The 64,360-nt window shown below is 44.6% G+C and overlaps 1 protein-coding gene and 1 non-coding gene across 3 annotated transcripts; one reads left to right on the top strand and one right to left on the bottom strand.

Moving 5' to 3' along the window:
- Positions 1 to 4,216: 4,216 nt before the first annotated feature.
- Positions 4,217 to 19,870, top strand: DMRT3 (doublesex and mab-3 related transcription factor 3). Of its 2 annotated transcripts, XM_528515.9 has the most exons (3): positions 4,217 to 4,653; positions 4,863 to 5,612; positions 18,178 to 19,862. In XM_528515.9, exons 2-3 carry the CDS (start codon positions 5,159 to 5,161, stop codon positions 19,140 to 19,142), a joined length of 1,419 nt encoding a protein of 472 aa, XP_528515.3. In that variant the 5' UTR covers positions 4,217 to 4,653; positions 4,863 to 5,158; the 3' UTR covers positions 19,143 to 19,862. The 2 variants fall into 2 exon arrangements, with proteins under 2 accessions (XP_528515.3, XP_063644085.1); XM_063788015.1 differs by lacking the exon at positions 4,217 to 4,653 and having other exon boundaries at positions 4,812 to 5,612; positions 18,178 to 19,870.
- Positions 19,871 to 29,483: 9,613 nt separating this feature from the next.
- On the bottom strand, positions 29,484 to 29,589 carry LOC112204536 (U6 spliceosomal RNA). The gene has a single exon (XR_002938168.2). It is a non-coding gene; the product is annotated as a U6 spliceosomal RNA (small nuclear RNA).
- Between the last annotated feature and the right edge of the window lie 34,771 nt (positions 29,590 to 64,360).

The raw sequence follows: 64,360 nt of genomic DNA, 5'->3' as shown, positions 1-64,360 counted from the left end.
CCTTCAACAGTCGCCCCCTTACGCCTCCCCCACCCGCCCGCCCTCGGAAGCGGGTCGCCTCCACTCCACCACCTGTTTCAGTTCCTCCCCCTCGGCGCCCCTCCGGTCCCCACCCCCGCCCCGGTCCAAAAAAACCAGCAAACCAAACTTTTCCACAGTTGAAAGCCGCGGCCCGCGAGGCCGGGCTGGGAGGGGAAAGCGGGGCGTGCCTGGGGGCGGGGCCCCGAGCCCTCCGGAAGTTGCCCCGCCCAGGAGGCTCCCGGGCCGGGAAAGTGAGGAGAGGGCCCGGGCCTGCTTTCGTCCTGGTGTGGCGCCCCTCAGCCTCCCCTACTCCCAGTTCCGGCGTCTCCGCAGGGCGCCTCGGCCTGGCCTCCGGGCAAAGTTCGCGCTAACTGTTCCTGGGGTGTCGGCCGCGCGGGCCGTTTCCCTTCATTACTCCCGGGCCCCTGAAGCCGAACGCTTTCCCAGAAGCGCGCAAATCCGCTTGCTTTCCCCGCGGCTGGGCTTTGTTCAGGGACAGCGAAGGAGGAGGCGGGAGGCTGGGGAGGTTTTCTGGAAAAGGGACTTGTCCCGAGGAGGAAGTGCCCCAGATCCCTGAGAGCCAACGCTCTGGGGAGAAGAAACTTGCCTTATCCCTTGAATGTTGCTCAAATTACCTACAATTATTTTTTCAGCCCTTGTGTTTTAAAGTCGCAGGGTAAAGATTATCTTAAGACTTAACATCAGCGCTGCTCATTTTTACGTTGGTGGACACGTGCCTTTTTTCCTTTGCACTGAAGGTGGACAGGGTCTGCGACCCTCCCTTCCGAGACGGTGCGGGGAAGCGGCCGACGTCCCCGGCCGGACTCACGCCCTCCTGCTACTCGGCGTCGGGTCCGCTGCGGGCGCTCCCGACAGGGAGCTGGAGTCGGACGAGCGGCTGCCCCCAAGGCCTCCGGGAACCGCGGCCCAGCGGGGAGCGCCCCAGGCTCGCGCTTTTCCAGTTCCCTTGGAAAGCGCGGGGCTGAGGTCGCGGCCCTGGGCCCTCGGATGAAGCCGTGCCGTAGCTACCGCTCAACCCCACAACAGGCTGGCGCGGTCTTGTATCCAGGCTGGGTCTGAGGAATCCGCAAGGGGGAGAGCGCTAACTCCTAGACGTGAGCCGCTGCTGGCTTCGAGAGTTCGAGAACATGAAGGACCTGGCTTCTCCTGCCCGGTCGGCTTAGGGCCAGCGAGGTCACAGGCCGTTCTGCTCTCCCTGTTTGTCCCCAAAGGCCTCGGCACGTGGGGATCTGGAGCAGGCCTCAGGCTGCGACCCATCTCTTCCCCTACCAAAATTATGTGGGGACAACAGTCCAGGACCTTCCCCTGTTCAGCGGTATCCCCGGGCCGGTGACCCCGGGGTTCAGTCGTCTCCCCGACCCCAAGCGGCCTCTGCTTTCCACCCCTCGCCCCGGAGGGCGGCTTCGGGGATCTCATGGGGGGTTTGCATGAGTCTGTCCCCAGCCAACTGAGGGAGAACCAAGACATTATTGGCATCTAAAGAAATTGATTGCTGGATGCCCCACTGCCTGGCTAGACATTCCCCCAACTCCTTTCAATTTGAAGCTGGCCGAAGAGCGAGGTCGAGAAGCTGACCAGGTGAGAGCTGAGTCGTTCACGCACAGGAAGAGGGGACAAGTTTTCCTGTTTTCACAGGGGTTCCTCACGCTCAGGCTTCCAGCGTCTGCCTGCACTGACATCATCGTGGTCGCGATGAAAACAGTGCAATAGGAACCCTGACCTCCCCTTCCATGAGAATCCAGCAGAGAACTTCCTGATGTGTTATACATCCGGGACAATCGGAAACTGTCGTTTTGATTAAGTATTAGTTGGGATGAGGAGCATCTACCAGGACTCCCAGATCTGGAGTCCTCACTTTCTCAGCAAGGGCACCTGCATCCTGAGCTTTTACATGTACACACACCCAGCGATTGTGTGTGCCGAGAAAGACCCACATACGCACATTGTTTTTTCCTCTTCCACGATTATCTGCCAGAATTCTACTCAGTTAATTGCGGTTTGAGAACACACCATCCACAGGAGAGCACCAATGGATCTAGTCTAGTGAGGTTACATTTACTTGTAATCCTCCCCCTTCCCTTTCCCATTTCTTTGATGATTTTTCCCATAAGTGTGTAAGCCACTGGGACTTAGTAGAAGCAGGCCGCTTCTCCTAAATGTGATTTGGACCATATGCTTTCTACATTCATTCCCGCTTCGGCTTTTCTTCTCTGCACTAACTGCTAACACGTTATAGTCACCTTGAAATTTCCTCTGCTATTTTCCAATTAAAAGCTTAATAGCCCTGGAAACGGAGTTCATGTGGTGAAGTTTACCATAGCCCCTTGTTCTGAAAGGCTTTCTGCTGGGATCCCATTATGTGCTTGAATAAACCCTTTCTGCAAACAGAAATGGGACTCGGGGTTGTCAGGTGTTGGGTTACAATAGACTTTGAGGCAGGGGACATTTTACCAACATAAATACAAACCTGTCCCTATAGGGAGATGTTGTCAAATACTGGGATATGGAAAACATTCCCATCAAATATGAGAAAAGGATTACTGCACTATATCAAATGAGTATTTAGATCTCAGCCCCCGATGTGCACCGGAGTGAAACGGGCCCCCGGGACCAAATGCCAGACTGTTTGAGTGGCAACGAGATAGGGTGGCTAGGTGACCGACGGGGGAAAAGGGGTCGCCTTGGTAGTGAAAATGCCCCCACAAACCTGGTGCAGAGCTCTTCTGCTTTCCTTTTAAAAATTTATTCATACTCAAGTTCTTTATACTTCCTCGTTTCACTGTTTGAAGAAAATCGGAAGAAATTTGGTTTTGAAAAAAGTCGTTGGTCCCCACGTTTCCAAGAGACCCGGAGGTTTCAGCGCAATAGTTTTCAGTTAAGGTGTCATTTGAGGCCCTCTATATCTCAGCACGTTAAATGACTCGCGTCCAGCTCCCCATTTCCTAGCCTCGGGCCTACAGGGCTGGGGGCGACCTCTGCCTCCCGTCCCCGGAGCTTACAAAATTCCTTCCAGTTGTATTTTAGGGCTTGTTTTCCTAGAGAAGGTTGAGACTAGAGGAAGGATTAAAGTGGTGGGGGAAGGGGCAAGACCGAGGGGTCCCTACCCCACGCGGCTTTGGAGGATGGCCTCCCAGGGTTAGCACTCGAATGCTAGAGCTTCTTGTCCACACTCTACCAGGTCCGTGTCCCGCGATCCCCACCTCCCGGACGCGTATGAAACGGGGACAGCTAAGGGCTTCAAGGGAAACACACAACTGGGTTCGGTTTTCAACCCTCCTCTCCGCAAATCAGCGTTCTAGGCAGAGGGTTGGCTGCTAGAACGCCTGGAGGTGCTTCCCTTGAATTCATGGCAAACACCAGAGGAAAGTTTTCAGGTTGCTTGCTTACTTCCAGGGCAGTACAGAGAAAAGCGGCCTCCCCGAGGGAACAAGGGCCTCTGTGCCCATGAGGGGTCGGACATTGCAGCGGACTTGCCTACGCTCTCATCTAGCATTTGATTCCCCACCAGGAGATGGGCTTGGTGCACACTCAGAAGCGTATCCACCGAAGGCTCTGGAACTGCCCCGCTTCGCATAGAGCTATTGTGCTGCCCTGCAGTGTATCCACTTGTTTTGTTTGTTTGTTTTTTGCTTGTTTGCTGATGGGCAGTGGGGAGGTGCGAGGGTGGAGGGCCTTCTTTGTGCATATATAGCGATAGTCTGCACTAGGCCAAGCCCGCTACTCCTGGGAGAATGGGAACACGCAAATAATCTAAACAAAGTTTTCTGCTGTCATCTTGTGAAGGACCCTCTCCCCCAAGACATCTATGACTGGGGTCTATGGGTTAAGGAGGTGAAAAAGTGGCCCCATCCCATATCCATAACTAAATCACAGAATCCGTGGGGATTTGAACTGAGTGGCTGGCGCAAGACTTCTGTTTGCTTCCAGTGGCTGCTGGGAGCGAGGGAAGAGGATATCGGTAACTTGGGGGCGCCAATGTGGCTTCTGTGTCTGCCCCTTGAAAGTTTATACCCGGCACTTAACAAATCCTTTACAGGAGCACGTACGTCCCTGACTTTTCAGGATACTGTTTTATATTAAAACATGGACAGGAGGGTAGAAAAGTAAAATTCGCCTGCAAAATGGGTTGTCATCTTTGGGCCGGCAGATCTCCAAAACCATTTTCTTCTAAAGCAACAAAAGAGAAAAAAATACGTTCTAAAAGGAAATTACGAAAAGAGCCTAACTTTCCTAAACCAACATCACTTCACTCCTCTATCCTAAACTCCACCCAGGTCCGGGGTGCAACCGCAACACTCGCGTAGGTTCGAGTTCTCCCGGAGCTGAGCTTCTGCGGCCAAATGTCGGGATAAAAGCGGCCTTGGGCTCGGAAAAACGCGGCCAGATCTGGACTGGAGGGAGGAGAAGAGAGAGAAGGGGAGCGGCCACCTCACTCGCTTACAGGCACCCCCACCCTCACTCCCGCTGGTCCTCCCCTTCTCCGCCCCGAGAGCACCGCCGCGTTCCGGAGCGCCGCAGTCTCCAGCCGCGGGCTGGGGTAGCGGAGAGGGCTTGGAGGAGGGGGCCGTGAGCGCCCCCGCGAGAGTGGCCTGGCTGCAGGTGGCAAGGAAGGTGAAGTGCAGGCACCCGAGGGGCGCAAAGAAGGAGGAAGGCGTGGGGCGGGGAGTGCAAGGAGACAGGGACCCCAGGGGCGGGGGTGGCGGTGGGAAGGAGGAGGGGTTGGGGGAGGGCGGCGGAGGTGTTGGGTCCGGCCGGCTCACGAGGGAGCTGCAGAAGAGCTGGCTCAGACCTTAATCAGAGCTCTCGCCGGTTCCTTGCAGCCGCCGCAGCGCCTCCGCGAAGGAGGACGTGCCGACCCGGCTGCGCGCCCAAGGCAGCGGCCCGCGTCGGCGTTGGCTGGGCGTGAGCTGGGAGGCCGAGCTGTGAGCGCGAAGGGAGCTGGAGAGACGACTGCGGCACCTCCAGCCGCCCCGGAGCACACACGACCACCGGGGCTGCGGGACCAAGGGCCGCGTCGCCCGGAGGCCGCCCCTGAGCGGGCCTCGCAGCCCCGCCGTCCAGCGCTCCCTGGCCCTCTCCCGCAGCCAGGCTGCCAACTCATTCGGGAGCCCGGGGCATGAACGGCTACGGCTCCCCCTACCTGTACATGGGCGGCCCGGTGTCGCAGCCGCCACGGGCGCCCCTGCAGCGCACGCCCAAGTGCGCGCGCTGCCGCAACCATGGCGTACTGTCCTGGCTCAAGGGCCACAAGCGTTACTGCCGCTTCAAGGACTGCACCTGCGAGAAGTGCATCCTCATCATCGAGCGGCAGCGGGTCATGGCCGCGCAGGTGGCGCTGCGCCGGCAGCAGGCCAACGAGAGCTTGGAGAGCCTCATCCCCGACTCGCTGCGCGCTCTGCCAGGGCCCCCGCCGCCTGGGGACGCCGCCGCCGCCCCGCAGCCGCCGCCAGCCTCTCAGCCGTCGCAGCCGCAGCCGCCGCGCCCTGCTGCCGAGTTGGCCGCGGCCGCCGCGCTGCGTTGGACTGCGGAGCCGCAGCCCGGGGCTCTGCAGGCGCAGCTCGCCAAGCCAGGTAAGAGCGTCTGAGGTGCGGGAGTTTGGCCGGGCGCGTGGGCAACTTCGGAGTGCCTGCTGCAGCTCCACTTGGGAGCACTGGAGGCAAAGTTTTGGGAAGTGGGCCTGTCGGGGCTTTCCTTCCTACTCTCCGCCAGGCCGGGGCTTCCTCTCCCGGGAGAAGCCGGCTGAGTCTGGACCCTGCGCGAGTGGCACTCGCGCCCGCAGGGAAGGCGCCTCCGGGCAGCCAAACGACGGGACTGTGCGTCAGTATCGCCAGGTGCCTTCCCAGGTTGAAGGGTTCGGAACGTGTCAGACTGAGCAGGGAGACAACGGAGTTGAGACAGGACAAAATTAAAACCCACCTGCGCACACTCACTACGGTGGGGTCGGATTTTCCTGGCTGCAGGCTTTAGAGGTCCTTGCCATTTGGGGGTTGGAATGGGTAGGTGGGTGTAGGGAAGGAGCCAAGGCCCAACACTCGGCTGAGTCGAGCTGGCTGTGCTTCTCGGCCGGCCCGGCCCTGCCCAGGGCCCAGGAAAATTTGAGTGAGGACAAGTATCCAACTCTCAGAACCCTGGCCTTTCTAGCTTTGCTCCGTGGCCTCCAGACTCTTGTAACTGGTGAAATAAGTTCCATTTAGCAATGAGAGTAAAAGGGTCCGGAAAGGCTCGTGAGCTGATAGCGGGAAAAGAATCTGATGCGCCCAGAATTCACTCCTTTGCAGAACCTCCTAGATCCTTTAACACTGTTCCCCAGGCTGCCCTCAGCTGTCTTCGTGGTTTAAAGGAATACAAAAAATCTGATCCCCCACCACCCATCCGTTTCCATCCAGGCCTCCTGAGCTTGGCAGGCCTGAGTTGAGTCTCTTAGTCTCTCTCTTCCTGGGGAATTTCTAGCTTGCGGTTCTGCCCAGCTCAAGAGCTCTTTTGATGGCTCTTGGAATTCAGCGGAGATGTGTTTGGTGTTTCTCCTTAACTGGGGCAAATGTGCAAAGGAACACAGCCCACCTTCTCCCGGAAGGGGTCATGCTGGAATTAGGAGTGGGAAGGTCCAGAGCCCTCCTGTGGGTAGAACTGTGGCAAAACTGGTACCTACACTGACCTGCCAACTCCCTAAAGACGGTACCCCTAGCTTCTGGAGAAAGGCTTTCAGGAGCCCAGGACTGCTTTGTCTGGATCCTGTGGAGCTGAGGAAGTGAGGCGGACTCACCTGTTTCGTGGTGAGTCGACGGGTGACTGGCAGGTGGAGTTCTGCTGCCCTGTCTTTCCGCCATGCTTTCCAGGCCTGAAGCTCTGAGAACAGCCTGTGTGACAGTAGAGCTGGGAATTTTAAAGCCTGAAGAGAGTTTGCCGAACTTGGATTTTGTGGATATTTAATCCAAGTTAGCATATAAACATTTCTCAGAAATGCTCGCCAGTTGTCTCTCTTTTGTCTGTCTCATCTTTTTATATTTATGGGTTTGTCACAGACGAAGGGGAGGGAGGAGAAAAAGGTTTTATTATTTTTCTCCCATAGGTTTGAACAAATAACAAGGAAGAGTTTGGTCTCAGCTCTAGAATTGGATTTGTACCAATTTATTTTCTTAATTTTTTTCCATTTCCAGCTTCTCTGGTTCCTTTTCCCCCAGGGCCAGGGCAGAGGCCTGAGGTAACATCAGAGGTTAACTCAGCAGCACTCCTGTGATGGGGCATTGGGTTCTGTGGTTTTATCCAAGGAGATGCCCTTCACATCCTGTGTTCTTCAGAGTATTCTTTGGGATAGCTGAAGTTCGTGATTTCTAAAGAGTCACAAAACTAAAAACACAACCCCAGGAGGAGGAGGAGTGAGGGCAGGCAGGAAGGCAGAGTAGGCAGCGGCAGCAGGATACGTGCTTTGGGAGAATAGAAAAAGGAAACGGATCTCAACTGGACAAAGCAGAGCTGTGCTGTTTTACTCCTACTTAGCACTCAGGGATAGCCTGAGCCTTCCGAATTGAAAACAAGTAATTGCAAAGGAGAATAGGATTTATCACAAGGTGAGGTCCAAGTGAGGACTTTGGGGGACCGAGGCATCAGGGACCAAGGGCTCAGTTTCCAGCTGGTCACCCCCAACCTCCCATACCTTGCACATTGATGTACACAACTTTTGTTTTCTTCTTTCACTTGCTTTGACCCCATAATTCCATTTTTTTTAAAAAAGCAAATCACCACTCTGATGGGGAGTGGGGAGAAAGGTAGGAAAATAATAGATAATTGTTTAGGAAGACAAGCATACAAGTGGATCCATTCTACACAGTGCTTGTAGAAATAAAGTCTATTTGGGGTTTAAGCTGAAGAAAACTGCTCACTGAGACTGCCTGTTGCTATAGGTATTATACCCTTTTTGCAGTTGTTCTAATAATGTATTTGTGTATAACATTCCATATGTATTTAGAAGTGTATCAGAACTACTTCTGAATAAGTGCAGAGAGTAAGCAAAACTCTATTGGAATGGTAGTTCCACATGTACATTAAGTATACAGACCATCAGAAATCTTTCAATATCTGCTGGCAATGTAGATCTATTACTTTGTGAACTTTGACTTTAAAATGTGGTTAGTCTTTTTGCGGGGCAAAGGGCCTCTTTAGTACATAAGCTGTGAAGAGAGATTTTTTTGTCTTGTGTACAGAAGCACATGGAGTCTTTCCTCTCCAGAAATCTTTGAGAAAAGCACATGCCTTAAGGAAGAGTATGTTTGCTGTGAATCACTGGAGGAGAACCACCCCGTTGAGGGAGTGACATATTCACATCAAAACTCAGTTTTGTAACTGGAAGAATTTTTTCTCAAATTCTGCTTTAGATTCTTTAAAGGAATGGGGTTATTTTATCTAATGGTGTAGTATGTTGAGTATCCCTTTCAATGTGTGGTGTTTTTAAGGAGAATTTTCATATTCTAGTGGTTTTTACTTCTAGTTATGAAGTATTCTTTTTTCTTTTTGAATGTAGATTTCTCCTTCTCTTTGATTACCATCTACGATGGACCTGGAATTAATTATTAGATTTTGATTGAGCCAAACATTTTGATTTAAGCTATATATAGATATATTAAGCTATATATATCTATTAAAAGCTATATATATAGCTTAAATTTAAATTCTAATTTAAGCTATATGTGTGTGTGTATATATATATGTATATATACATACACTATTTAATTCATTTGTTCTTCTCCTAAATTCCCTCTGTGTTCTTCTCATACTCCTTCTCCCCGTGAAAATACAGGAGGCATGAAGATCTTCCAACTGTTAGTGTATCTGAATCAGCGGTTTTAATCAGCCTAGCCAGCCTTTCAGGACGTGGGCTCAAGAGCTGAGGGAAGTTAAGGGTCACTGCCAAGGTGAAAAGCTAAAGTTACATTCTTGTGTTGTGGCTCCCTTCCCTACCCCCAACTTTTCCTCCAGGGGAGTGTCCTCGGACACCTTAGACTGTGGTGCGATGAGAAGAAAGATCTGTGGCTGTAGACTCTTCCTAGGTCTCCATCTGCCATCAAAATGAATATGTACACACATTCTTTTAAATGCTTTTAAAAGGAAAAAGAAATCGAAAACATAGTTGGTTAGGAATAAGAGAGAAGGATCAAATGGGAAAGTAGGATCTTCTTTCCTGTTTATTTCTTAGGGGGTGGGGGCGGAGCAAACAAGATAACTATAGGGGGAGAAGTTAGGAGATTTTGGAAAACTCCCTTTATTTTATTTTTCCTCTTGCCCTGCCCCTCCTAGCATCTTTATGCTTGCCTCTGGGCTTTTCTGCTCCAGCTTGACTGGGTCCCGCAAGGTCCACTTCCTTTTTTTAAAATTTTTTTTTTTCCCCAAAGAGAAGCACCTGCAAGTGTAATGGGTGTTAGGGAACACTCGTCCAGGCCAGGATGAGAAACCCTCTGACTGTTGGCTAGGAAGAAAAGAAAAGCAGGAAATACTTAAAAACCATTTATGAAGTGTACCTGTGAATTGAAAAACAGGGTCTCATTTTAAGACAGCTTGATTTGAGGGTGAGGGGCTTGACTCAGTTGCATTTTAAAAAACAAAACCCAACCAAATAAAAAGGAATACGCATACAGGCACTAAGGTCTCTTCCAAACCCCACCCCAGGGCTGGCTCTTGGGGCTGGGATGCTGCTGGGAACCGGTCTTCCCAGCTCTTGGCCTGGCCGGTTTGCACGCAGTGCAGATGGTGTATGTGTGTTGCGGAGGGTTGCGGCAGCTGGCCCAGGACTGGGACCCTGGCCACAGCGGGCTCAAAGTAGGGGCAAAGATAGGGGGCAGCGGCTCCTTGCGGCCGCACTGGACTGCCGTCTCCTTGCACCAGGGGGTCGGAGCTGCAGCTGAGCCCAGCTTCTCGCCGCCTGCTGGGGACGGCTCTTTCCTTGGTCACTGTCAGGAAGCAGCTCACTAGGCAGCTCAGGAACCGCCCAGAGACAGCCACATCCCTTGCCTTTCCCTTGTCCAGCTCTTGGGCCACCACTCCCTCTCTGCTCTTCCTGAGCTTCACTACCCTCTCCTTCCCAAGGCAGGAGTCCCGAGGTGAGTTGACAGCTTCTGCAAAAATCATGCAAACAAAAAATAGGATGCCAATATTGCATGGGACATGCTTTCACTAGAAAGCCTTCTTTGTTTATTTGATGGTCCCACTTAACTGGACATCCTGTTATTTTATCTGGCAACCGTAGGCCTAGGCCTTCCTCACCCAGCCCCAGTACCCACGCAGGGCACCCCTTGGCGGTGGGGTCGCCTGTGCTCCTCTCCTAGTTCTTTCTCTGCAGAGCCCGAGCTGCCTGGGACTGGCATCAGGGAGGTGCTGGGGTCCATCCTGTGGATCTGGGACGGTTTGGCAGGAAAAACGAGAGTGTGTTCCACGCCTAGGAACCAGAGTTCTACTGCCATCTGGGAAGGAACCTCTCTCCACCTCCAAATCACTCCGTGGTGTTATAAATCTGGAGGATAGCCGTGCTCTCGACTTACACAACCAACTTTTCTTTTTCCCTGATGGAGGAACTCCCGGGTTTAAAAGATTACAGTAATCACAGGAGGACAGTGTAAATCGAATCTGATAGCAATAACTTTCGGAGAAGGTCAGGCTCAAGTGAAATGTTACCAAGCAACAGGCATTTTGTTTGCAAAATACAATCAAAGAGCATTGATGAGAAATTCTTTGCTGCAGCCAGTCAGCACTTTCTGCTAACAGCTTTACAGAGAGAAAAGGAATAAATCTTCATAAATCAAAGTCCCTGGAGGACTCGGAGCCCTTTTCTGGAAATGTTGCACTTCTTCCTGACAGGAAGGAGGACTAAGCCCAGCAAAAAACCATGTGCCTGCCTGCCTACCTCCTCTTTCTTTCTCTTCCTTTCTTCCTCGCCTCTTGCTTTTTTCCTTTCTTCCCCCCTTTAAACCTGTTGCAGCCCCTTAGCCATTAGCTGCTTAGGTCCTTGGACCTCCTTGTCTAGTCCTGTGTGGCTCTGATGGCTTGTGCACGGGTGCTCATGGCAGAGGTGGAGGATGCAGTGATAGGACAGCTGGTCCTCACAGGTCCACCGCCTTGTGATTGTGTCAGTTACGTCCCACATCGCCTTAGTGAGTCATCCCCTTGCCCGAGCAATGCATACTACTGCTCTCAGAAGGGAAACTAAAATAACTAGGTATGGGTTTTTTTTTTGCATTTTATTGCATAAACAGCTATAAAAGGCACAATCAAGTACCAAGTAACAATAATAATAATGAAAAACTTAAGAGTCAGCACATCAATTCTTTACAAAATCTCCAATCTCTTGATTACAACAACTAGGCAGACATAAATTTTACAGAGCTGGGACTAGTGTTCCACGTTTTTCCCACTGATGATTACTTTGTTTAGTTCAGTATATATCTCTAGCACCCATAATCTTTATCTGTAAGCACTTAAAACAGTATTTCCCCCTGTGAAGACACCACGGTCTGCCCAGCTGCTATCCTTGGAATTATTTGCTGTATTTCACTGTGAAATATAACCAACTGCAGCTTACTTTGAATTTTGCAAAAGATTAGTTAGTAAACTGTATGTCTCTCAGTGGTCAAGAGGCAATGCTTTGATCATCTCTGTATGATCTTACCCAGCACAGTACATGAGAGCATAGTAAGGCATTTAGGGGCATTTGTTAAATAGATGGATGAGTTAGACAGGTGCATTTTGGAAGGTACCAAATAAACATGTAGATTTGTAGGTAATTTCCCCTCTGCTTCTTGGAAGGTATTCCCTTCTGAGTCAAGAAAGAGATCAAAACTAAATTTTTACAAAATATGTGAGGTCCACAGTTGCAAACCATACTTCCTTCAGCCCAGTCCTGTCTATAGCAATATTCCCCCAAAATATAGTGTCAAGGAACCACTCTGATTCCTTCATACATTATTAATTCAGTGTTGTTAATGACTTTTTAAAAGGTAAAGCATGGCTAGTTTTTTTTTTTTTTTTTTTTTAACTTTTCACAACCCTCCCCAACCCGGCAATCCACCCCAGGAAGAAAAGGAAAGTTTTTAGATCGAGATCATTCCCTGGTGTTCTTTAGATTTTCAACTATTCATTTTTTTAAAAATAATTCATCACTTCTAGTGTGAGATGAAGGTAAGAGAAAATGTGAAGCGTTTGTCTACGGTTAGAATTCTGATTAGGCAATGGTCTCCTGTAAAAGTCTCATCCTGCCTGGGCTGCCTCCCTTGCCATTGTTGTAAGATTTATGTGCTTTGAAAACTACCCATCAAGGACCTGTTATTTAGAGGTGTGTTCCCCACAGCTCAAGTGAACAGATGAGGATATGACAATCTATGTTTCAAAACGCGTGACATGATTTCAAAAGGGATGGGGGAGTCCAGTGACTTTTGAGCTAGGAAATATTCCTCTCTGCTCGAGTTTTTCTGTGTTTTCATTCTGTATGTAAGAACTATTTTGTTTTTGTAGATGTAATTGGATAGAATGGATATAACGTATGACATCTAAGTCAGAAAGATTTTTCACTTTTTTTTTTTTTTATTTAGACAGTCTAATTCTGTCGCCACAGCTGGAGTGCAGTGGTGAGATCTGCAGCTCACTGCAAGCTCTGCCTCCCGGGTTCACGCCATTCTCCTGCCTCAGCCTCCCGAGTAGCTGGGACTACAGGCACCTGCCACCATGCTCGCCTATTTTTTTTGTATTTTTAGTAGAGATGAGATTTCACCATGTTAGCCAGATGGTCTTGATCTCCTGACCTCGTGATCCACCCGCCTCGGCCTCCCAAAGTGCTGGGATTACAGATGTGAGCCACCGCGCCCAGCCAGATTTTTCACTTTTATGCATCTTGAGCAGAATGTTTGTTTCTCATATGTGGTAGACTTTCTCAAAGTATTTGAAATGATACATTTTTTTTTTTACTAAATTGCATTTTAATGTGAAAAACTCCCCTAAAGAAAGTTACATTTTCAAACTGTAATTTTAGTTTGAAAGCACTTTTATGGTGTTTATTTTCTCTCTTTAAAGTCTTGTAGCAAAAAAAGAAAAAAAAGTATTGTAGTCATCTTATGGCATATATATTTTGAAGTCGGTAGCATTGTTATCTGTAGAAAAACTTTTCTTTTTAATTGAATATCTACTTCTTTTAAAAACCTCTTTACCCTAGTGCACAGTTTATTTCAGGGATAGCTATAAGTGTTTCTACCCCATGAAATATGAAATGGAAGAGAGAATATTAAGATTTTAAAAATATGTACATGTTTAGCAATAGAAACAGCATATTGTATCACTTTCAGTAATATTTGTCATATTCGATAAAATTGATTTCTTCCCTGTTTAATAGCTTTGACTTTCTATACCCATCTACCGGGGTAAAAATATTATCAGTTGATATACACTCTTAATGTTCTAGGAATTAGGGTTTCAGTTTCAAGAAGAAAGAAGGTAAAATGTTTCAGGAGTATTTCCTATTTTATTTTGTTAGTTGGCAGTTTCACATTTCTATGTCTAGAAAGGCCTTTATGTTTTAAACCAACTAGAATGATTTGTAAAGTTTATTTAAGAAAAAATCTGGAGATGTAAAGAAGTACCTGTTATTAAATTACACTTTATCACTGGGCTCAAAGCTCACACACTATAATTACCTGTGAAAGTCTGTATTTATAATAGAATAATTTACAATATATTTAGTTTAGGTGCAATAATACAACCAGTACTACACACCACAGCACCACAAAATTGCAGGAACTATATATCCTGCCCTTCAGAAATTATTGTTTGGTGAGGAGTTATTCTTGGTGCAAAGTTAGAGGCTAGTCTTCCTTTGCCTAGTTTTGAAACTCCAACAGACTTACATGTTGATGGGGATTTGGCTCACCCAGCACTACTTAGCAGGACCTTGTGTGCGGCTCAGGTGCATAAGCCTCACAGGTGTGCTCTGCTTGTTCTTTCATCATCTTTGTCTTTCCTTTGAACACAGTGTAAGCAGCGCTGACCTCAGCTGGTCGGTTGGTTTACGCTGAATTTGTAAATTTGATTCCTGTGACATCATGTTAGCTTTTCTCATATTTTGGCTATAGCCAGACGGCACAGAGACCTGCGGAGAGAGCATGGAGGATTCGGTGTAATCTATCACCACTCCTTGACAAGTAACCAGAAGTGCATGATGCACTAGCATGTCCCAGTAGCAGGGGCAAAGGGTAACACAACCAAATGAGCAAGTGACTTTCACAGTCTGAGAGTTCACAGTTGCTGAACAAGCTGGCACCGACGTAAGATTCCACTACCGTCTGTTCCGCAGAACTTAGGAAAATAGGTACAAGAGTGGAATTTTATATTGTCAGACTTGTAATCCTGGTATGAAGTATTCAGTTGATTGGGACGGTATATCTGTTGCTACCTTGAAAGAAAAGCCTCCATTTTTGTAATGGTAGAGTCATTAGGTTAGTGAGAACCTCATTCCCTAATTCCCCTTTCAGTTAGCCTTCTGCTGTTTGATCCACTTTTTTTCTGGAGACTGAAGTGTACTGTGGAAGAGTCAATTTGGTTGACAGACCTGAGAAAACACTTCCTAATATGTTTTCAGTGTTTGAAGCTTATCTAAAGTGGGGGCAGGGGATGTACCTTTTAAAACACAAAGCTATTTGGTTCACATATTTCTTTTAAAAATAGTTGAGCTGGCCGGGCGTGGTGGCTGACTCCTGTAATCCCAGCACTTTGGGAGGCTGAGGCGGGTGGATCATGAGGTCAGGAGTTCGAGACGAGCCTGGCCAACATGGCGAAACCCTGTCTCTACTACAAATACAAAAATTAGCCGGGTGTGGTGGCACACACCTGTAGTCCCAGCTATTCGGGAGGCTGACGCGGGAGAATCACTTGAACCCAGGAGGCAGAGGTTCCAGTGAGCCGAGACCATGCCACTGCACTCCAGCCTGGGTGACAGAGTGAGACTCTGTCTCAAAAAAAAAAAAAAAAAAAGTTGAGCTTTGAGCTTTCCAGCTGTGCCTATGTACCCTTTATTCCCAAGAAGGACTAGTTGTTTCTCTTGCTTAAAAAAATCTCCTCATTCTCTATATTACTATGACACTGTGTGGCATATATTTTTCTTTTTTTTATTGTGGTAAAGTATATATAACATAAAGTTTACAATTTTAACCATTTTTAGGGGTACAATTCAGTGGCATTTATTCAAAATGTTGTGCAACCATCACCACCATCCATCTTCAGAACCTTTTCATCATTCCAGACGGAAACTCCATACCCATGAAACAATAACTCCCCATTCCCTTTTCCTTCCAGCCCCTGGCAACCACCACACTACTTTCTCTCTGAATTTCCCTATTCTTGGTATCGAATATAAGTAGAGTCATACAGTATTTGTCCTTTTGTGTCTGGCTTTTTTCACTTAGCCTAATGTTCTCAAGGTTCATCCATGTTATAGCATGTATCGGAATTCCATTCCTTTTTAAGGCTGAATAATATCCCACTGTGTGTCTGTGTGTGTGTGTGTGTGTGTGTGTGTGTGTGTGTGTACACCACGTTTTATACATTCATGCACTGATGGACATTTGGGTTGCTTTCACCTTTTGGCTATTGTGAATGCTGCTGCCATGAACATTGGTATACAATGTGTGTCGTATTTGAGGCTTAGCAAATGCTGCCAGGCCCTGTTTGCTGCTTCTCCTGCACGTGTGTCTTATTTCCCCAGCTAGAAGATAAGGTCCATAAGCTAGGTGTGGGTCTTACACTTCTTGGTGTTTTTCATCCTTTATTCTGTTTCTCCCAGTATCGTGCAGAAATATAAATACTTGGTGCTGATAATTAGGCTAAAATTAAAAAATAAGGAAACTGTTTAGAAGTACATAGTATTTTAAAGAAGTACTTTATGTCCATATTTACATGGGGAGAGTATTTGACTTGTTTTTCCAATTTCTAAAAGTGATAGTATATTAATATACTATCACTTTTCAAGTGTTTAATAATTTTCAAATGTTTAATAATAGAGTAACAGCCAAGAAGTATGTATGGGTCATGAGTCAGGAACATTTAAATAGATCTAGCTGATTATAAAGTAAATCTATAGAAGCCTTTTTGTTGCTGTTTTTCTCTTTTGAATCAAGGACATGAGTTCAAATACCACATTAACTCAAGAGGTAAAAGCTGTGTCCCCCATCCTAAGAAGTTGTAGGAGAGAATATGTCAAATTTCTCTTACAAAAATAGAGTCATTCTACAGTAGAGTCTTTCTATGGAGTCATTATATAAAGTGAAGATGGCTTCATATGTATGTGATGCAAATGAACCTCTCATTGGAAACCTTATATTTTATATTAAAAAAGAAGCAGTTTAATTAAAATGCAAATTTGGGATAAGTATGAATTCCTATCAGATGTATGTTGACACTTGCACTGAGGTAATTTAAGAGTGTTTTAAAGTGTATTTACTTATGTTTGCCACATATTTATTGCTTTGTTAAAGGCCAAAGTTTTGGTTTTTGGTTACATCTGAGATACATCCTGTATTAGAAGAATGTTTCTAAGTAGGCCTTTAAGGCTTTTAAAATAAATAACAAGTGTAGGAGAAGATGGTTTCTAGAAGGTGCTTTGATGAAATTTCACAAAGTTTTGTTTTTTGGTTACACTTAAGATACATCCTGTATTAGAAGAATGTTCATAAGTAGGCCCTTAAGGCTTTTAAAATGACAAGTGTAGGAGAAGATGGTTTCTAGAGGGTGCTTTGATGAAATTTCACCGGCTGGCTATCTGTATATAATCAGGTGTGCCCACAGAGAAGGCAACAATGAAGCTGTTCAGGCAGGGCAGCAGAAAACACAGGCAAAGCAATTGTTTACAACTCAACAACTGGGTCATTAGGAATTTTCATCTTTCGATCAGCTACCCTGGCTTTGAGTAGCCACAGCCAGTGCGTGTTTCAAAAAAGGACAAAACTCTATTTGCAAATAGCTTGCTACTAAAAAATATGTTTCTTTATTATAAAGTCCTGTTGGAATTTACTACTGCAAAGCAAACCACTCTGACTTACTCTTTTCTGTGTGCTTAGCCCTGCAATATTACCAGCTGTTAAGTAAAAATGTTCTTAGGTCAAGATGTTAAATTTGCAACTGGTTTACTTTATCGCAAGTCTCTGCTTTATTTGGGAAGCTTTTTTTCCCCTCCTCCTTCTTTTCATATAATATAAAAAGGCATCTTCAAATTTCACTGGCTTTAAAAAAAGGTATCTTCAAGTCCTTTCCATGAACTTTACCAGCAAAACAGTTCATGCACAGGTATCTGCCTCGTGCCACCCATGGCGGTGGAGTGTGATGTGTGGTTTCATTGATGGATAATGCCCCCGTGCAATTTAACAAACCCTTTCTAGCCACTTCCTTTTTTCCTCTCCAGCAACTTATCCTGCCATCCAGAATTCATAGCTGGTTTCGTTTGCTTTCTAGTTCAAGTTATTGGCAACCAAGTTTGCCAATGCCTCAAGTGGCTTCTTATGAAAGATTTCAATGGATAGAGGTATCTTTCACTTCAGCAATTGAATTAGCTAGCTACTGTATATGGTAACCTGATGCAACATACTGATTGGTTCATAAGACATATTTAACACAAAATCAGCCTACGGGAAAATAGATTTAAGATATGAAAATTCCCTGTGGGTGTCTGGATGGTACTATCCCTAGATTACAGCTGGGGACCTTATTTGCAGAAGAGGAGCCGGAAGACAAGCTGAGCTAATTTTCCTGTTTCCCCCTGAGCTTTGCTCTTCCAGGAGTCCCCCAGCCCTCCTGCCAAAGAGGCTCTCTATTGAGATTGTCACTGCTATGAAAGCCGTGTGTTACAGGTTCATGTAGCCATTCTATGTGGAAGGCAGGCTTCCTTGCACAAAGCATTCCAGGAAGCCACTCTGATTTCTAGATCTTTATTTACAGGGTTTTTGTTTCATTTGCCAGTGATACAGTTCGAATTTTTAAAAAAAGGCTTGTAGTATATTATGACCCATGGAGATGCATTTGCTCTTCCAAAAAGCACGTGTACAGGTCTCTTCTGAGCACATCTGTTCCTCTTTATGCGCACCACGAAAAGATGAACTCAGCTCTTCTGTTTTTCAGATTTGACTGAAGAACGACTTGGAGACGGCAACTCGGCAGACAATACAGAGGTCTTCAGTGACAGAGACACTGACCAGAGGAGTTCCCCAGATGTGGCAAAGAGTAAGGGCTGCTTCAGCCCTGAGAGCCCGGAGATAGTGTCCGTGGACGAAGGGGGATACGCTGTCCAGAAAAACGGAGGCAACCCCGAGAGCCGCCCTGACAGCCCCAAGTATCGCGCGGAGCAGAATCACCTCCTGATTGAGGGCCCCTCGGGGACTGTTTCTCTGCCCTTCAGCTTGAAAGCCAACAGACCGCCGCTTGAAGTGTTAAAAAAGATCTTCCCCAGCCAGAAGCCCACGGTGCTTGAGCTCATCCTCCAGGGCTGTGGCGGGGACCTGGTGGGCGCCGTGGAAGTCCTTCTGTCCAGCCGCTGCTCAGTCACGGGAGCAGAGCGAAGCTGCGCGGAACCCGAGAGTCTGCTGCTGCCCCCCAGGGGGCACATCTTTGAACACACCTTGAGCTCCTACCCCATCTCGTCTTCCAAATGGTCTGTGGGATCAGCCTTTCGAGTCCCAGACACGCTGAGGGTTTCTGCCGACTCTAGTAATGTTGTCCCCAGTCCCTTGGCTGTGCCTCTGCAGCACCCTTTCCCGCAGCCACCCCGGTACCCGCTGATGCTGAGGAATACTTTGGCGAGAAACCAGTCGAGCCCCTTTCTGCCCAGTGATGTCACCCTGTGGAACACCATGGCGCTGCAGCAGCAGTATCAGCTGAGGTCCCAGTATGTCAGTCCTTTCCCCGGTAACTCTGCCAGCGTCTTCAGAAGCTCGCCCGTCCTTCCTGCGCGCGCCACGGAAGACCCTCGGATTTCCATCCCTGATGATGGGTGTCCGATTGCGTCAAAGCAGTCCATTTACACCGAGGACGACTATGACGAGAGGTCTGACTCCTCAGACTCTAGAATACTCAACACATCATCTTAAAGTGGTGCTGGTTGGGTGGTGGCCAGGTGACATTTTCTGTGCGTTTTGACCCTGAGGCATCTGAGGAGAGGCCACATCTTGTGTATGCCCTTTCCTTCTCTTTGACAAAGTGACTGTGCTTGATTCTATACATTAGCAATAAAAACATAACTTATTTAACTTCTTGCACTTCACTGGAAAATGCCAAATAGCTCTGCTCTGTGGCTTTAGTGCTGAATGTTTATTGTAAAAGAGAGTCTAATGTTAAGAATAGTCTTGGGAAGGCTGGGTCCATGGAAGATTTATTTGGGGATGTAAAGCTGAAGGTCAGCCTTGCACCTAAACCCAACCTGGAATGTTAAATGAAATAATATACTTGAATGCAGTTTTGTAAAAGTGGATTCCTCAGGATATGTGAAACCTAAAGGAAGTGGTTCTGTTGCAAATGGACTATAAACAGGGACATTATATTCTTACACTAAAAATCCTTGCATTTTAAAGAGAGATGCACTTAAGAATAGAGTGAACTGCTCATGTGCTTATTTAAGCTTGGACAGTTTTCAGAGACAAACCCCATTAAGAATTACTCTTTTCACATGGCTGAATCGAAACATGTGTAATGTCAATGTAAAACCAATCACAGCTGTGAACTGCATGAAATGTATTGTGAAACGAACACAAGATTAAGCTTTGTCAGGTTAATGTAGCATGTTAAGGACTCTAGAAAAAAAATAAACTAAGGAGACGAGCGTGGTTTATGTCATTTCTACTTGTGGAAAGAGGATCTCTAAAAATAGAAACTTGATGTAAAAATGACTTTTACTAACGCATGGGCCGGGAATCAAATTATCAGTTAAATGAGACATTCCTGAGAAATATGAATGGCAAAGTTTTAGGGTTGCATTCAGAAAGATAATTTGTTCAAAATGGAGTTAATTCTCTCCATCCATTCACTTATTCAACAGATACTTACTGAGTGCCTACTATGTGTAAGAGAATGTGCTTTCCGTGTATTGTCCAAGTTACCTACCCGTGAGTCCTAGATAAGCAGATATTTTAGTGGAGAATCCCATTGAAAACAAAGTAAAAATGGAATACTCCCAACAATGTATAGTTGAGTGTGGGAAGCAAGGAAAGTGCTTAGCCCAGTACCTGACATAGGAAGTATGCAGTCCATGAAAACTACTGCTTCTATTAATGAAATTCAGTAGCCTTGCATTCAGAATATAGACGTGCATTCCTTCATTCTTACTTGGAGACCATGCCATTCTGGTTTGAGGCAAAACATTGAAAACCAGGGCTTTTTTCTTTCCTTTTAAAAACATTCTTGAGGTGCTGTATATGACAAACTTCTTGCTCAGATTTTTTTTTTTTAGAGAGAAGTTTCAAAGAGTAATATTCAGTGGTGCTCACACCAACCACTTCTCTGACTTACTGTTTCCATTTTTCAAAGTGCTTGAAAGGTCAGATGACTGCTTAGGTCAGACAATAAACTTACAAATGTGGAAGGGGAAGTAAATAAGCAAATAAATAAAAGCCTCTACATGCCAAGGATGCAGAGAGAGCTCCCAGTGCAGGAATAAGTCTTAAAAGGTTCTTCGGTCCTCGGAGGGAGAAGGGCAAGTTCTCTCAGCCTGAGATGCTCCCCACCCTTGAATGGGTTCCCAAGAGAAGGGAGATATGTAAAAGAGCCTTCTCATTTTTAATTCCATTGGGCACTTTTGACATGAAAAACCTTTGAGGAGAAAAAATCCCCTGTATTAGTTGGACTAGTATGTATTTAATTGACATAGTTACATACTAGAGTGTTTAAAAGTAAATACGGGCCACGCATGGTGGCTCATGCTTATAATCCCAGCACTTTGGGAGGCCGAGGCAGGCAGATCGCTTGAACTCATGAGTTTGAGACCAGCTTTTGTATTTTTGTCTCTACAAAAAATACAAAAATTAGCCAGGTGTGGTGGCATGTACCTGTAGTCCCAGCTACTTGGGAGGCTGAGGTGGGATGATGGCTTGAGCTGGGGAAGCAAAAGTTGCAGTGGACAGAGATTGTACCACTGTACTCTAGCCTGGGCCATAGAGCCAGACCTTGTCTCAAAAAAAAAGGAAATATGGTTTCTTGTTAGGGTTATATTTAAACATTAATGTTTATATAAGGAAGAAAGGGAGTAGAAGGGAGAGCAGTTTGCCCCCTGATTCTAAAGACATGTCCAGGACATTTTATGTGGCAATGAAGTGCTGATGTCTGGACCTATCTAGGACAAATGTATTTTAAAGGCATCTTCATTGCAAAAGTTTACCCACATTTAACAAGCAATAATGATAATGTACCACAGCACCTAAGCCAAGATGCTACAAAGCCTGTCCTCAGATATTACATCTTCGGGTTGAACCACCCAAATTGAACAAAACCTCACTGATAACGGCATCCTTACAGCTTGATTTTGCCTATAAATAATTATCATTGGCCTCTTTATGATGGCCAGCAAAATGGAATTATCTGTAAAGCAATTTATTTGTGGGCTAGTGCAGGTATGTTTGATCCTCAATATAATCTGAAAAAAGAGGCTTGGTGTGGTGGCTCATGCCTGTAATCCCAGCATTTTGGGAGGCCGAGGTAGGTGGATCACCTGAGATCAGGAGTTTGAGACAAGCCTGGCCAACATGGTGAAACCCCGTCTCTACTAAAAGTACAAAAATTAGCCAGGCATGGTGGAGGGTGCCTGTAGGCCCAGCTACTCAGGAGGCTGAGGCAGGAAAATCGCTTGAATCCGGGAGGCGGAGGTTGCAGTGAGCCGAGGTTGCGCCACTGCACTCCAGTCTGGGCAACAGAATGAGACTTTGTTTAAAAAAAAAAAAAAAAATTCTGAAGAAAGAAATGTTTGCTTCACTGGGGTAAGTGTGGTCAGGGGTCAGAAATGAGAAATTGGGTGTTAAGATCCTCTGTCATTAAAGCATTCAGTTTTACTCCGAGTCCCAATTTATGAGCCCCCTCTGGTTAAAGAGGCAAACCTCTTGGATTCTAACTCAGCTCTCAGAGACCATCCTGTTGCAGCACGTAGAATTCAAGGGAAATGAATACTCATCTGCCCACAGGTACTCAGTTATTCTTTCACATGAAACTGAACATCTGGAAGAAGAGAAAAACCAACTTCGGTTTTAATTCCCTCTGTCACACAGGCAACACATCTGGGGGCCGGGCTAGGCTGTACACTTTCAGTTTCCATGAACTGATGTTTGACTTGTGCGTCAATCCGGTCTTAGAGGAAGTTAATCCACATTAAACCACAATGCCTCTCCTCCCTTCTGGTGGATCTGCCCACTCCTAGTGTTGGTGTAAATGCTTTGTCTAAGGTGCTGAGAGTGTGGGTTGGTTCGTTGTGTTCTAGAGCATTTGTGTCAAACTGTGGTCCATGTACCCAGATGCTTAATTTCTAGGGTGGATTCCTGGGCCTGACTTGTTGAGTCAGAATCCCTGGTAGCCTAAGCAGTACATTTTTATCGTCCTCTCCAGGTAATTTGTACACTCACTAAGATGTGAGAATGAACTTCCTCTTCATCACATCCTTGGGTTTTCTTTTTGGATCTACACCACGTAAAAGGGCTGAAGGCCATAAACTTGTATGCTGAGAATATTAAGTCCTTTCTCCCCCATTCCCACCTACTTTTCTAGGGCAAGGGTAAACATCAACATGTAAACAGTCCTAGTACATGCCCTAGATCTAGTTCAAACAATGTTGGCATCAATGTCAATTATTAGGTTGAGTATACATTTGGGATCAGACTTGCTTGTTTCTGGAAATTTGGTTGGCGAAGGACCTGATAAGAGCTTAAATGTGCTATTCTTTCCCCCAAGGGGAGGGCCAGAATTTTTGGCACTGCTGATCCTTCCGGCTGTCCCATGATTTTCAGTTTACTAGTGACATCTGGGAATAGGTTTTGCCCTCGAGATTTGAGCTTTAAGAAATAGCAACATTCTTGATGATGGGGCTGGAAGTAGTTTTACAGATGAATTGAGAAGCAAGACATTTGTTAGGTACATGGATATGGTTGAAATTAACGGTAGGGCAACCTGGGGAGGCAACAGGCACCAGAGAAAAGGGGCAGTGATTCTGGACCACTGGTCCAGGCTGTTAAATTGGTCAACAGGCTCATAACAGCCGAAGAACATTTCAAATGTATAAAAAGAAATAGGACTAGAGAAGGAGGTGTGAGGTTTAGCAGTCCTGTGTTACCAGATTTGCTCTTTAGGGACTCAACTCCCAAGGTCCCTAGCTTGCCCTAAGGATAGAGGGGGTGGGAGGTGGTGGCAGAAGGAGCATCTTGGGAACATTTGTTGGGTGCCCAGAAAACAGGCTTTGACCGCATTTGAACTGACATATTTGAAAAATGAACTTTATTTCACTGCATACTGTTTCAGTGATTCATTCTTTATATGTGCATTTACTCAGCAGAAGTGAGTCAAAAATAAGATGGATGCTAAATTTATATGTTAATTTTAATATCGAAGCTATCCTATATTTGAAGAATAAGATCAGTGCTTCAATTTCATTTCTTATGTGGTACTGAACGTTGTCATTACCGGAAAAAAGTCATTTCTGAATGCATCCTCCCCAAATTCTAATCTCAGAGGGCAGAGGAGGCTCAGGAGAGGCAATCTTGCCTTTTGTTGATGGTCTATTCTGGACATGCTTCAACGTTCCCACAGTATCATTTACTATTTCAGTGTGAAGGGTAAATAGGAAAGGTAGTGGTTTTCCCTTAAATTACAATGGAGTTTATTTACTAATTAGATTCTGAGAGTTTGCCGAGATTGTTAGGTTATGTCAAGAGTTTCATATATCCCATGGGCAAAGCCACTGGACTTAACCAAAAGTAAACAGCAGCTGTTGAGAAAAATTATCCCTTCCGAAGACTTGAGTCACTGCTTGTTGGTTTTAGACCATCACCTCACCCTGCCACTGTGATTTAAATGAAAGATTCCTAAGATCTATGGAAGCATCTCTGTCTCCTAGCCAAATATGGCAGAACCAGACGTGTGGTGGTTTCTATAGAGGGAGGGTGGGTGAATTAAACGTGGGACCTTCCTCAGCCCCAGGGGCTGCTATGACAATACCAGTGGGCTCTGTCCTCACTAGCAGCCTGCTGGCTGTCCATTGCAGCCCCTGGCTTTCCTTGTTGCTTCTGCCTTCAGGGATCACTGGGTGAAATAGGCTGCTGTGGAGGCTGTCCATTTTGTGTATTGCACCAAGGGGTCCAGCCAAGGAGCAAGTGGGGCCTCAGATCCAGAGTGGGTACCCTTTTCAAATTTGTCAGACCAGAAAAGGTGCTGTTTTAGGAGAAGCCTTTTTCTACTCTGCTCAAAGGTACACTAAAACCTAGCAGAGACCCTAGAGAAAGAGAGAGAAAGAAAAAACAATGAGTTGCTAGAGAACAGTTTGAGCATTGAAAGGAATAGCTGTGGAAGCCATGGATAAATAAATCTTCGTCAACCTATCTCCTTTGGCCTGTCCCCTTTGAGAAAATAGGAAGTAGTTTCAATTTTCAAAAAAATCTCACTCAATGGACTTGAGATTAGAAATGGAGGGAGATGTTGGAAAGGGAGCTGGGAGAACTAGCCTTTATTGAGTATCTACTACCTGCATCTGTTAGGTCAGCCCAGCATTCTGACCTCAGTATATCTCTGAGGACTGTCCCTGATCTAAAACCAGCTCAGGCCACCAGCAACCAGGTGGGCATATATCATTTAGGGCTGCCTGAGTAGACAACAGCACATGTAAAACACCACAAATGAATGAATGAAAATGCCCACAGAAAACACTAATTTATGCAGTTTTCTTTCTTTTTTTTTTTTTGAGATGGAGTCTCACTCTGTCACCAGGCTGGAGTGCAATAGCGTGATCTCGGCTCACTGCAACCTTCACCTCCCGGGTTCAAGCAATTCTCCTGCCTCAGCCTCCTGAGTAGCTGGGACTGCAGGTGTGCACCACCACACCCGGCTAATTTTTGTAGTTTTAGTAGAGACGGGGTTTCACCATGTTGGCCAGGATGGTCTTGATCTGCTGACCTCGTGATCCACCCGCCTCGGTCTCCCAAAGTGTTGGGATTACAGGTATGAGCCACTGCACCCAGCTGATTTATGCAGTTTTCTATCTTCAAGACAGCCCTGTGAGCCAGCCTGTCTGCATATCTCTTAATACAGTAATATTTGAGATTCACTGCAGATCCTGAATCTTCAAGAAACATTATGTGTAATGCAGCTTAGTATTAAAGATATCTTACTGTATCCAGAGTTTTGAGAATTGGAATAATGCTTTGTATACCACTGCTTATACCCTTAGAGAAAATCTTATGAATCCAACACTGATTTAGTCAAATTAGTAATTCAAAGCACCTGCTAGGTATTATTTTGAAACATTATCTGAAACCAATCCAAATGCAAATTATTTTATTAAAAAATCACTTCTAGCTGGGCGCAGTGGCTCACACCTGCAATCCCAGTATTTTGGGAGGCCAAGGCAGGCAGACCACAAGGTCAGGAGTTTGAGACCAGCCTGACCAACATGGTGAAACCCCGTCTCTACTAAAAATACAAAAATTAGCCAGGCGTGGTTGCAGGCGCCTGTAATCCTGGCTACTCGGGAGGCTGGGGCAGGATAATTGCTTGAACCCGGGAGGCGGAGGTTGCGGTCAGCCCACATCATGCCACTGCACTCCAGCCTGGGCAACAAGAGTGAAACTCGGTCTCAAAAAGAAAACAAAACAAAAACAAAAACAACAAAAACAGAAAAACCGATTCTACCCAGAATCCCACATTGTCCAAAAGTGGTTTGGAATTAAGTGAACACAGGAGCAAGCATTTAAAAAGCACTTATTCTGGCTGGGTGTGGTGGCTCATAGCTGGAATCCCAGCACTTTGGGAGGCCAAGGTGGGAGGATCACTTGAGCCCAGGAGTTCGAGACCAGCCTAGGCAACATGGTGAGACCTTATCTCTACAAAAAATTTTTAAAAGCCGTGGTGGTACACACCTGCAGCCTTAGCTACTCGGGAGGCTGATACAGGAGGATCTGTTGCGCCCAGGAGTTCGAGGTTGCAGTAAGCTATGACTGGGCCATTACACTCCAGCCCAGGCGGCTGTCTCTTAATAATAATAATTTTAAAAGCACTTATTCTGTGCTAGCCATTGTTAACATCTATTAACTCATTTAATCCTCTCAACAACCACGTGAAGTCAGTAGATTACCATTCCCATTTCGTAGACGAGGAAGCAAAGAAGTAACTTTCTCAAGGTCAACGACCAGGAAGGGTCACGTGGACGTGGGCTTCGGTCTCTCTCAGGACTTCGGATCCAGTTTACGGGCTCGGAGTTCACAGGGCTTTTTGGAGCTCCTGGACCTTTGCCCAGCTACCTGGCTTTCTCCCGGGCCCGAAGACAGCTCCATCAGAGGCGGGAGTTGCGGCCGTGGCTGTCGAGGGCGACCCCCAGGAGCCCGAGAGGACGTGGCGTGAAGCCCCGTCGGTGAGAGCGACCAGCGCCTTCCCTTTCCCTGCGCCGCCTGCGTCAATGTTGTTCCCGGCTCTGCTGCCCCCTGGAGGCTAGTGGAGGTCAACGCGTGAGGTCAGCGTGTTCCCTCCGCCTGTTAGTCCTCATTCATCTCTCGGCCAAACCAGAAAGATGGGAGGGTATTTCAAAGATATCTTTACTATATTTTATTTCACTCAAATTCAAGGATCCCTCTCCCAGGACAGCTGTGACTACAGACCATGGGATTCACATCCTCCCACCCCACGGCGCAGGACCGGCAGGGGATTTCCAAGAAGCCCCTGGCCTGTGGGTCGCTGAGACCCTCCTAGAAGTTTCAGCCTGGCTGATGACACGCACGTGTGTTGACCATGGCTTGCGGATGAAACTCAGATATGAACTATCTAATGCCGCCATGGAGGAAATGTAATTTTAAGACCCAACTTTATTAAAACTGCTGGGCAAATAATAGAATGCCAGGAAAACCATTTCATCCATAGTTTCTCCAAGTGGCGTCTATGACTCACTGGATCTGGAATCCCCTGAAGCGTCTGTTCAAACAATTTGGATTCTTAATCCATCTTTAAACCTTCTCAACCAGAACTTCTGGGAGGGGATATCTCCCTCCCTCCCAGGAATCCACAATTGCAATGAGAACCTTGAAGTCCACTCCTGTCCAGGGAACAGCCTTAGAGAACTCAGGCCCTCCAGTGAAGGAGGAAAAGACAAATCTAGTTGTAATACTTGAAGTATATTGCTCATCTTTAAATTACCCACCCAGGTGAATAAAACACTCTCTCAGGGTAAAAGCACATGTGAATTTGTCCAAATCATTGTAATAAGGCTCCTGGGGGTGGGGGGTGGTTAACACCGTGATCAGCAGCAACTAATAATACTAACTACATCATCCCCACAGGGCCTGGGGTGCAAGGACAGTTATTTGCCCTTCACAGTTATGGATTGGTTCGATCAATTAAAAGAAAAATTACCCAAATAGAATTTTTCTTTTTTTAAACTCAGAGTGAGACCCAGTCAGTTAGCATTTTGAACTGTGGGTGGAGGACCCAGTTGCCTTACGAGTGTGCCTCTGAAGGAGGAGGAGGAAGAGAGGAGAAGACAGAGACTCTCTTTGGGCAAAGCGGGGCTTTCAGCACGTTCGGTGGTGCAGCTCTGACCCTGCCCAGTCATGGCACTGACCTATGCCACCATATGGGGGTGGATCGAGGTGGGTGGTGGCATCTGGGATCTCTGCTTGGCTTCCCGGTTGAAAGGAATATCCTCTGCAGCCCCACCGGGGAGCAGGGCGGAAAGGTGAGATAGTTAAGTCTACAGGAAGGAGGGAGGATTGTGGTTTCTGAGCTGGCCTCCCTCTCCCAAGGGGTGGGAGGGAGGCCTGGAGCAACCTCAGCTGAGATCCATTAGCTCCGGCCCCCACCAGAAGCACGGGCATGATGAGTGTTTGGAGGACAAGGGAAGTGAGCCCACCTGTGCCTGGGAGCCCCAGCATCTGCTGCAGCTATTATGGCAGGGAGAGGAAAGGGCACTGCAAAAGCCAGCGCGGCCTGCAGAGGATCCACCCATGGGTAGTGGGCTTGACCCTCAGTGAGCAGAAGGGATAGGGAGAATAAAATGCATTCCTGTTGTGGCCTAAAGGCCTCCCAGCTGGAAGGAAGCCAGGCAAGCCTGACCAGACAGCCGGTTCCAGTGGCCATTTGCCCAGGAGAGTAGCCACTCTGTGGGTGGGATCAAGTCCTTCCTTCAGCATCGCATACAGTTATTCACACACCAGAGCTTTGGTGACTTGCTCTGAGCCTAGCTGGACCCAGATACCTTTGTTTTCCAGTTTTCCTGATAAATTAGCGCCAAAGAAGGAAGAGCTCATTAATCAACTGTCTTGGTCCATATATAAGACACCAGTTAAACTTGAATTTCAGATAATCAGTGAATCATTTTTTATCATTAGGATGTCCCAGGCTGAATTTGTATAGGTATATATTTTTACGTGTGTGTGTGTGTGTGTGTGTGTGTGTATAAATATATATATAACTATGTCCAGGGAATAGTATGTAAGTATAATATATAGTATACATACTTATACTAAAAAATTATCCATTGTTTATCCAAAGTTGAATTCAACTGGGCATCCTATGTTTTTGTTAGCTAAATCTTGTAACCCTACCGGAAGCGATGTGTCTGTGGTATGACTATAGCTGTTGCCTCGGTCATGTCCCTGCAGTTAAGAAAACAGGAAAGCTGAAGTGGTAACAAAATGGGCTGAAGGCCTAATCCAGCCCTCAGGTGTATTTTGTTTGATTAGTACAGAGTTTTTGTTTTCATTTTCAAATAATTGCCAACATTGAAAAATCCAGAGATCTCACATATGCACCGAGTGTTTAGGCATTTCTGGAAAAGGTGGAAGATCTGTCAATATCGTATGGAAACAAATGAGATGTTCCCTGCCTTGGTCTCACTCATTTGTGCTTCTTTCCTGTAGCTGAATTTGGGACAGATCCATATAGGGTATTCAATTCCCTAAAATTTTCCCTAGAACAGGGAGGAACTTTTTTTGGGGTGCTGGAATCCCTGAGTGCCTGTTGAGCCTGACCAGGCTGATCTAAAGCAGGAGGGCTCTTTACCCCTCACCCTCGACGTCTGACCTGGAGACTTGCTCCTTATAAGGCTTACATGTGACCTGGGACAGGTCCCTTGCTTCTCCCAGGGTCTCTATTTTCATCCCTAAAACAAGGGGACAACTATCCATGTTTCCCAACTTTTTTGTACCAAAAGTTCTTTTTTGTCAACCTTATGCCACTGTGGTTCCAGTTTTTGCTTGTTTGTTTGTTTTATAGAATGGTTCACAAATTTGTGAGTCATCCTTGCTCAGGGCCACGCTAATCTTCTCTGAGTCATTCCGATTTTGGTATGTGTGCTGCTGAAGCGAGCACATGGACCCGATGTTTTCAAAGATCTGTCTACCCAAGCAAATGACATATGTTACAAACAGCCTGTAAGTTCTGGCCTGTCTGAAAGCTAACTGGTTTCATCACACCACATGGGTCAAATTCCCTCTAAAAGCAAAAACATTTTGTAAGCTCCTGTAACCTTGCTGAAAATAGGGATGCCTTTAAAGCCAATAAGGGCTGGGTGGGGCTAGCCTAGGTTACACTTCAGTAACACACTCCAAAATTTCAGTGGTTTAACACATAAAGGTTTATTTTAAAACTGTAACCCATGCAGAATCTGCCGTGGGTTTGGCAGCTCTCTAGGCAGTGACACAAGCATTGTATCTTTTTTTTTTTTGAGACAGAATCTGACTCTGTCGCCTAGGCTGGAGTGCTGTGGCATGATCTCGGCTCACAGCAACTTCCGCTTCCCAGGTTCAAATGATTCTCCTGCCTCAGCCTGCTGAGTAGCTGGGATTACAGGCATGCACCACCATACCTGGCTAGTTTTTTATATTTTTAGTAGAGACGGGGTTTCACCATGTTGGATAGGCTGGTCTTGAACTCCTGACCTTGGGCGATCTGCCCTCCCAAAATGCTGGGATTACAGCCACTCTGGCTTTAGTTTCCTTCTTTACTGTGGCTTGACCATTTCCACGTGTGGTTTTCCTGGCAGGGGAGGGTGTCTGGTGGGCTTTCCAGGGCCTCACCTCTGCTCATGTTTCATTGGCTGGATCCAGTGCCATGGCTTCACTTAGAGGAAAGGGCTAGGAGGTAGAGTTTTCTGCATGCCTGGGAAGCTGTGGAGAAAAGCATACAATGAAACTAAGAGGTGACACCACAGGGACATGAGCCCTTTCAGTTCCAAAATCCTACATTCTGTCATTCTTCAGAGTGGTCACATGGTGTGGTCTGTAGATACACTGGCTTGACCTTTAAGATGACTGACTGCTGTCAAGCAGAACAGATGCTACAGATATGTTGAGCTTTAAGTAGTTCCGAATCCTATGTTTCCTTCCGGATGATAATAGCTTTTTTTTTTTTTTTTAGACAGAGTTTCGCTCTTGTCACCTAGGCTGGAGTGCAATGGCTCGATCTCTGCTCACTGCAACCTCTGCCTCCCAGGTTCAAGCAATTCTCCTGCTTCAGCCTCCCAAGTAGCTGGGATTATGAGCGCCCAACACCACACCCAGCTAATTTTTATACTTTTAGTAGAGATGGGGTTTCACCATGTTGGCCAGGCTGATCTCGAACTCCTGACCTCAGGTGACCCGCCTACCTCGGCCTCCCGAAGTGCTGGGATTACAGGTGTGAGCCATCATGCCGGCCACAGCTAACTTTTACTTTGTGTGCGTGTATCGACTCACTTATCTTCACAGCAGCCCTAAAAGGTAGGTACGTTTTTTATTGCTCCTGTACTATTTTTTTAACAGGAACTGTTTCATAGATTTTAAAAACAGGCTCTGTCTTCACTTGAACAGACATATTTGAAAAATGAACTCGAGTCCACTGTGTGCTGTTTCAGTGATGCATTCTTGATACATGCATTTTCCCAGCAGAAGGCCCAGAATCACTAACCCGCTGCTTCAGGGTCACGCAGTTGCTGTGGGGAGCTGGACTTCCCCCTGAGAGTCACATCCGAGAGCCCATCTTGGGCTGACACTCGGGTCATTAGGCTCAGGGGCCCTGACATGCCTCCAGAGTCTGCTCCTCAGGATTTCAGAGACCAGCTCATCAGGACAGTGAAGCCTGAGTGTAAGATGAAACTGGCCTTAATTTGACCAGCTACAGTAAGTTGGCTCTAATTGGATGTGAAATATTTTGCCCCTACAGGGAAATTTAACTGTGTTTTTTTTCTTTTTGACATTTAGTGGCCCACGTTCCAGTGGGTACAATTTCCAACTCCCAGCCCCAGACTAGCCCCTAATTAAAATATGATGTTTTCCTTTCAAGCTTGGTTTGAAAGTCAACTGACAGTTTTTTGTTTTCTGTTGTTAGGAAATTGTTTTTATTTTTTGAAAAGGTCAGGGATTTACAGAGCTCCAAAGTAAAAAGACATAAAAAGGTTTACAGGGAAAATTCTCCCTCCTCCGAGCTACCTGAGTGCAACCAATGTTTAGTGTCTTGGGCATCCTTACAGAAATATTTTATTTTTAATTTTCTTTTTACAAACAAGGCAGCGCTCTGTCACCCAGGCTAGAGTGCAGTGGTATGATCACGGCTCACTGCAGCCTTGACCTCCCCAGGCTCAAGTGATCCTCCTAATTTTAGCTTCACTAGTAGCTGGGACTATAGGCACACACCACCATGCCCAGCTAATTTTTGTTCTATATTTTATTTTATTTTTTTGTAGAGACAGGATCCTACCATGTTGTCCAGGCTGGTTTTGAACTCCTGGACTTAAGTGATCCTCCTGCTTCAACCTCCCAAAGCGTTGGGATTACAGGCATAAGCCACTATGCGCAGCCCTTCCAGATATATTTTATGCACATGCAAGCATAAGTATTCTTTTTTCATTTTCTTTAAACATTATTTATAGTATACTATATACACAGTTGTTTTACCTTGCCTTTTTTTTTCTGTCCACTTACTATGTTTTGGAGATAGCTAAATATAATTATAAAGATAGTTTCTTCGTTTAAAAATTTAAATTTAAATTAAAATTTAATTTAAAATAAAAATTTAAAAAATTACATAGTATTTGGCTGTTCCATAGTTTATTTAGCAGTCCCCTTCTGGTAAGTATGTTAAGTTTTGAAGTCATCTACTATTAAACGATTTAGTAATAAATAACTTTAGACAAATGTGATTTGAATTGGGAGCAAGTATAAGTTGCATAAATTGATGAAAGAGGAATTCCTGCAGCAAAGCGTACACGCATTGGTAATTTTACTAGATACTGCCAATTTGTCCCCTTATAGGTATTTTTCCAGTTTATACTCCTATCAATAAAGTACAAGAATGTCAGCTTCCCCACATCCCCAGTGAGGGTGTTTTCAGTTGTGATTTCCCACAACTTGAAAATCTCAGTATGCTTTCATTTGCATTCTCTTCTTATGAATGGAGGTGAGCTTTTCGTATGATGCCATCTGCATCAACAGGCATCTCTTTCTCGGAGTGCTGGAAGAACACTTGCCCTTGAACAGGTCTGTGACCCAAGTTCAAAGCTGGCAGAACCCATCGCAGCTTAACCACCAGGGTTTGTAGCTGAATGTCTTATGCAAGGAAGTGGTTGGTTTCTGCAGTGTGTTCTCATTAGAAATGCTTGGTCACTGAAACCAATCCTAACCAGGCTGATGGCGCCATCTATCTTTCTGAGATGGGTAAATGGAATGCAATGCAGTTTTACAAGCGGGATATTTGGGACCTGACATGGATGATTTCAGGGACCTGACCCTGATGATGAGCTCTGCCAGGGGCTGTGGATGCGTTCCATCAAAGCTGAAAATATCATCAACTTATTGAATTGTCTTTTGTCCTACTTGATGTCACTGAAGTGAGCATCTCTTTTTGATTTTTAAAAAATGTCTGGCCAGGTGTAGTGGCTCACGCCTGTAATCCGAGCACTTAGGAAGGTCGAGGCAGATGGATTGCTTGTGCCAAGGAGTTCCAGACTAGTCTGGACAACATGGAGAAACCCCATCTCTACAAAACAATACACACAAAAAATTAGCCAGGTGTGGTGGCGAGAACCTGTAGTCCCAGCTACTTGGGAGGCTAAGGTGGGAGGATCACCTGAGCCCAGGGAGGTTGAAGCTGCAGTGAGCCGTGACTGCACCACTGCACTCTGGCCTGGGTGACGCAGTGAGACCCTGTCTCAAAAAACAAACAAAACAAAACTTTATTATTAAAAAAATAAAAGGCCCACATATATAGAGAATAGTGAAATGAACCCTAATCTACACATCACCAACATTAAGCAGTTACGAAGACTACACGACACTTGACCCATCCATCCCATTTCCTGTTTCTTCCTTTTGGATGAGGTAAGTAGTCTTTAAAGCAAATACTGTCATTTCACCCTTATGTACTTCAGTAAACATCTCTAAAAATGGGCATAGTCATATATAATTACAATGCCATGATCAGATCTGACAAAATTAAAAGTAATTCATTGGTATCATAAGACCGAGTTCATAAAAATCTCCGAGTTATCTCCAGCCTCGCTCCCCCTTTACCGTGGGTTTGTCTGATGGGGGTCCACACGCTGTATTTGGTTCTATGTTTCTTACGTCTCTTCATTTGCACAGTGGACGCCCCCTTTGTGAGGAAACGGAGTCCATTGCTCAGCAGAATCCTCTCCATTCTGAAACTGTGTGTTTGCTTCCTCATGGAGTCACTTAATTTGTTCCTGGATCCCCCATGTTTCCTGTAGAGTGGAAGCAGATCTAGAGGCTTCTTGGATATGGGTTCAAATGTTTGAGGGAGATGTACTTCCCAGGAGATGCTGGTCCACTGCCTACTGCGTCACTTCCGAAGGGACACAGTGGGTCTTTTGTCCACCAGGCAAGATCAGTGGGGGTCAGTAACGTCAGCCAGACAACCCCTCCATTGCAAACTCCACCTTCCATCTTTTCTCTACAACCTTTCATTTGCTCACTATGTTGCTGGAATCAGTAATTTCAATTAGGGGTTGAAAAATGGGGATTTTCCTTTTTTTTTTTTTAATTTTTTTTTTGAGAGGAAGTCTCCCTCTGTTGCCCAGGCTGGAGTGCAGTGGCGCGATCTCGGCTCACTGCAACCTCCTGACTGCTGGGTTCAGGTGATTCTTCTGCCTCAGACTCCCGAGTGGAATTACAGGCATGCGCCACCATGCCCGGCTCATTTGTGTATTTTTAGTAGAGATGGCGTTTCGCCATGTTGGCCAGGCTGATCTTGAACTCCTGACCTCAGGTGATCCACCTGCCTTGGCCTCCCAAAGTGCTGGGATTATAGGTGTGAGCCACCGCACCCAGCGGGGATTTTCTAATTCTACCATTGCTTCCACATATTAGTTGGAGTTTTTTCTGTATATAAAGAAAACTAGAGTTATTTTGTCACCTTGGAATAGTTTATATCTTGTTAAAGTGGCCAGTGGTTTCCTCAGGTTTCTTGTTTTTTAAGTGGTCTACCCTTCTCCAGTTGAGGAAACAAAGAACAGCATATTATGTTCAGACCATAGAATTAGCCTAGGAAAGAAATAGCCTTTTTTTTTAGCTTTACTTATTACCATAGAATATTTAGCCCCAGATGTGTGTGAAATTTCATAATTACTAATTGATCCTTTTCAGTTGCAGGCGTTACCCTTTCTCCCTGACTTTGGTCTTTTCCTCAGGGTCTGTCTCCTCGAATCAGCAAAAGCATTGAGCTGTAATAAAGTATGTAGGCTGAAATATCATCACTGAAATCTCATCACATTCCTTTCGCTCCAAAGCCAAACACCACTTAGTTGGATGATCTTTGGATAATATGTTGCAATGACTCTCAGTTGTGTACACTTTAGTAAGAATTAATGCAACCAGCTTGCTTTCCATTTCACAGATTAGGTTGATGCGGGAGAGACAGGCCTGGAAAGGAAGTAGCAAAAAGAGGGCATTGAATCACCAGGTGCAGGGCCCTTTCTAGATGGTTGTGGAGGCAGTGTTGTTTTTTCAGCTAGTAGAAGCAGCTGACAGCATTTCATGCTAAGAAGAGACACTAGGAAGAAGGAAGAAGGGAAATAAAGATGTTCTGGGAACTTTTAGCTGCTAAAGAATGGGTTAGATACCCGATTATGGGCACCTGAAATACCCATTCTTCCCCTACCACACCGTATCTCTGTAAGATATTTTTGCTGCAAGTCACACAATACTGGACTGAGAAAGGCCACTGTCTAGACATGTGCGTTTCTGAATAAATACCGACTGGGTGGTAGTGTAGCACAGTGGTTAAGTTCATAGGCTTTGGAGACAGATCTACCTGGGTTCAAGTGCTGGCTTCATCATTTGGGTTAGTGGCTTTAATGTCTTCAGCCCTCAATTTCCCCACGTGTAAAATGGGGATAATAACAAGGCCACAAGGCTACTGTGAAGATTAAGTGGACTTGAAGTCTTTACCACATTTCCTTTCATATAAGCCTTCAATATATAATAACTTTGAAAAAGTGAAAACAAAAAATGGAAAAGATTTTTTACTTCAAAAGAGGATTCCACCAGTTGGTAGAAAAAGATTTTATTTTCACTGATCCAGAGGGCACAAAGACTCCTCCAGGTATCCTTCTGTCATGCGAACAGGAGTGACCTGGTCAGCCACCGACAGCTGGATGCCCCTTAGACATTGCTAGGTTGTTCTGAATGTCAAAGATTTCTGGCCTGATGCGGAGGAAAGGGAACTCTTATATACTTTGGTGGAAATGTAAATTATTAGTACAGCCATTATGTAAAACAGTATGGAGATTTCTCAAGAAACTAAAAATAGAACTAACATATGATTCACCAATTCCACTACTGGGTATTTATCCAAAGGTTAGGAAATCAGTATGTTAAAAGGATACATATACCCTCTTGTTTATTGCAGCATTGTTCACAATAGCAAACGTGGAATCAACCTAAATACCCATCAATGGATGAATACATAAGGAAAATATGGTACATATGCACAATGTAATACTATTTGGCCATAAAAAAGAGTGAAATCATGTCAGTGGCAGCAACATGGATGGAACCGAAGGTCATCATGTTAAGTGAAATAAACCAAGTACAGAAAGACAAATGTCAAATGTTCTCACTCATATGTGGGAGCTAGAAACGCTGACCTCATGGAGATAGAGAGTAGTAGAATGACAGACACTAGAAGCTGGGAAGGGTGTGTAGTGGGAGATGGGGGTAAAGAGAGGTTGGTTAATGGGTACAAACACACAATTAGAAGAAATAAGTTCTAATGTTCGACAGCAGAGTAGGATGACCAGAGTTGACAACAAGGTATTGTATATTTCAAAAAAAAGCTAGAAGAGAGGACTTGAAGTGTTTGCAATACGTATAAATGATATTCGAGGTGATGGATACGATAAATAACCTGACTTGATCATTACACAGTCTATGCATGTAACCAAAGATACGCGTGTCTCATAAATATGTGCAAATATTTGCGTATCAATAAAAAATAAATATTTTAAAATGGAAAAAAGAAAGGCTCTGGCCTGATGAAAAGCATCTTGTAGCAGCCCTGATCTTTCACTTCCTTCATTTTCATTCTACGGATCTAAGCATCGTTTCCTAAAGCAGGGCTGAAACCATCCTCACCAGCACCGGGAGGACACTCTGTGTTCCTCGAGCCAATGGCGCCATCTTGTGGTGCTATTGCGCTAACACAGCCTGGCCCTGGGCCCAGGTTTTGTGGCCACTCTCAGAGTTACCCTGAGTGTTCACGAGAATAAGCTTCAGCGACGTCTTCTTGTCTTTCACGCTTACTAAAGTGCAGTCGGCTGCCTGGGCTCCCATCGGCTCCTCAGAAGATGGGAACATTGCTCACTGTTCCTCTCTTTCTGGCTCTGCCTCACTCCTGTGCCTCTCACTGTGGCATGTGGGTGACATGCTGGTGATGCCATTTCTCTGTGTGGTCCCATTTATCCTTTGGAGAACTGATGACAAATGATAGGTACCTAGGCAAAAATCATATGTCCTGTTGTGAAGTACGATTTAAGGGGATGTTTCTATCTTTTCCATGCCCTTCCTGGAACCCTAAGAATTTGTGAATGTCCAGTAGCTATAATTAGAAGTGGCTAGCTTCAGGGTCCAATGTGTGATTGGCTCTTACTCTATGATGACCCGACCTCACTCCACAAAAGTCCCAGAAAATTTCCAAAAAGTAGTCTCTGTACATCGCCTTCCATGCTTTAGACAGGACATCTGCCACGCTGAGTCTGAGGACACGGGGCACTAAGCGTACCCAGGCAAGATCATTAGCTGAGTTAGCTCTAAAAGCTCGCTACCAAGTGTGGTCTAAGGAGTAGCAGAAGTACCATCACTGGGAGCTGGCTAGAAGGCAGACTCTGGAGCCACGCTGTAGACATACTGATTCAGAATCTGAAGTTTAGCTAGACCCTAGAGATTGGCGCACTCACTAACATTTGAACAGCACCGAACTGTGGCAGTGACTCTCAACTTTGGCATCACACTAGAACGACCCAGAGGGCTTCTAAAGATCCGGATACCTGGCCCTCGCTGCAGACTGATTCTAATCTCTGGGGGTGGGAAGTGGTGTGGTGGTAGGACAAACATTGAGAAAGAGGTTGACCATTTAGAGCAGGGCCATTCAATTACCCAGAGCTGGATTTTACCACAATGAGGGTACAGGAAGTTGGCCTATAGCTCCTTCCTGAAGATCTCACGAAAGGAAAAAAAGTGCCAAAACACAGCAAAAACTCTCCAGTAGTAAACAAATTAGGTTAAGAGGCACAAATTCTTGTTAGAAACTTTAAAACATGGTGGCCAAGAAAATAAACCAAGCTTCTAGTGTAGACCACACAGGTACCTACCAATCCCATCCTACCTGCCTGGAGTGATTCAAGAAAAGGAGGCTGGTGATGAAATTCTGAGAATTCTCACTAATATCCACCGATGTAAAGAAAAGAAAACCTACGGAGTAAATAGGCAGCCTGTGGGAAAGGTTAAGAGTATTGTGATTTTTTTCCCCCAAGACAGAGGTCTCACTCTGTCTCCCGGGCTGGAGTGCAGTAGCATGATCACAGTTCACTGAAGCCCTGAACTCTTGGGCTCAAGTGATCCTCCTGTCTCAGCTGCCCGAGTAGCTGGGATCACAGGGCAGGCTACCACACCTGGCTAATTCTTAAAACAATTTCTCATAGAGATGGGGTGTTGCTATGTTGCCCAGGCTGGTTTCGAGCTCCTGGCCTCAAGTGATGCTCCTGCTTCTGCACCCCCAAAGTGTTGGGGTCACAGGCTTGAGCCACCACACCCAACCTGAAAAATTGTGTTCTAACAAGCCCTCCTGGTAGTCCTGATGCTCGCTAACATTTGAAAACTGCCGATGTTAAACGGTCTCCAAATTGTGTTCGCAGCCACCTATAGCTGGCTGAGCTCCAGCTGAGGAAGGTGGGTAGGGAAGGAAGTTTCTATACTGTGGCTCCTACCATGCTGACTGCCCACAAATCAACTAGGGGTAAAGCACCCAGGAAGCAGCTGGTTACAAATGCTGCTCACAAGAGTGGGCCTCATATTGGAGGAAAAGAAACCTCATCGTTACTGGCCTAGCACTGTGCCACTCCATGAAATTAGATGGTCTCAGAAGTCCACTGAACTTACAACTCAAAACTTCCTTTGCAGCACCTGGTGAGAGAAATTGCACGGGACATCAAAACAGATCTGTGCTTCTATACTGCAGCTGTTGGTGCTTTGCAGGAGGCAAGGGAGGCCTACCTGGTTGGCCTTTTTTTGTTTTTTGAGATAGAGTCTCACTTTGTCACCCAGGCTGGAGTGCAATGGCGCGATCCCAGCTCATTGCAACCTCTGCCCCCGCTTCCCCTGGGTTCAAGCGATTCTCCCACCTCAGCCTCCTGAGTAGCTGGGATTACAGGCGTGCGCCATCACACCAGGCTAATTTTTTTTTTTTTGTATTTTTAGTAGAGACAGGGTTTTACCATGTTGGCCGGGCTAGTCTTGAACTCCTGACCTCAAGTAATCTACCCGCCTCGGCCTCCCAAAGTACTGGGATTACAGGCGTGAGCCACTGCAGCTGGCCTGGTTGGCCTTTTTTAAGATACCAACCTATGTGCCATCCATGCCAGACATGTAACAATTATGCCAAAAGGCATCCAGCTAGCACGTGGAGAACAGCTTAATAATCTACCATGATGAGAAACACGTTTCATTCTCAAAAAAATAAAAACTCTCTTCTTCCTGTTTTTGGTAGTTGTGAACAATAGACATTTTTTTTTCATGGGGCCAAAAGGTACTTAAGTATATGATTGTGACTGGAAAAATAGGAGACAGAAATCAGGTATGGGCAGTTTTTCCATTTTCATCTGAGTGTGAATTGTTCATATAAATGAGATGTAAAGCATTCATGCAAGTCAAAAGTTTTGTTGAACAAGTTTCAGCAGTTCAACTTTACAGCAATTACAAATACACCTGTTAAATGTTTCTGGACGATGCCAGCATTTGCATTTTTTAAAAACAAGCAAATTTCTTACTGACTGCAACTAACTGGTGTTTGTAGCACTTTTATCATACAGCAGATTCCATCCACAGACTTTTCTAACTGAGTTGTCCTACATGCAAGTATATATTTTTAATGTTGGCTTTCTTCTGTGCCGTTCCTGTATTAAAATACATGAAGCTATAAAAAATAATACTCCAGGTGATTGTTGCTCTCTGCGAACTTAAGTCTGGTATTGTCACGTCTTTGATTTTGTTTTTCAAGAGAAGCTGAAATTCTGAATTTTTATGTGTCACCTCCCAACTTTTAAATGTTGGCAACAAATTTGCCTTTTCGAAAAAAAGAAAAAAAAAAAAAAAGAAAAAACCAGACAGACCAAAGAAAATAAAAGTTTGTTTCATGAGGTGTTAATTTTGTGCCACTGATTGTAGAACATCTGGATGGCATTGCCCACCTTAAGCATGAAAAAGATGAAAAGAAATGACATTGGCCGGCGTGGTGGCTCACGCCTGTAATCCCAGCACTTTGGGAGGCTGAGACAGGTGGATCACCTGAGGTCAGGAGTTCGAGACCAGCCTGGTCAACATGGTGAAACCCTGTCTCTACTAGAAATACCAAAATTAGCTAAGCGTGGTGGCAGGTGCCTGTAATCCCTGCTACTTGGGAGGCTGAGTCAGGAGAATCGCTTGAACCTGGGAGGTGGCGGTTGCAGTGAGTCGAGATTGTGCCACTGCACTCCAGCCTGGGCAACAGAGCAAGACTCCGTCTTAAAAAAAAACATGAAAATGTATAGAATATTAGAGAAGAAAAGATACCAGAGGGACAGAACATACAAAGATAGATGGACAAGCTAGTGTAGAAGAGAAAAATACCCACAGGAGAAGAGAGCTAAAAACCTGAGATGATACAATGGCAAGAACATGGAACTGTTATACATTAGGAGACTTCGGACATATCCCTGTTTTTCACCTGCCAATAGATCAACAACGTGGCAACTGAGTGAACACACTTTTCAAAGCCAACCAGTCAGTGTCAGGTCTCCCTTCTGAAAGGAGGAAGTTCAATTAAACAGGCCTCCAAGTGTCAACCAATCAACAACAGTGTCATCAGTGACGTCAGCCCACTTACACCCCTGGAAATCCTGTCTCTAACTTCCACCTTCTCCTAAACCCTGTATGAGATCCATAGTCAGCTCTGCTGATCAGCACAGTTCTCTCTTATAAAGCAGTAACTTCAGTTTTGTCTTTTTATCTTATATATTGAATAGTGGTCTCATCTGACAAATTCAAGAATGAAAAAGTTGAAGTAAAAGAAAGAGGTGGGTGGTGAGAAGTGAACAATGTAAATTAGAATTAAGAAAATGACCACAAGGTTTATGATCACTGAATAGGACATAAATATATTTTAAAAGTCAAGATAACAAAACTAGCAGCGACAAAACAGAAGTTTGGGAGAGGGAAGTGGGGAGAAGTTTAAAAAGTTTAATTTCCTGATTTTTATATGTGGCATCACTCATCAGTATCTAAAATTCAGACAAGGAGTTTCAAAATGATTCTAACATCTTAATGTCTTCTCAAGTTATTTTTATTATAATAAAATTTAAATATGCATGAACATAACTAGTTATAATCTTGATCGCCTCATAGTTCTTATACAAAGTAAATATAAACAAAGCCAATAAAATTCAGATTATCAATTATTTAAAAATAGATGTTGAGTACAGCATTCATACAGAAAAGAGCGCAAGTCACTGGCTAGCCAAATGTTTTTTTCACGAGGTGAACACAGGCATGCAGTCAGCACCTGGACCAAGACTGAAAACAGTGCCAGGACCTCAAAGCCTCCTCTCCTTCCTACTGCCAGCCCCTCCATCAAAGGCAGCTCTCAAGGTGATTTCTGACACCACAGATTCATTTTGCCTTTTTTGAACTTTATAACAATGGAATCATAAAGTTTGTCCTCTTTCATGACTGGCTGCTTTCATTCAGCATTATGTCTGCGGCCCATTCATCTGTATTGTTGCGTGCGGTTGCTTATTTTCATTTTTGTACAGTATTCTATTATGTGAATATACCACATTGTATCCATTCTACTGATAATGGACATTTGAGCTATTTCTGGGTCTGGTTACTACAAAGAATGCTTCTATGAACATTCTTACACATGTCTTTTGGTGAACATATGTACATATATCTGTTATGTATATTCGTAGAAATAGAATTGCTCAGGCAGGGTATACATATGTTCAGTTTAACTAGATGGTGCCAAACAGTTATCCAAAAGTTTGTAGCAATTTATACTTCCAGCAGCAGTGCATGAAAGTGTCAGATGTTCTACATCCTTGCCAACAGTTGGTACTGTCAGTCTTTTACGTTTTAGCCATTTTGGTGGGTGTTCCGTGATTATCTCAGTGTAATTTTATGTGCATTTCCCTGAAAACTAGTGATGTTGAGCGCTTTTTCATATGCTTATTAGCCATTTGGATATTCTCTTTTATGTAGTGTAGATTCACATTTTCCCATTAAAATTGGTTTATCTGTCTTTTTCTTATTGATTTGTAGAAGTTTTTAAATATTGTGAATTCAAGTCTATTGTTGGATGTACTAATAACAGAAATTATGAATTTTAATCAAGTCCAAGGTTATGAAGGTATTATATGTTTCCACTTTACATTTCACATTTAGGTTTGCAATTCATCTGGAATGGATTTTTGTGTGTCGGGTGAGGTAGGGGTCAAGATTCATTTTTCTCTGTATAGATTTCCAGTTGGCCCAGCACCACTTATTGTGAAGACTCTCTTTCCTCCACTGCATTGCATTTCTGCCGTAAATCAAGTGACTATAGGAAGATTTGTTTTTGGATTATTTCCATTGGTTAATTTGTCTATCCCTCTGCCAATATCACATTGTCTTATTATAACTGCATAATCAGTTTTGGTATCTTGCCATATAAGCCCTTCAATTTTGTTCTTAAAGATTTTATGGACTCTTCATGGTGATTTGCATTTCCACATATATTTTCGATTTGGACAGAAGGACCTGCTGGGGTTTTGATTGGGACTAAATCAGATCTATAGATCAATCTGGGAGGAACCGATATCTTTACACTATTGAGTCTTCTGACTCAGAATGTATCTCTCCATTTATTTAAGTCCTCCCTAATTATGCTCAATAATATTGTGTAGTTTTATGTAGCGAGATCTCACATGTTTGTTGGGTTTATTCCTAGATATTTGATTTTTGATGCCATTATAAATGGTACAGGTTTTAAAGTTTTGTCTTAAAATATTTTCTGGGGCTGGGCATGGTGGCTCATGCCTGTAATCCCAACACTTTGAGAGGCTGAGGCGGAAGGATCGCTTGGGACCAGGAGTTTGAGACCAGCCTGGGCAACATAGTGAGACCCTGTCTCTACAAAAAATAGAAAAATTAGCAGGGCATGGCGGTGCACACCTGTAGTCCCAGCTACTCAGGAGGCTGAGGTGGGGGGATTGCTTGAGTCCTGGAGGTCGAGGCTGCAGTGAGCCGTGACTGTACCACTGCACTCCAGCCTGGGAGACAGAGTGAGACACTGTCTCTCAAAAAATAAAAAAAGTTCTTGCTGATATATAGAAATGAAATGGACTTTTTAACCTCGCCCTTGTATCTAGTGACCTTGCTACATTCACTGATTAATTCTAATAGTTTATCTGTTGATTTTTTCTGAGTTTTTGACTTCCACAATCATGTAACCTGATTCTTCCAGGCAGTTGAGCTGAGGGTGAATTACTTTATCCAATCTGGGATTGAGCTGGATTTCTGTATTTGTGAGTGCTATTCATTATCTTTAATCCCAAAGTAGAGGCTTTCAGGGGTCTTAACAGAAAATCTGAGGTGTTTCACAGGACCTTTCCTCCAAAACCCCAATTTTGTCTCCCCAGCTCCAAAAACTCTGCTTAGTTTCTCTGCCTCTCGGTCACCAATTATATAGTGAAAAAAGCTTAAAGGGAAAAGTAGCCAAATATCAGGTCACCTCTCTGTGCCTCTTTTCTTTCTGGGATCTTGACTCCACATATCTCTGCTTCCTTTCATTTTTAAAAAATTTATTTTTATTTTTTATTAAATTAATTAATTATTATTATTTTTGTTTTTTGAGACGGAGTCTCACTCTGTCGCCCAGGCTGGAGTGCAGTGGTGTGATCTTGGCTCACTGCAACCTCCACCTCCCGGGCTGGGAGTAATTCTCCTGCCTCAGCCTCCTGAGTAGCTGGGACTACAGGCGCGCACCACCATACCCGGCAAATTTTTGTATTTTTCGTACAGACAGGGTTTCACCGTGTTGGCCAGGCTGGTCTTGAACTCCTGACCTCAGGTGATCCTTCCACCTTGACCTCCCAAAGTGCTAGGATTACAGGTGTGAGCCACTGCGCCAGGCCAATTAATTATTTTTGAGACAGAGTCTTGCTCTCTCACCTAGGCTGGAGTGCAGTGGCGCGATCTCGGCTCACTGTGACTTCTCCTTCCGGGTTTAAGTGATTTTCTTGCCTCAGACTCCCAAGTAGCCAGGGCTACAGGTGTGTGCCACCACACCTGGCTAATTTTTTTATTTTTAGTAGAGACATGGTTTCACTATAGTGGCCAGGCTGGTCTCAAACTCCTGACCTCAAGTGATTCGCCTGCCTCGGCCTTCCAAAGTGCTGGGATGATAGGCATGAGCCCCTGGGCCTGGCCTATTTTTTATTTTTTTAATAGTTATCTTAGTGGGTATGAAGTGACATCTCATTGTGACTGATCTTCATCTATTTAGTGGCTAATGATGTTGAGCATCTTTCCATGTGTTTATTGGCCATCTGTATGTATTCTCTGGAGAAATGTCTACTCAGGTCCTTTGTCTATTTTTAAATTGTGTTACTTGTCTTTTTATTATTGAGTTGTAAGTTTTCTTTATATAGTGTTCTATCTAGGCTGGATTTTGTTACAACTCAATAATAAAATATTTTTGACCATTCTGTGGGTTGTCTTTTCATTTTCTTGATAGTGTTGTTTGTAGCACAAGTTTTTAATTTTAATGAAGTTCAATTTATTTTTCTTTTCATTTCTTGTTTCTTTGCTGTTGTATCTAAGAAGGCTTTACCTAACCCAAGGTCACAAAAGTTTACTCTTATGTTTTCTCCTAAGAATTTTATAATTCTAGCTCTTACACCTAGGTCTCTGATCCTTTGGAGTGAATTTTTGTTTATGGTAGAATGAAGGGGTCCAACTTCATTCATTTGCACAAATATATGCAGTTGTCTTGGTACTGTGGTCCCACATCCTTTAAATAGTCCATCACGTTCTCCTCCATGACCCCAGGCCCCCTCATCATGCATGACCTCGTGCTCGCCCCTGGACTGCTGATCCCTGGGACATCGCTCTCATGGTGCAAGTGGTTCTTCTCCAGTCTTCCCCAGGACTTGCAGCAGATTAGAAATTACTTCACTCAAGAGCTTGGTCAGGGTGTGCATTGCTGTCTTCACTACTTACTGCAAAGTAAGGAGTGTAAGAGTTTAATGTGGAATATATATAATTTTGTGGAAAACTGGGGGGTATGTAGTGGTCAGGCTACTATAGTGCAAAGGAGACCCACCCCACAGGCCCCTGATTTTCTGTGGCAGAAGGGAACGCACGGTCTGGCAGCCAGCAGCCGGCTCTGCTCTAATGCTTGCTGTTTCTACAGAAGCCCTGGCATCCACGTCTGTTCCCCCATTGAGGGTTCTGATGGGTGCTCACTCTTGCCACTATCGTCATGAAAGTAAAATGACTTGTTTTCCCCCAAAGGAAACATTACGAATGCAACCAAATGCCTGAAGATTTCCTACGTGACCAGTGTTCATCCACCAGGAGGCCTGGTTTTTAATATTCTTTAGAACTTTTCTTGTCACTCCGAATGTGTCACTTCTCTTTTGTTTCTGTAAAGTGGGGATTTGTAGTCTCTATCTTTAAGCATTAAGACAAAAATACTCCTACCCTGATGAATATGGAGAGCTGTGTTCCCACAAGTGTCTTTCTTGTGCCTGTGTTTCAGCAGCAATGGCTTTTCCTCTGGAAGATTCATGAAAACTTCTGCTGATTAGGAAAGACCTCATCCACTCTCCTACTCCACCCTCCCCGTGGTACAAAAGCAGACAGCAGAACCGGCACTAGGAGGGAGTGTTTAGCCACCAGAGGGAAGACTTTCTGGGTAAAAGTCTGATAACCTGAAGGTCCAGGGCTGCATCGGGTACGTGACCCCGGCCGTGGGGCCTCTATCTTACATTATCATGTTGCGGAAGATCACAAAAGGAAACATAGCAAGAAATTTAGGTAGAGCATGTGTAACACGTTGATAAAATGTAACTGGACTGTACCTTTCAGTGAATGTGTCTTGAATGGCTGGTGAACCTCCGCATTCATTGAGTTGTTAATTCAATCAACAAATATTATTGTGCACCTACTATGTGGAAGGCATGGTGCTAGGGACTTGAGATAGCAAGGAACAAAAAAGTGCAGGCATCATGGAGCTTATAGTTCAGTGGGGGGAAATTTGGAAATAAATATAAATAAAGATAAAGATAAACTACAGGGCTGGGAGTAGTGGGTCATGCCTGTAATCCCAGCACTTTGGGAGGTCGAGACAGGTGGATCATGAGGTCAGGAGTTCGAGACCAGCCTGGCCAACATGGTGAAACCCTGTCTGTACTAAAAATACAAAAAATTAGCCAGGCATGGTGGCAAGCGCCTGTAATCCCAGGTACTGAGGAGGCTGAGGCAGGAGAATCACTTGAACTCAGGAGGCGGGGGTTGCAGTGAGTGGAGATAGCGCCATTGCACTCCAGCAAGGTAACAATAGCCCGATTTATTGGAGGAAGGCTTTCCTGAGTATGTAACATTTAAGCACAGACTTGAAGGGGGGAGGAAGAAGGCTCTCAGAAGAGAAAACAGCAGGTGCTAAGGGTTTGGGGTCTGAAAGAGCTTGGTGTATTTGAGGAGCTGAAGAAGCCACCATGCCTCGCTGAATATGCAGAGAGCAATGCGTTCCCTTCTGCCACAGAAAGACTTACCGAGGCTCAGCTTAATGTTTTAACTTTCTATCCTAAGTGCAGTGGAAAACCATTCTAGGGTTTTCCATGGGGGAACGATATGATCAGATTTTATATGCATGTCTCGAGTGACTCCATGAAGACAATAAACTCTTTAAAGCAGGGCCAGGGACTTAGTTTCTTTCTATGCTTCAGAGAGCTAGTATTGTGCTGTGAGTATCATAGGGGCCTGGTGGGGTGTGTTCTGATGGCAATTCATGCTGGAATTCATTTTAGGCAAAGGTTTGTTTTTGCACAAGATAAAAGTAGTCTATCTGTGTTCCCTGTAACACAGTATAGGAAAAGTAGGATTATTTTGGTGTACTAAAATAATAAATGCCATTCTCTTCATACATACCCATATACCCACATACATATGGATGTGCACACACTTACGGGGTGAGTGTGTGTGTGTGTATGTGTATTTTTTCAGGTGAGACCATTTGTTACTACTGGAAATTCACAAATAATTATTTTCCTTTTCCTAACTCCTCTCTATTTAACTTTTACTTTTAGACTATTTCTTTTTTCAATTTGCCTAAAAAAAATTGTTCAGCTAATAAATACTTTCAAGGCAGACAAAAGGAGCTTCCATAGGTTATGAGAAAAATGCTAGGCTCTGAGAAGACCTCCATGGATACAAAAACATAAATCACAGAAGGCCCTTTTGAAATGTCATTCACCTTCCTTTCTCATAGGAAATCAGGGTCCGGAGAGAAATGAACTAACGTTACAGTTCATCTGGATCTTGTTACTCAAACCAGGATAAGAATGGTAGAGGAGGATGCACCCAGTAGAAGCCAATCCATTTGGAGTTTTATAGTTTCCCATTAAAAAAACTACTGAGCTTCCTAGGAAGACAGATGTACTTATCCAAAACTTGGCACCTGGAAAATATTACTCACTAATGACAATCCAAAGAGTTATTTATCAGCCAGGGTTGAGATGGCAGACTAACAACGAAGAACAGAAGTCACCATTTGGTTCTGAAGCAATGGAGCCCCTAGAAGACATCAGCCATCAGGGATGATGTTTTAACATCATGAAGCATGAGGCCTTGGCAGGCTGGGGAAGTTAGCTTTTTTTAGACAGGGTCTTACTGTGTCGCCCTGGAGTGCAAAGGTGCGATCTTGGCTCACTGCAGCCTCAACCTCCCAGGTTCAAGCAATCCCCCTGTCTCAGCTTCCTGAGTAGCTGGGTCCACAGGCATGCACCACCACGCCGGGCTAATTTTTGTATTTTTAGCAGAAACGGGGTTTTGCCATGTTGCCCGTGTTGGTCTCGAACTCCTGGACTCAAGCGATCCACTCGACTCAGCCTCCCAAAGTGCCAAGATTACGCGCATGAGCCACTGTGCCTGGCCAAGTTTCCTTCTTAATATTACTGGTTACTATCATTAGTATTTTAGGAAAATTTGGATGCATTTATTTATTCACTCATTTCCTTCCTCCCTCCTGTCTTCTTTTGTCAAATATGTACCAGTAGCTAATGCACGGTAGATGCTGAGGCAGATACACAGATGTTTAAGCAGAGTCGTCATTGCCTTTATGGAGTTTACATTCTAGTAGGAAATAAAAACATATATAAAATGTGTGCAAGATAGAATCCGAAAAGCATCCCAGGATTGTAAAAAAGGAGTTTAGAACGGAGGGCACCACCTCAGGCTGGTGTGAAGGAGGCTAAGTGTGATTAGGTAGTTGCGACTCAAGACTTTTGGGAAACTGGGGCTCCCGGCAGGACCTCCTCCTTGTTTGCTTGCATTGGGAAGGGGCCGATTCTTCTTCATGCCTGGCTTGTTTATGAAGATTTCTGTGGTTAGGTGATTTTGTTGGATGTTGGTAGTGATGCCTGGCACCAAAATGAACCTCCCTTGAATCCTGCCCTTAGGAATTGCCGGAGAGAAGTTTTGTATGCTTGTGCAAGAGTGTGCATTGAGATTTTATTGTCTCACCTTCCCACTTAATCTCTGACTGCACAGGAAAGAGTCTCTGGTGCCATCTCTCTCCTATGCGCTCTTTTCTTTATCCTGGGGTACTTGGTAGACTCTTCCTTGCTCGCTTTTTTCCCTCGTTTCTTTTCATGCCTCTTTTTTGGATTCACTAGCTTGAGATCCTTATGTTGGCTCAGGTGTGTGTTTCCTTTAAGCAGCATGCAAACTAACCTTCTTACAAACTCCAGTGCAGGCAAGGGATGGGAGGGGACTTTCAGATATTGATTCAATCCATTCTCCTGCTTCCAGGAGAAAAATGACCTGTGCAAAGAGTTGCCCATTTCCTTTCAAAGATCTTCTCACAAGAAGAAACTTGACTTATCCTGATTGGGAAGTACTGCCTTCTGCCATTTAGAGCTATTCTGTTTTGCTTCCCTTTCTAGGAGATGTTTTTAATTCTAGGAAATTAAAGTCTCTGACACCAAAATATTATCCACTCCGAGAGAGGCACCATAGCAAAGTGGTTAAGAAGGCAGATTCCTGGAGCCATACGACTTGGGTCCAGATCCTAATTCTTTCACTTTTCAGCTGAGGCACTTACTATCTGAGCATCCTCTCTGTACCTCAGTTTCCTCAACTATGAGGATAATAACAGCAGGGCTTTCACAGGCTCCGGAGAGGATTGAATGCCTGAAGTGTCTAAAAAGGTTCCTGGTACATAATAAATATTATGTAAGTTTTCTTTATTGTTATTTCACTTTGGTTAATAGGGAAAATCTATTCATAGACTAAATTCTCATTAGTGACTTTTTTATCTTTCTAACTTTGTAGGAAGTGTTTTGATAAGGAATATCTACACATATCTTCTAAGCAAAATAAATATGTGTACTGAGAATCACCAAATTTCTTATGCTCCTTCCTATTCAATCTCCCCCCACCCCAGCCCCATGCAAACCGTGTCACTGTACATTAGAGTAGTCTTTCTAGAGCATCATATACATTGAAGAACACAGTATGTTGTCTTTTGTGTCTCATTTATTTTACTCAGCATAATGTTTTTTTTTTTTTTCCCCAGATGGAGTCTTGCTCTGTTGCCCAGGCTGGAGTGCAGTGGCACGATCTCAGCTCACTGCAACCTCTGCCTCCTGGGTTCAAGCAATTCTCCTGCCTCAGCCTCTGGAGTAGCTGGGATTATAGGCACCTGCCACCACGCCTGGCTAATTTTTGTATTTTTAGTAGAGATGGGGTTTCATCATGTTGGCCAGGCTGGTCTCAAATTCCTGACCTCAAGTGATCCACTTGCCTCGGCCTCTCAAAGTGCTGGGATTACAGGTGTGAGCCACCATGCCTGGCCAGCATAATGTTTTTAAGATTCAACTATGTTGTTGTATATATTAATTCGTTCAGTTTTTTGCTGAGTAGTATTCCATAGCAGGGGCATAGCCATATCACAACTTGTTTATCCGTTCATCGGTTGATGGATATTTGTTTTATTTCCAGTTTTGGGCTATTTTGAGTAAAGTTGCTATGAGCATTCACGTAGAAGTCCTTATGTAGACATATTTTATTTCTCTTGAGTAAATACCAATGAGTGGGATTGCTAGGTTATAAGATCAGTGTATGTCTTACATTATAGGCAACTTCCAAAATGTTTTCCAAAGTAGTGGTGCCATTTTCCATTCTCACCAACAATGTATGAGAGTTCCAGTTGCTCCACATCATCACCAACACTTGATATTGTCAACTTTGAAAAATCCACCATTCGAATAAATGTATAATATTACCTCATTATGGTTTTAATTTGCATTTCACACATCTTTTTAGGGACTTATTAGCAATTTGTGTATCTTCTTTGACAAAATGTCTCTTAAAATATTTTCTCCATTTTTCTTTAAATTGAGTTGCTTCACTCTTTATTATTGAATTGCAAAAGTTCTTTATATAATCTGATTAAAAGTCCTTTCCAAAATATGTGTATTTTGATTATTTCCTTCCAGGTGGACTAGTCTGCTTTTAAAATTTTGCTCCTTCCAAACTATATGGGGGTGTTGATCAAGAGTTAATTTACCATCAAGTGGTCCCAAACTGGAGGATCCTTTAAGGAAACACCATGTAATTGCTTGCTCCTGCATTCTAGTATTTCTTCCATTCTTGGAGCTAAATGTTTACATTTGGAGTTGAAAAGACACCCTGTGTGAGCATAGATAGAGCATTGCATCTAATGCTGTCAGAAGAAACAGCTCCAGACCCAGCATTCCGAGATCTGCAAGATGCAACAAACGGATGTCTTGTCCATCACAGGATGGGGCCCATCCCATTTCTGAAACGTTTTTTCTTCCTTTTGCACCACCTTGGCTTTTATTAACCAGCTGTTTGCCCAGAGGGACCCTCTCTGGCCTTCCAATTCTCTTTCAGGAGAGTAAAGTTATCTAATAGCCACAAGGTAGGGCTTGCCTATTACTATAGGCTTAGAGAATGGACTGAATGCAGGAGGTCACTCTGGCTTCACAAGAGTCAAAACCCAGAGACATTTATCAGACAGGGAAAATAAACCTCAAAACCAAAAGCAACTGAAGGAGAAAGTGGTGCTTTAGGGACCCAGGAAATTTCTGATTTCCATCATTCTCTAACAGGTAGTAAAACCACAAAAATGTTATTTAATGTTAATTGAGCACTTACTAGTTCATACACATCTTTTTATTGAAACCTCGTAACTCAGTGAGGAAGATACTTTATTATTTTTCATTTTCAGATAAAGAAATGAAGGCTTAGAGAAATACTATAACCAATAATGGCAGAGCTGGACATTAAGCCATGTCTGTCATCAAAGCTGTGCTTTGAGATACTACAGAAACATTTCCCCTATAGACAAGCATGTCCTCGTATCTTTCCTTGAATTGAGGAGTCAGTCGTTGTTGTCAGCTTACATTTTCTTTTCTCTTTCTGACTGCATTTTCTTTGCTGATACCACAAGTTCCCAGAGGAAGGGATGAAGCCCATTGCTTGTCTAACTCTTGCTTAGGACAGAAATCCTGATCTGGGGACCCATGTAATCTACATCCTGACCTACTGACTGATCCATGCAGGTTGTACTGTCACACCGCTCACAGAACCAAATCCTTTATCTCCACCCACACTTAAGGAACCATTTCCTGGTGTCTTTATGACAGTGAAAGAGAAAAGGGATGACTCATGGCATTATGACTCATGGCATTATGGTGATGTATTCCAAGACCTTCATGAGAGCCTCAGGTGCCTAAATGACTCTCCCTTCTTTTGGTAAACGTATTCTAGATTTCCAGTACAGAGCCCCAGTGCTGGGCTGAGATGCACATGCTAGGTGCTCAGCTAGGCTCACTCACTCTAATTAAAGGACTCATTTGCATGCCAGCCATGCAGTGAGTCTGATTCAAATTTGTGTCCCAGTAAAATCACCATTGCCCGCATATCCTGGATCTTCAAGGTCACACAGGGAAATCTGGAATCATGAATGTTGAAACTGGGAATGCCGAGAGTCCACAACTACCTGATCCATGATAGCCCTTGATTTCTTGGCCTAATCTCTTTTTCACATCCTGGGATATTAAATTAAAGAAGGAATTAAGAAAGGCCTTTTCAGGCTGGGCATGGTGGCTCATGCCTGTAATCCCAGCACTTTGGGAAGCCGAGGCGGGTGGATCACCTGAAATCGGGAGTTTGAGGCCAGCCTGGCCAACATAGTGAAACCCCGCCTCTAATAAAAACATAAAAATTAGCCAGGCGTGTGGTGTGCACCTGTAATCCCAGCTACTCAGGAGGCTTAGGCAGGAGAGTCGCTTGAACTCGGGAGGTGGAGGTGGCAGTAAGCTGAGATCATGCCACTGTAATCTAGCCTGGGTGATGGAGTAAGGCTCTGTCTCAAAAAAAAAAAAAAAAAGGCCTTTTCAAAAGTAAAAGGGGGTAATTCCCAATCCATATGGGAGCAGGGGCTCAGGAAGGCCTCACCTGTGTCCCTAGACACCTTCCAGCAGAACCTCAGAGGAAGGAGTGCTTCTTAGCAGTGAGCATTGTGGAGGAGGCAGGAGGGAAACCAACTGGAGAGGAGGGTGTGTGTGTGTGTGCAGGCAAGTTCATGCACAAGTGTGTCTGTTGGGTGGGAGGTGGAATGTGCTTGTGCCTGTCCGTGCTTGAGGTGCATGGCAGGTGGTGTGAGTGGGGCCGCTACAGATGGCAGGCCAGTCCTAGCTGTGCTTTGTTCCCTAGCCCGGCCCCTGGAATGACTGACAATGCTAACTTGAGAAAATCCTCTTCAGGGGCGCTGCTCCTTAGCCTGGAAGCATGGGAATCTGCTAAGCCCCTGGGTAGCCCAGCTTGAGGCTTTTGATCCAAGCCCACAGCAAAAGCTGTTAACGTGTTTCTTGACCACAGCGAAACAGTGGGTAGAAGTTTTGGTTTGGTTTAGATTAGCCAGCGGTTCTGTGGCTTTTGGGGAGAATAAAAGCCCAATTACTTCCTTAAAAAAACAAGTGGGCAACTAGATTATTACCTCTTATTTCTGATTTTGAAGAAGAGGAGGTAGGTATAAGCAGTTTGTGTCTGGGAAAGACTGGGGTATCCAGACCTCATATAGGCAAAATCATGAGGTCATCAAAATGTGTCACCTGGGCCCTGACTCTAACCGCCACCTCCATGTCCCTCATCTTTCAGGCATTAGTGTCTCCCCTCTCCCAAAACTACTCACAGAAGTAGTTGGCACAGAAAAGTTGGCTCTGTATCTCAACCATTTACCCATAGTAAAGTTTATCTCCTCTCCTCTCCTCTCCTTTCCCTCTCTCGATCTCTCTCTCTGTCTCTCTCTTTGAGACAGGGTCTTTCTCTGTCACCCAGACTGGAGTGCAGTGGCATGAACATGGCTCACTACAGCCTCAACCTTCCAGGCTCAACTGATCTTCCCACCTCAGCCTCCCAAGTAGCTGGGACTACAGGTGCATTCCACCATGCCCAGCTAATTCGATTTTTTTTTCCATAGAGGTTGGGGGGTCTCACTATGTTGCCCAGGCTGGTTTCAAACTCCTAAGCTCAAGCAATCCTCCTACCTCAGCCTCCCAAAGTGCTGGGATTACAACATGAGCCACCATGGCCGGCTAGTTATCCCCTTTCTAAAGAGGTAAGCCTGCCTGAGTACAAATCCCATACAAAAAGAGTGTATTTACTTAGCTATTTTTTGCTTATTGTTCATTCTAGGTTGCTTCCAACTTTTTCCTATGTTAAATAATGTCACCACAAATATATTTTTATATATGAATTTTCACTCTTTTTGGTTAATTTATTCCCAGAAGTGAGATTACTGGGTCAAAAGGTCCTTCTGCTAGTGTGTAACCTGAGCCAGCTGCTCAATGTCTCTGTGCTTCAGTTTCTCATGTATAAAATGGGATTTATAAAATAGTACTTTACTCACAGGTTTGTTGTGAGAATTAAATGAATTGCTGTATGTAATGCACTTAGAATAATGTCCTGCACACAGCAAGTACTATGCTTAATACTTAACTTGTTGTATTTGTTATTTTTATCTTGCCACGGGGGGTTGATTTTAAGACATTTCTAATTATGAAATGAAGAGTTATTCCCGATCGAAAAAAATCTTTGGAAAAGTGGAAAAGTGGCTCCTTTAGAGGGTGGCATGTTAGCCGATATCCTGATTTGCAGCCTGGAGGCAGGTGTCCATGCCTAACGTCAGCGCCTGGGGCAGCCCACTCTTCCTGGAAGATGGGTGCTGCTGTCAGAGGCCAGTGGCAGGTGGTGCGTCCCCAAGGGCTCCCTTTGGCAAGGCTGACCCAAGCAGCCAATGGTCCTAAGACAGGCCAGCTTCCTTGACTGCGTGCTGGCTGCCCCTCCTTTCATGCCCGGTGCTCCCTGACTCTGCTCCTGGACAGTCAGTGGGGCCTCCTGAGAGCCAGAGGTACAGTCCTGAGCACACAGGAAGGCTCAGGGAACATGTTTTGAGGAATGGAGCCCCGTTGGGGAGCGAAGATCTGTTCCATCGCCTGCTTCTGCCTATCACCTCCACGCCCCCCCAACAGAAACCAGGAATCAAGTACATATTCACAGGGCTCTTTAAAGGCAACTGGTTGCTCAGGCTCAGGGGCTCCAATACATTTTTTTTTTTTTTTGAGACGGAGTCTCACTCTATTGCCCAGGCTAGAGTGCAGTGGTGCCATCTCGGCTTACTGCAACCTCTGCCTCCCAGGTTCAAGCGATTCTCCTGCCTCAGCCTCCTGAGTAGCTAGGATTACAGGCACCTGTCACCATGCCCAGCTAATTTTTTTATATTTTTAGTAGAGACAGGGTTTTACCATGTTGGCCAGGCTGGTCTCAAACTCCTGGGCTCAAGTGATCCGCTGACCTTAACCTCCCAAGGTGCTGGGATTACAGGCATGAGCCACCACACTCGCCCCCGTACATTTAATTTCAAGTGTCTTAAAGTAGTGGGCTGTGAATTCAGGGCTACTTGGAGCCCTTAGCATAGCCATCTGCCGTGATTTTCCCAACGCTTTTCTCCAGAGCCCTTAAATAGTCAAGCAGGCCTCAAGGTCAACTGTCATCAATTTCCGTAATATTTACATTGGGTGTTTTATTCTCTGATGACTTCGGAGTGATACATATGCCAGTGTCCCACTGAAGGCTGACACCTCTTCATTTAAAGGGAAAATCTGTAAATGTATACTCTGTCTCCCACGCCTGCTGTTACTGGTTACCTTTAGAAGGAGTGACTGGCACATGGAGGCTGATGATTAAATATTTGTTGAATAAATGAATGCATGAATGTACAGCAGTTTTCTTAGCTGTTCCCTATTGTGGGGCTTTTAGGTTGCTTCAATTTTTTTAAAATTGTAAATGTTACCTTCAACATACTTGTGTGTATAGCTTCCTTCTTTTGGGTTATTTCGTTTTCCATAAGTAGAATTTCCGGGTCAAAGGGTAGAAACAATTTATGGCATTTGATTTGTATTTCTAAATCGCTTTGCCCAAGTATTGTACCAAGTTTTACTGCTCCCAGCAGTGTTTGAGTGCCAGTTTCACAGTAAGCTTTCTGGCTTTGGCTGTGAACAGAAAATTCTTTTTTGCTACTTTATTAGGTTAATACTGATATCTCAATAAGTTAATTTTTCATTTCTTTGATTTCCAGTGAGGCTATCTTTCTGTATTTGATTACTAGTTATATTTATTATTTTGTGAATTTTGTTCACTGCTGTTTTCTATTATCTGAACAATACTTACCTAATTAAGCTATTCACCTACAAATGTTGTCACTAGTCTGTAATTTTTCCTTTCCTCTTTCTTTTCCCTCCCTCTCTCTTTCCTTTCCTTCCCCCTTCACTTCCTTCCTTCCTTTTTCCTTCTATTGTTTTAATGTTCGTATTGTCACCTCTGTTAATCTTTTCCTCTGACTTTGGTTTATAAGCCACAAGAATGTGACTAGCATAACAGAGGGAAAGATGAGCGCTTAAAACACAAGGGAAAATTTCTCTTGTTTTAAATTGCTGGCTAGTTTCCACCTCATTCCGTATTGATTTAAGGAATTTTCTAGTAGTATGATTTGTTCATTCTGTGAAGGGTATGATATAGCGCCAACATTTTTGGCATTGTGTCTTTGTTCTGTGGGATTCATTAACAAACAGGCTGAAGGCTAACTTTTCCTCTGCCTCCCCACTTACTCGTAACCCTTGTGGAAACTTTGAAGATGGCAGGAGAGGTGAAAGGCAGTTGGCTTGAGTGTTGCAGGAAGGAAGAGGATTATCATCTTGAAATGCTTTTGGAGGAACCAGCTACCTTCTAAATGAAAAATATGTAAAGGGGGAAGGATGGAGCCGGTATTTCTTGGCTCTGGTACAGCTGCTCTAACAGGGTTGGGTTGTGGGGGGGTCTGTGTACGAGGCAAACGTTTGTGCTGGCACCAGTGTGGAACTGTATCGCATGAAAGGGAAGAAATGCAGCCATTAAAGTGAGATGGAAACGTTAGACCAGTCCTTTTCTGGGTATATCTGAAAATCAGAGTAGTGAGCCTTTCAAGGGCTAAGGTCCATGGAGGGTCTGAAGGACCTGCCTCCCCAGGGATTCTCATCTGGGTTTTCAATACTCTACTGTGTCTCCTGTAGTTTCCTGTGGTTGCTGTGTGCAGGGAAGGGATGGTGTTAGTTGTCTCATAATCAAGCAGAGCATGGGTCCTAACACCCCAGCTGCCGGGAACCACTGTCCAGGCAGTTCTCGTGGGAATGAGTGGGGCATAAAAATTCTGTTTCTCAGTTGGTGAGCCCTGCTTTCCCTTGTGTTATTTTAAGCTGCCATTACCGTATGGCCTGATCCCAGGGTGTGGCTTCTGTGACTTATTTTAGCAAAAAAGAATTACTAGTAGCATTGTTGACCTAAAAAGCCATTAAGATTTAACCATTCCTACCTTCCCTCTTGGGTATGCAGCAAATGCAGTAGGCTTGGGGGCAATTAGTAATTGTAATGAAAAGCAAATATATGAAGTTACATACTTTTGAGTTATTTACATGTAGTGTGAAACACAAAATGAGGGGTTTATGAAGGATACGTGATGCAGAATATAAATTAATCCATATACTTCTCTCAAGATTGAGTCATACCTGAGGCTTAGAGTAGGCCCTATCACCTCCTGCTGTCACCAGTGAGTACCTGTGCTGCCCAGGCGTACATATGATCAACTGCTGAAAACAAACAGCCAAGCAAACTTGAATGCCTGATGTGAGAACAGGTGCCCTTAAGGCATCTCTCCTTTGGGCTAGGGTCCTCTGAACTAATCCCTTTTCTATCTGTCTCTTTAAGGTGTGTGCCTGTTAACCCTACCTGATCTTTATCTTTTGTAGAGCTGGCACACATGCTGGGCACTCAGTTGGTGTTGAATTGTTGACTGACCGATGGAGGGAACAGCAAGGAAAGAGTGGCAGCTCTCTCTGCTATTCCTTGTTTGACGGCAGTGGAAGTTTTCACAGATCCAGAGGAGCCTTCTGGGATAGGACCTTCACTTAGGGAAGGCCTGGAGTCTTCATGGCATGGTCTTTATTTAGAGGCAATGGCTCTGACATCTTGGAATCGATGATCATAAAACCATACTTAATAAATTCTAGGCACCCTAAGGAACCCTTTAGGTTAGTGGTTCTCCAAGTGTGAGCTCTGGAAAGCCATGTCATTGCCTGGGAACGTGTTAGAAATGCAACGTCTCAGGCCCCAGCCCAGACCTGCTGAATCAGAAACTCTGGGGTGAGGCGCAGCAAGCTGTGCTTTAGAAAGCAGACCAGGTGATCTCGATGTACACTGAAGTTCAAGTATCACTGTTTTATGGTATGTTAAGTAAGTATTTAATCCTTACAACACCCATATAGAGTCAAACCTATTTAAACATTTTCAGCTTTATTTAGGTTATAATTGACAAATACAATTATATATATTTAATGTATACAATCTGATAATTTGATATATGTAGACATTGTGAAATGATTATCACAATCGAGTTAATTAACACACCTGTCACCTCACATAGTTACCTTTTGTGGGTGAGAGAATGCCCAAGATCTACTCTCCAAAAAAATTCCAGGTATGTAATGCAGTACTGTTAACCATAGACACCAGGCTGTACATTAGATCCCCAGAGCTGCTTCATCTTAGAATTCGGAGTTTGTACCCTTGGCCAACATCTCCCCATTCTCTTGCTCCCTCTGTCCCGCAACCCCTGATAACTATTACACTACTCTCTGTAAAAACAGCCTATCTTTAAAAGTATCAAATTTTGTTGGTGAGGAAAGAGACAAGGGGATACACCCAAGGCTTCACACCAGCAGAACTGGGATTTGAACCCAGATATACTGATTTAGGCCTGAGATTAGAAGGGAGAGAAAGAAGGGCCAGGCGCAGTGGCTTACACCTGTAGTCTCAGCACTTTGGGAGGCCAAGGTGGGCAGATATTTGAGATCAGGAGTTCGAGACCAGCCTGGCCAACATGGTGAAACCCCGTCTCTACCAAAAATACAAAAATTAGCCAGGCATGGTGGCATGCGCCTGTAATCCCAGCTACTTGGAGGGGGAGCTGAGGCAGGAGAATTGCTTGAACCTGGGAGGTGGAGGTTGCAGTGAGCCGAGATTGAGCCACTGCACTCCAGCCACTCTGTCTCAAAAAAAAAAAAAAAAAAAAAAAAAAAAAAAAAAAAAAAAAAAGAGAAGAAGGGAGAGAAGGAAGACAGACTTTGCAGATAACAAGGCAACAAGGCACAGGGATAATTTTCAATCCCAATTTATTTATTGAATTTGTAGCGGTGTGCTGGACCTGCTCCTACCATCTTGCAAGGGCTAATAGTAAACATCTCTTCTCAACTTTGTGTTCAGTGATGTCGGCTTGAAATTGGCCCTGGGCGGGGAGGGCCATTTATACCTCAGAAACTCCATCACTGCCTAAATGCATGCACTGTATAAAGCTGGACATCATGTGTTCTTGGTAGACATTGCATACGTGTTAGCTTGGAGAATATAAGGCAAGCACCATTCATGGATCCATTAATGTTTTAGCTGCACCTGTGTTTTCTCGTGTCTACAGAATTGCTTTTGACAACATTAAAACTCTAGAACCTTAGGGTCAGAAGGGAGCAGAGAGCTTATCTTCTCTAAAGCCCTCTGAATGAACACAAAATCAAATCATTTTGATTATTTCTAATTTTTAATTAAAAATAGGTCAGTAATAATCGCCTGCCTCTGCGGATTTCCGGGATTTCAGACACCCCTTCACGGGCCCTCTTGGTACCCTTTGTGATGCAGTGGGGGGTAGATACAGCTGGTCCAGGCCTGAGACGCAGCAGCTGCTGGAAAATTTGGTGAGAAGGACCGCAGAGTAGGGATTCCCTTCTCTGTGGCCTGGCACAGGTGTGGGAGAGGGTTCCTTGCTTCTGGAACGGGGTCATGAATTGAAATGTCAACACAGAGCCTTCTCTGAACTTCTGTCTCAGAAGGATTCATGTAGGAACAACTGAGGATTTGAGATTTCAGGGTTCCCAGGCTGGGGGCCGGGGTTTTCTGTAGTTTCCCGCCAGCTTCTAATTCCACCTCTGTCTTGGATCACGGGTTACACTACTCACTGGTGGATGGGGTGTCCCTCTCCCCAGACAGTATCAGGAATGAATTAGCATGTTTCCCTCCTGTAAGTGATCCTCTTTTTGAGTAAACATCCCCTGGGTTTCTGTGATGTGTAACTAATGGAGTGCTAAACTCTCAGGGCTGGTTTAAGACTCAGAGCGCACACGTGTTGCCAATCCATCATGCTCCTAATACTAATTAACATAGCAGGGACACAATAAAGCCACAGATCCTGCACACATTACCTGGCTCGGGTTTCGCTCTCATAACAATCTCACTATTGACCCAAGGAGAGCGCACGTTGGGAAAGGGAGCTCCAGCCCCTTCTCCCTGGCTCGACCTGCCCCATCAAATAAAAAATGCCATTGAGCATCATGATATAGGCGGCGTCCACTGTCCACTTGTTGTTTCTGCTTTGGGACAGTGCCTGAGTTCACAGAACAGTAGGGTGGGGTGGGGTGGCCTGAAAGCGAGGCTTCCCAGCATCCCTGAGTGGGAGTTGGGGCATTTCTCTCACACCCTGGGCTACTGTTACCATTGGGATTTCAGGCCCTGCCTGGTTCACAGCTCTTAAGTGAACCTCTCAGGAAGACTTGCTGTTCAAATGAGAACTGGCTTACCTACCTGCACCCTGCAAAAAGCATTTATCCCTTATCCCAAAGTCGGCCAAGCAGAAATCTATGCATCTAGATCTTGACCGGGTTGTTGGTTATGGGGGGTATAATGCATTTATCAAAAATTACTGAATTGTGGTCAGGCATGGTGGCTCATGTATGTAATCCCAGTCCTTTGGGGAGCTGAGGCAGGAAGATCGTTTGAGCCCAAGAGTTTGAGACCAGCCTAGGCAATATAGTGAGACCCTGTGTCCACAAAAACAAAAATAAAATTATCCAGGTATGGTGGCTCACACCTGTGAGTTACTCAGGAGGCTGAGGAGGGAGGACCGCTTGAGCTGGGGATGTTGAGGCTGCAGTGAGCCGTGATTCATGTCACTGCACTCCAGTTTGGGAGACAGAGAGAGATTCTGTCTGTAAAAAAAAAAATTATTGAATTGCACAATTAATATGTGTGTTTTCATGGTCTATAAATTTTTCCTCAATAAAATAGTTTGAAAAATTACCTTTTGCAGCAACCAGTAGTTTTTGGATGTCTTATAATCAAAACAAGATATAAAAATGGTGCTGGGGCTACTGTGACACCCACAACCCTGCATGCCAAACCATATGGTCTTTATTCTCTAATGACATTATTCTTATGGATGTAAATGACTATGGATGTAAACTTATAATACAAGTTATTTTTTAAAAAAGGAAGTGCGTGTTCAAAGCCTATTCATAGAGGGGCCATCTGAGGGAAACATGAACAAACGCTCTTAGTCTGGTGTCGAAATGCTCAGCAAAACCTTATACAGGATTCAGATCCTGCATAATACAGCATCCAACTAAGCTTCACTTCCCTAAATCAGCTCCATGATTTAGGGACCACTGCCCTGGGCTGGCCTGGGGGAAGCAGAGAAGTGGAGCAGCTCAGGATCTCCCTTCCTGTTTCAATCAGGGTGGCTCAGAATTTACCTGTTTCACATGGGGGCTTTCTGTGATGCTTTCTTTTGTGGAAAAGGTTCTTGAGCTAAGATACGTTTGAAAATCCGTTGAGTAAATGATCTCTAATGTCCCTCCCAGCTCTCGATTGTATGCATCTATTACTTTGTAACATCACTAGGAGATGTTTGCATGAGTATACATTATCATGTGAGATGTTCGTTATCTTTCCAGAATCTCGTATCTTTTTATGTTGAAGCATGCCTAATGTGTAATGTAGAAAAAAATCATAGTTATGGATAATACGATATTCCAATATTTTAAAAAGTATGCTAAAATTACATAAAATAAGAAATAATCACTATGTATAATCTAGGGTATTATAATATTTTAAAAAGTATTTATGACAAATAGTTCCATAAACATAGGAGAAAAAAATAAAAATAGATTCAAGAGTTGTATTGCGAGGCAAGAGAAGGACAACCTAAAATTGTTTGTGTCCTCCTCTGCCTAAATATTTTTAGAGATCAGGGGATTAGATGATGGTGGTTTGTTTTTCACATATTCTCAGCCTAAGGGTTTGTTTATTTAACTGTCTCACAAGTAGACACATCAAAACAATATTAAAACAAACCAACAGCAAGCTTTGGGAACAAACACAAAAAAAACACAAACAATATCACACTGCCAGGCTCAGAAAAACATCAGAGGAAGAAGCTAAAAGCCCGTAATACGGTAGCCAGAAGTTAAACAAACAACCCATTAGATTAAAAATAACGGTGTCAGTACATGAACAATTTGATGATTAGCTAAGTGTTGTTGGCCTTAATCCAGCTGCAGGATTACATTAAAACATAGTTTCATTCACCACAATATGCTTGATAAACCACAGGACAATTAAATTTACCCTTCTTCTTAAATATTAACATCATTAGATAAGTTAACGAATAACATTGTAAAGACTGGGCTTTCTATTGAAATCTCAATCTGAATGCTCCTAATGGTTGAGTAGATAATAGATGGATTTTCACCTAGTGAGTATAAATTTTGATGTTTCTTGTAATTTAATTTCTTTTTCCTTTTTTTTTTTTTTTTTGAGACAGGGTCTTTCTCCATCACCCAGGCTGGAGTGCAGTGGCGTGATCACCGCTCACTGCAGCCTCAACTTCCCCAGGCTCAGGTGATCCTCCTACCTGAGTAGCTGGGACTACAGGTGTGCGCCACCACTCCTGGCTAATATTTACATTCTTTGTAGAGACAGGATTTCACCATGTTGCCCAGGCTGGTCGGAACTCCTGAGCTCAAGCCATCTGCCTGCCTTGGCCACCCAGAGTGCTGAGATTACAGTCATGGGCCACCACGCCAGGCCCACCCAGAGTGCTGAGATTACAGTCATGGGCCACCGCGCCAGGCCCACCCAGAGTGCTGAGATTACAGTCATGGGCCACCACGCCAGGCCCACCCAGAGTGCTGAGATTACAGTCATGGGCCACCGCGCCAGGCCCACCCAGAGTGCTGAGATTACAGTCATGGGCCACCGCGCCAGGCCCACCCAGAGTGCTGAGATTACAGTCATGGGCCACCGCGCCAGGCCTACCCAGAGTGCTGAGATTACAGTCATGGGCCACCGCGCCAGGCCCACCCAGAGTGCTGAGATTACAGTCATGGGCCACCGCGCCAGGCCCACCCAGAGTGCTGAGATTACAGTCATGGGCCACCGCGCCAGGCCTAATTTCTTTTTTCAGTAAGGTAGGATGCCTTTCTCTAACATGGCATTTTCCCACTTAACACTCATGGAAAGTGTGTTTCATCTGCACATCCATGGCAGACACTGCTAATCAATCACTCTGTCTTTCCTGCCCAGCCTCAGAATCCTTTTCAAGGCACGGTGCCGACACCCACAAACTGTCAAGCTAAGTTGGGACTGGAACTGAAGCCATTTGCCATCCTCTCTGTGGTCATCACTGCTTCCTGATTCAATGATCCAGTTGGCCAGGGGGTCCCTGTCTTTGCAAAGACAACAATTCCTGCCTACTTTTTATTTATGAGAGTATCTATCAATGTCTCTCCTTTTTTTTAATACATCTAGACTCAAATACTGAGTTTGGGTGCTTACCCAATTGATGCAACGTTTTATGATTCTAAAATGAAGAGAGAAAAAAGAAGAATTTGTTGGATATATATTTACCTAGTGAGCCTTTCAGTTATGTCAGAGCTGGACAAGTTCCCTGGATAGAATGGCACTCACAGATTTGACCCACTAGGTCCATGATTTTTAATCTTTGGTGGGTATCCAAGTGCTTGGTTCCCACTTCAGTTCTGCCGATTCAAGCCTGCATGACAGAGCGAGAACCTGTCTCAAAAAAACAAAAAACAAAAAACAAAAAACAATCCCCAGACCTGCTGATTTAGCACCTGTATGGGTGCTAGACTAGGCACACTTTTTTGGGGGAAAAGAGGACCAAAATTTCATATGTGGCTTCCATGTTTTCCAGAAATTGAGAAACTCTGTCTTGGAGGGATGGGGTAGGTGCAGTATTTGATCCTTTGGGTATTGTTTTTTTTTTTTTTTGACAGAGTCTCACTCTGTCACCCATGCTGGAGTAGAGTGGCATGATCACAACTTATTGAGGCCTCAATCTCCCCCAGCTCAGGTGATCCTCCCACCTCAGCCTCCTGAGCTGCTAGGACTACAGATGCGAGCCACCACACCTGACTAGTTTTTGTAGTTTTTGTAAAGATGGGGTTTCACCATGTTGCCCAGACTGGTTTCAAACTCCTAGCCTCAAGCCATCTGGCCTCCCAAAGTGCTGGGATAACAGGAGTGAGCCACCACACTCGACCCTTGGGTATTGTTGAGGCTAATGGAGAGGCTGTAGTAACAAGACACTGTAGCCTGGATGCTGAGAGGTTGTATACTCTCAGGCCTCCATGCAATGTAGTTCCACCAGAGTATTGCTAGAAATAGGTTAATGG

The sequence above is a fragment of the Pan troglodytes genome, chromosome 11 (assembly GCF_028858775.2).
Source record: "Pan troglodytes isolate AG18354 chromosome 11, NHGRI_mPanTro3-v2.0_pri, whole genome shotgun sequence".
Classification (NCBI taxonomy): Eukaryota; Metazoa; Chordata; class Mammalia; order Primates; family Hominidae; genus Pan; species Pan troglodytes.
The sequence above is the reverse complement of the archived record's forward strand: the minus strand, read 5'-3'. Positions and strand labels throughout refer to the sequence as shown.

What these genes read in the sequence shown, in the direction of transcription:
- DMRT3 (XM_063788015.1), top strand. Translation starts at nt 5,159, where the DNA reads ATGAACGGCTACGGCTCCCCCTACCTGTACATGGGCGGCCCGGTGTCG. An exon ending in GGCGCAGCTCGCCAAGCCAG is followed by an intron (nt 5,613 to 18,177) that starts GTAAGAGCGTCT and finishes TCTGTTTTTCAG; the next exon opens with ATTTGACTGAAGAACGACTT.